Below are 72,089 nucleotides of genomic sequence, written 5' to 3'. Positions count from 1 at the left end.
AACCAGAAAAACACTGTACACCCTAACAGCAACATGGGGGTGATGTTCAACTTTGATGGACTTGTTTGTTCCATCAGTGCAACAACCAGGGACAATATTGGGCTGTCTGCAATGGAGAATACTATCTAGATCCAGATAAAGAGCCATGGAGTTTGAACAAATTTCAAGGACTATTAACTTTAATTTAGAAAAAAAAACAGATATCTTATTGTCTGATCTTGTTACCTCTTACACTTTTTGTTTCTGCCTTAAGGATGTGATTTCTCTCTCTCTCATCACACTCAATTCAGATCAATGTACAACACAGAAACAAAGTAAAGATTGAAAGATTGCTTTCCATGGGGGGGAAGTAAGATTGGGAGAAAAATTGTAAAACTCAAATAAAATCTTAAAAAAATAACAAAAACAAAAACAAAAAAGCATCATTGGTCTCCTTGAAAATATTGAAGACAAAAAAGCCTGCCCTTAATATTAAAGAATTTAGTGATGGAAAATTGCCCTGACATTAGGGAACCAGAGGGCAAAATAGCTGTTCAAACAATGCATCAATCCCCTCCAGAAAGGGATCCCAAAAGGAAAACACCAAGGAATATTGTGGCCAAATTCCAGAACTATCAGGTAAAAGAGAAAATCCTGCAAAGCAGCTAGAAAGAAACAGTTTAGATACCAAGGAGCCACAGTAAGTATTACACAGGACCTGGCTGTACCCTTTTAGAATGAATATACTTAGCCAGAAGTGATGGACACTAAGGACTTTTCTGTGACTCTGATAGAATGATTAAAAAAATACCTGCCATCAAAAGGGGGACAATAGACAAAAGGATGTAGGAGATTGAATGGGGGTAACTCTCATTACATTAAGAGGTACAAAAGACCTCTTGCAATAGAAGGGAAGAAGGGAGGAGGTGAGAACCACTTGAATCTTACTCTCATCAGTTTTGGTTTAAAGTTAACATACATACATACATTCAGTTAAGTTAACAACTTAACTGTCTAGTAGAATAACAATTCTCGAGAGTTATTAAAGTCTTTCTCCCAGGTAAGCATATAGCCCGTTTTATCTCATTGGGTAGCAGTTTTTTTTCTTTCCGCTTTTATCTATTTACTTTTCATGTGTCTCTTGAGGCTCCTGATCAAAACCCAGATTTTCTGTTACATTCTGGTCTTTTCATCAGGAAAAGTTGGAAGTGATCTTAACTTTCAAGTATTAAAATGGGAAAGGGGGAGGTGGAAGAAAAGGGGAACTAACAGAAGGAAGAAGGGGCAAAGGGAAAAGGGAAAGGGAAAGAAAGGAGAAGGGGGTTGATAAATGAGGGCATACACAGTGAAGGTGGTGGTATTCAGAAACAAAATACAGGTGAATAAGGATAAAGGAGAAAAGGGAAAATACAGAGGGAAGATATCATGGAGGGCAATAAAGAGTTAGTAATTAGAACTTTGAATGTGAATGGGATGAACTCTCCCTTAAAATGTAAATGAATAGCAAAGTGTATTAGAAAGCAGAATCCTACATATGCTGCTTATAAGAAACTCATTCAAAGCAGAGAGACATATATAGAGTAAAGGTAAAAGGTTGGAACAGAGTATATTTTGCTTCATCTGAAGTGAAAAAAGCAGTAGCAGCAATCTTATCTCAGACAAAGCAGCTGGAAAAACTGATGTCATTAAAAGAGATAAGAAAGCAAACTATACCATAGACAACAAAGTAATTTCAATACTAAATATACATATGCACTCAGTGATATAGCATCCAAATTCTTAGAGGAGAAGTTGAAAGAGCTACAGGAAGACCCTCCCACTATCAGATTTAGATAAATCTAATCATAAAATAAACAAGAAGGAAGCTAAGGAGGTAAATAGATTGTTAGAAAGCTTAGATATTATAGACTTATGGAGGAAATTGAATGGGGGGGAGGAAATTGAATGGGAATATAAAAGAATATACTATGTTTTCTGCAGTACATGATGCTTACACAAAAATTGACCATGTACTAGGACATGAAAACCTAATGATCTATTGCAGAAAGACAGAAATAGAGAATGCATCTTTCTCAGATCATAATGCAATAAAAATCATATGCAATAGTGGGTGAGGGAGATATAAACTCAAAACTAATTGTTAACTAAATAACCTCATTTTAAAAAATGAGTGGATCAAACAACAAATTATAGAAAGAATTAATGATGTCATCCTAGATAATGACAATAATGAAACAACATACCAAAAGCTATGGGATATACTCAAGGCAGTTTTCAGGGGATATATTATATCTTTAAATTTTTACATGAATAAATAAGAGAAGGAGGAAATCAATGGAATAAATATGAAACTAAAAAAATCAGAGAAAGAAAAAATTAAAACCTCCCAATTAAATATAAAATTAGAAATTTTAAAAATTAGAGGAGTTCATAAAATCAAAAGTAAGAAAGCAAAGGAATTAATAAATAAAACCAACAGTTGGTTCTATGAAAAAAACCAATAAAATTGATGAACCTCTGGTTAATTGGATTTAAAAATGAAAGACAAAAACCAAATACTAGTATCATAAATGAAAAAGGTGAACTTACCACTAATGAGGAGGAAATTAGAGTAATAATTCAGAGTTATTTTGGCCAACTCTATTCCAATAAATTTGATGAACCTGGGTTCAAATCCGACCTCAGACACGTAATAATTACCTAGCCGTGTGGCCTTGGGCAAGCTACTTAACCCCATTGCCTTGAAAAATCTAAAAAAAAGCATTGTGGAGTTTGAACAAGGACCAAAGACTATTACCTTTAGTTTAAAAAAAACACTTTATCTCATTATATAATTTTGCTATGTCTTATACTTTTTTTTCTTACGTAAAGATATGATTTTTCTCTCATTACCTTCAACTTAGTTCAATGTATTACATGGAAACAATGTAAAGATTAACAGACTGCCTTCTGTGGGGTGGGGAGGAAGCAAGATTGGAGAAAAAATTTTAAATTCAAAATAAAATCTTTCTAAAAAATATTTTTCATAAAAAAATACACTGATCCTTCTCAGGATATAGATTTGTTTATGGAGAGAATTATTGATGGAAGGATGAAAAGGAATGGGCAGAAATTCACAAATAATATATTACATCTGATTATTATTCAGAGTCATATGATTGACTGAAAAGTGTTGAAAATACACAATCTCACTATACTTCCTTTTTCTTATTTTTCATGTCTATGGCAAAATGAGATGATCAAATATCCCATAAAATGTCCTTTGGTTCCTTTGGACACATGATAAATTGAATGTCACCACCTCCTTTATTTGCTTCTCCAAGAAAGTCCCATGAGCTGTCCTTCTATATAACTGCTCTTATCTCTTTTCTCCTAGCTTCATACTTAGACACAACACTAAAATAAATATGACTCAGTTCCTGTGTTTCATATTCATTGACAAAGCTCTCTTTTTTAGAGTATCAAAACCCAATCATTACAGACAGCTTTAAATACTGTCTTTCCTAGAATTTTTTAACCCCTTTTCCAAATACTGTCAAATTGGAAGTAGAAGGGGGCACAAATGATGGATAGCCATTGTGCATTTTTTCTTTGTTTCTTGAACTATCATGGAAAAAAAATATTAAGTGGCCAGTCTTCTAGTCATGAATTTTTGGGTTCCCAGAATGTGGGAAACCTTTTCAGCATTATAAAGAAACATGCAAGAATGTTAACATAGCTTTTTTTAGAATTCAGGGTCTTAGGATTTTTAGGATCATATTTGTAGGCCTGGAAGGAAATTTAGACATCATTGAGATCAACTCCAACAAGTTACAAATGAAGAAACTGAGGCCCAGAGGTGAGTGATTAATCAATGAATACAATCTGGTAAATTTGATATAGAAATCACATACAGGTCTTCCCACTTTCAGATCTAATACTACACCAAGTTATGAAAAGATGGTATCTGAGTAGGACTTTGTAGCATGTAGAATAGACTGTATATCATAGTAGGAAATAAACTGGTAAATCTTTTGCAGAAATAAAAATGAGCAATTTTAATTTAAATCAGTCAGTAAGCAATCATTAAAAGATCAGCATTTTTTTCAGTCACTGGATTAAAGAAGAAACATTAGAGACATGGTGATAATAAAGGGGCCTTTATATTCCATAAATTTTGCCCTTGTTAGAGAGTGGAGTTGGTCACCACCCTCTTTTTTTTTTTCTTACCATAAATATCTTACCTTAAGTATTCCATGGACTCCAGTATTGTCTTCTCTCTCCCTAACCATACCCTCTATCCAGAACTCCAGGAAGAAAAGAAAATAACTGCTCCAAGAATTGCTTCTGGGGCCATGTGGTGAGATGAATGTGATAGAGAAAATTAAACTAAATGAACAGCAATAGAAAAAAGACTACTGGGGAGAGAGTTTTCATCTATTTAAATACAAATTTCAGGGAAAGGGAAAGAAGGAATTGTGCCTGATAGGTCAAATCATTATGGTACAACCACAATTATAGTATAGTAGGAAAACCTGTCATTTGGAATTAATAGCAGTTCATACTAAATGAATGGAACTTTTAATGGAGTTGGCAAGGGTTGGGATTAGAGAAATATTTGCAACATGTCAGCTTTTTTTTTCTTTTTAGAGTGAGATCAATGGAGTCCTGGAATTTTGTTTTGTTTTGTTTTTGGAAAGTTTCTATTGAACATCTAGTGACAGAGCTACAAAGATAGGAATAGATACAGAAATTTTAAAAAGTCATGAAAATTCTTTATCCAGAAGGTCCCTAATATCTTCCTTCCTAGAAGACCACTAGAATTGTTATAAGATTCTCTAATAACCTCCTCTTGCCACTTTTCTTTAGTCTTCTTTCATTATAAGCACACACACACACACACACACACACACACACACACACACACAAACACAGGGAAATTTTGACAAATCGGTGACCAGGAATTACTCTTGAAAAAGAGATTAGGAAAGATTTGGTGAATTGTTTTTCTGCTTGCCTATAATAAGGAATGGGTTCAGAAAGCAAAAAAGAAGCAATGTCCTGGACTTTTATATATCCATTTGTATTGGTCTTTGTTTGAAACTGAAAATATTATCATACAAGGTCTTCTGTAGTTCTACTAAGTCTGATGATTCCAAAGGGAACTAAGTATTATTTATAAAACAGCTGGGAAGCTGATGGCTGACTTCTTTTTATGTAGTACTAAGAACAAGCAATAACCCCTCTGCTGATAATACAAAATGGTAAACAAAGACAGATTATCATATGAAATTATAAATGTCATCATTTGGAGGTGAGAAAGTAGAAAAAAGGAAATGTATGGGATCTGTCTATTAAGTAAAGGGATTGATTTTTAAAACAATCCATATCTCAAAAATCAAGATGAACCTTCTCATCCAAAGCAGCCACTTTGGAAAGGCTCATTTCAATTCTCATGTCATTGCTCAAGACATTAAGGCTAATTTATCATCCATAATGCCTCCAGACCAATGCTATAAAACATCCAAAAAGATCCTTCTCATTACATCCTGATCACATCTTTTGTCTCATCTTGACTAGAACACTAAAGGTTAAGAGAAAGAGAAAAAATAAAATAGATAAGCTAGAGGATAGTAAGTAGGAACAAAAGAGAATAATAACATCAAAAAGGAAAGGGATCAAAGGCTCTTACCAAATTTATAGCCACACTTATTTTCTAGCATTGGGAGAAAAATTAAAATTTGAGACTCTGAGGATTTATCAATTTAATACAGTTGCTTTTGATTATTTCTTCATTGTTTCAGTTCAGGCCTCAAATTAATATAATTGATAGGTTTATCTGCTGTTATACCTGAAGGGCACTCTTTTACTTTATGGGTAACCTGGCTCTGATCTAATGAGAGAAAGTTCATATTCTGAAGGTTCCTGGTTGCAAATGAGGCAATCAATTCTATTTTTACTCATATTCTGAAGGTTCATTCTACTTCCTATCCTAGCATCAACTTTCTCCACCCCCTAAATTCAGAACCAAACACAAACAAAACTTTAAAATGGTTCCTATCTTGCTTTTGTACAAGAGATTAATAGGAAGCCTTTTAGAAAGGTACCCAATATAGAAAGAAGTATCATCAATCAACAAGCACTCATTAAGTGCTAGATCTGTGGTAAGCAATTAGGATGACAAATAATGGCCAAAACATGGCACCATTTCTTTTTTATTTGTTGATTGATTTTTAATATTAATTTAAAAATCAAATTCCAAATATTCTTTCTCCTTAATGCTCCTGTCCTCTCAATTATATCACGTGAAATCATGCAAAATATGAAAAAAGGGAGAAAAATAAAGTGAAAATGTATGGTTCAATCTGTGCTGAGTTCATCAGTATGATCCCTGGAAATGTAAAGCATTTTTCTTATTTTTTAAATTTATTTTTATTCTCATTTTGTACAAGTGTTTTTCTTTACATTAATAAAATATACTTGTTTACAAGTAAACAAAATACCCCTCCCCCCATGAATATAGATAGACTTGCTTGGGAAAAAAGTAAAGGGGGGAGAAAAAAATTAAAATTAAAAAAATAATAGTAATAATTGTAGGTATGGCCAGGTGGTGCAATGGACGAAGCACCAGCCCTGGAGCCACGAGCACCCGAGTCCATATCCAGCCTCGTAAACTCAATAATCACCCAGCCATGTGACATGCAAGCCACCCAATCCCCACTGCCCTGCAAAAACCAAAAAGAAGAAAGAAAAAAAAAAGACCCAAAATAAAATAAAATAGTAATAATAGTAGGGGTGGCTGGGTGGCAGACAGAGCATTGGCCCTTGAGCCAGGAGCACCTGGGTCTGAATCCGGCCCCAGTCACCCAAAGATCACCCTGCTATGTGGCCCCAGGCAGGCCACCCAGCCCCACTTGCCCTGCACCCTGCCCCAAATAATAATAACAAAAAATGTGTTTCAGTCTTTGTTCCAACACCATCAACTCTGTCATGAGCGGATCACATTCTTTATGATAAGTCCATCACAAAAGTTACTTCCATATTTTTCCAACATTGCCATTGCTGATCGCAACTCCCTCCTTTCTTATTTCTCCACTACCATGTACTATATTTTTTCTCTCCTTTCACTCTGACTCTGCTGTAGGGTTGCTGAGTGGCGCAGCAGACAGATCCCTGGTCCTGGAGCCAAGAAGCCCTGAGCCCCCATACCACCCCTTAGGCCCAGAATCCACCTGGCCCTAGGGTCCTGGGCAGGCCATCCAATCCCAGCCCCTTGAAAGAAGTAAAAAAAGAAAATGTGTTATATCTGACCACTGTCCCCCCATGGTCCATCCTCTCCTCCTTTACTCACATCCCCACCTCTTCCCCCTGCTCCCCCCTCCTTCTTACTCCAGTTGTCTATACCCCATTGAGTATATTTGCTGTTTCCTCTCCTAGCCATCTCTGATGAGAGCAAAGGTTCCCTCATTTCCCCTTGCCCCCCCCTTCCATATCATTGCAATAGCTCATTGTAATAAAAAAAAATTTATTATGTGAAATAGCTTGGACTATTCCCCCTCTCCTTTTTCTTTCTCTCATTCCATTTCCCTTTTTTTCTCATTGACTCCATTTTTACACCATATTTTATCTTCGAATTTAGCTTTCTCCTGTGCTTCAACTGTAAAAGTTCCCTCTACCTGCTCTATTAACTGAGATGGTTCATATGAATATTATCAGTATCATTTTTCTATACATGCAGTTCATCCTCATTAAGTCCCTCATATTTCCCCCCCTCTCCTCCAATCTCCATGCTTCACCTGAGTCCTGTATCTGAAGATCAAACCTTCTGTTCAGCTCTGGCCATTCCAAAAGGAACCTTTGAAATTCCCCTGGTTCATTGAAAGTCCATCTTTTTCCCTGGAAAAGGACATTCAGCCTTGCTGTGTAGTTCATTCTTGGCTGCATTCTAAGCTCTTTTGCCTTCCAGTATATTGTATTCCAAGCCCTAAGAGCTTTCAATGTAGCTGCTGCTAAGTCCTGTGTGGTCCTGACTGCAGCTCCATGATATTTGAACTGTGTCCTTCTGGCTGCTTGTAATATTTTCTCTTTGACTTGGGAGTTCTGGAACTTGGCTACAGTATTCCTAGGGGTTGGTTTTTTGGGATCTCTTTCGCGGGGAGGATAGGTGGATTCTCTCCATTTCTATTTTGCCCTCTGCTTCTAGAATATCAGGGCAATTTTCCTGTAGTAATTCTTTGAAAATGATGTCAAGGCTCTTTTCCTGATCATGACTTTCAGGTATTCCAATAATTTTCAAATTATCTTTCCTAAGTCTGTTTTCCATATCAGTTGTTTTTTCAATGAGATATTTCACATTTTCTTCTAATTTTTCATTTTTTTGGTTTTGAAGTATTGATTCCTGATTTCTGGTAAATTCATCAATCTCCCTGAATTCTATTCTTTGTCTGAAGGATTTATTCTCCTCAGAGAGTTTTCTTATCTCTTTTTCCATCTGGCCAATTTTGCTTTTTAAAACATTCTTCTCCTCAATAACTTTTTGAACTGTTTTATCCATTTGACCTAAGCTGGTTTTTAGCATGCTATTTTCTTCAGCATTTTTTTGAATTTCCTTGACTAAGCTGCTGACTTCATTTTCATGTTTTTCCTGCATCTCTCTCCTTTCTTTTCCCAGTTTTTCTTCTAACTCCCTCATTTGATTTTCAAAGTCTTTTTTGAGCTCTATCATAACCTGAGCCCAATTTCTGTTTTTCTTGGAGTCTTTAAATGCAGCAGCTTGTGCTTCCTCATCTTCAGATTGAGTATTTTGATCCTTCTTGGGCTCATTTGCAAAATATTTCTCAATGGTCTTCCTCTTGTTTCTTTGTTCATTTTCCCAGCCTAAGCCTGTTTTTTTCGGGTGCTTCCTGATCTTTTGGGACACTCCCACAAGGGTCTCAGTGTGTGAGGCTCTGTCCTCCCACCTGGTCTGTGAATGACCATAAGCGCCCTCCTCTGCCACGGGGCTGAGGTGGGGGGGGGCCCTGCTGTTCTATGGGGGGGCCTAGACTGCAATCAGGATCTGAATGTGGTCAGAGCTCCAGAGTCCTGTTCCAGGGGCAGAGGACAGAGCTCTGTAGTCACTCTCTCTTCATTCCTCTCCCTCATCTCAATGGGCTCATGCCCTGGGGGCTCCTGCTTACTGGCTCCACCTGCTTCTGTTTCCAGGTCTAGGCTGTGGAAAGACCAGGTTGCTGGCTGTGTGCCCTGAGGGCTGGGCTCCATGTGCTTGCTCTGGCAGAGGTCCCCCGCTGTTCCCCCACTTTGTACAGGTGCTCCCTGGGGTGGAGCTCAGGAGACTCCCCCGCTGCTGTGAGCTGAGGCTCCCAGTGCCCTGGGGCTGCCTCCGGGAGGCTGAAGTTCTTTGGCTCCGGTGGTCCACCCCTCTGGCCCTGGGGAGCAGAGCCTTTCTGCTCTTTTCCAGGTTACCTTGAATAGGAGAACTGCCTCACTGGGTCGCTCTGTGGGTTCTGTCTCTCGAAAGTTTAGTTAGAGTCCTTAGTTTATGAATTTTTATCAGAGAGCTCCTAAGACTGGATCCCTTCATGTCGCCATCTTGGCTTCGCCCCCTGTATAGCATTTTTCTTATGAATATTTTGGAATTTTCTTGAATCTTGAAAGAAGTAAAGTCTTTCACAGTTGAACATCATTATAATTACTGTGTAACTGTTTATTTCATTGTATAAATATTTTATTTGTTTACCAATTATGTACAATAGTAGTTTCTAACCATCATTTCTTGGTAAGGTTTTGAATTTTACACTTTTTTCTCCCAACCTTCATTCCCTCCCTCCTCCCTCCTCAAAAGGTAAACTTTACATTGTTTCCATGCTAGGCATGGATCAAAAATGAATGTATTGAGAGAAAAAAAATATATTCTTGAGTGGAAAAAATAAAGTATTAGAGATAGCAAAATTATGTAGTACATAAGATAAACTTTATTTTAAACTGAAGGTAATAGTCTTTGGTCTTTGTTTAAACTCTACAATTCTTTCTCTGGATACAGATGGTATTCTCTGTCACAGATACCCTAAAATTGTCCCAGATTATTGCATTGATGGAATTAGCAAATCCATTAAGTTTGATCATGACCCCTATGTTCTTGTTAGGGTACATAATTTTCTTCCAGTTCTGTTCATCTCGCTTAACATCAGTTCAAGCAAGTTTTTCCAGGCTTCTCTGAAATCCCTTGCCTCCTTCTAATAGAACAATAGTGTTCCATAACAAAAATATACCCCAATTTTTTCAGCTATTTCCCGATTGATGAATATCCCCCTGATTTCCAATTCTTTGCCATCACAAACAGAGCTGCTATGAATATTTTTGTACAAGTAATATTTTTACCCTTTTTCCATAATCTCTTCAGGTTATAGACCCATCAGTGGTATTGCTAGATCATAAAGTGTCCACATTTTAATTGTCCTTTGTGCATAATTCCAAATTACTCTCCAGAAAGGGTGGATCAGGTCACAGCTTGACCTTCCTGGTTAGATGTCAGTACCATATTGGTGTCATAGAAGGAGCTAGGCAGAGTTCTATCTTCCCCTAATTTTCTAAAGAGTTTATATAGAATTAGAACCAAGTGCTCCTTCAATGTTTGTTAGAATTTACTTGTGAATCCATCTGGTCTTGGAGATTTTTTCTTACAGAGTTCAATGATGGCTTGTTGAATTTCTTTTTTCTGAGATAGAGTTATTTAGGTTTCCTCTTCATTTAACCCTGACAACTTATATTTTTCTAAATATTCATATACTACACTTAGATTATCAAATTTATTGGCAAATAGTTGGGCAAAATAGTTCCAAATTATTACTTCAATTTACTCCTAATTGGTGTTGAGTTAACCTTTTTTTATTATTTATTATTCTAATTTGGTTTTCTTCTTTTTTATAATCAAATTAGCCAAAAGTTTATCTATTTTATTGGTTTTTTCATAAAACCCATCCCTCGGTTTTATTTGTTACTTCAATAGTTTTCTTGGTTTTGATTTTATTGAACTCTCCTTTAATTTTTAGAACTTCTAATTTGTATTTAATTGGGGGTTTTTAATTTGTTCTTTCTTTATTTTTTTAGTTGCATGCTTAGTTTATTGATTTCTCCTTTCTCTATTTTATTTATGTCAGCATTTAAAGATAGAATATATCCCCTGACAGCTGCCTTGACTGTATCCCATAAGTTTTGCTATGTTCTTTCTTTATTGTCATTGTCTAGGGTGAAATTATTATTTCTATCTATAATTTGTTGTTTGATCCACTCATTTTGTAAAATGAGATTATTTTCCAATACTTTTCAGGTCTCTCTCTTTCCATGGTCCATTATTGCACTTGATTTTTGTTGCATTATGGTCTGAAAAAATAGTATTCACTATTTCTGCCTTTCTGCATTTGAGCATACAATTTTTATGCCCTAGTACACAGTCAGTTTTTGTGTAAGTGACATGTACTACAGAAAAAAAAAGCAAATTCCTTTCTTTTCCCATTCAGTTTTCTCCAAAGGTCAATCATGTTTAATTTCCAACAATCTATTTACCTCATTGACTTCTTTCTTGTTTATTTTATGTTTAGATTCATCTAAGTATGAGAGTAGGAGGTTGAGGTCTCCCATCAGTAGAATTTTGCTGTTTTTGTCTTCCTGTAACTCCTTCAGCTTTTCCTCTCAGAATTTTGATGCTATACAACTTGATGCCTACATATTTAGAATTGAAATTGCTTCATTGTCTATAATATCTTTGGAGGATATGGTTTCTTTCCTTATCTCTTTTAAAGCTGTCTATGTTTGTAGCTGTTTTGTCTGAGATAAGGATTTCTATCCTGCTTTTTTCACTTCAGCTGAAGCATGATATATGCTGTTCCAACCTTTTACCTTTACTCCATATGTATTTTTCTGCTTCAAATGAGTTTCTTGTAAGAAGCATATTTTAGGATACTGGTTTTTAACCTACACTGCTATTCATTTACATTTTATAGGAGAGTTCATCTCATTCACATTCAAAGTTATATTCACTCTGTTGCCTTCCATGCTATCTTCCCTCTATTTTTATCTTTGTCCTTTTTAATTTTATCCATATTCCCCAGTATTTTACTTCTGAATACCACTTCTTTTAGTATGTTTGCCCCCTATTATCCAACACCCCCCCTTTATTTCCCCTTTCCTTTGCCCCTTCTTCCTTCCCTTCCTTCTGTCAGTTCCTCTTCCCCCCCTTTCCCCTTTTAATACTTGAAAGGTAAGATCAGTTCCTTAACTGAGTCTGTATATGTAAATTCTTCTTTGAGACAACTCTGATGAGAGTAAGATTCAAGCAGTTCTCATCTCCTCCCTTCTTTCCCTCTATTGAAATAGGTGCTTTGTACCTCTTCATGTATTGTAATTTACTCCACTCAATCTCTTTCATTCCCCTGTCTCTTTACTATCCCCCCCCTTTTTTAAGGTGATATTGTTTTTAAATCATTCTATCAGAGTCATGGACACATCATGAATGTTCATTACTTCTGCCTCAGTATATTCTCTCTAACAGAGTTACATTTCTCAAGAGTTATGAGAATCTTTCTCCCAGTGGGGAATATAGCAAGTTTCATCTTACTGAATAACAGGTTTTTTTTTCCTATTTTATCTTTTTTTGTTTCTCTTGAGACTCCTGTTTGAAGTACAAATTTTGTATTTAGCTCTGATCTTTTAATCAGGAAAAGGTGGAGGTCTCCTGTTTCATGAAATATTCATCTTTTACCCTGGAAGAGAAGGCTGTTTATGCCAGATAGTAAATTCTTGCCTGTATTCCAAGCTCCCTTGCTCTTTTGAATATAATATTCCAGGCCCTTAGACACCTTGATGTTGATATAGCCAAGTCTTTTGCAAACCTTACTGTGCTCCTTGATATCAATTTTTTCTTTCTTTCTGACTGCTAGTAGGATTTTATCTTTTATCTGATAGTTCTAGAATTTATCCACAATATTCCTTGATTTTTCATTTTGACATCTCTTTCAAGAGGGGATCAATGTATTCTTTCAATACCTATTTTGCCCTCTGGTTCCAGCAGATTCTCCTTCAGTATTTTCTGAAGTATAGAGTTCAGAATATTTTTTTTTAATCCTTTAATGTTTTCAAGAAGTCCAATAATTCTTAAGTTGTCTCACCTGATCTATTCTCTAAGTCAGTTATTTTGCTGATTTGGCATTTTACACTTTCTTCTAATTTTTCTTTTTTTTTGGTTTTGTTTAACAGATTCTTGTTGTCTAATGAAGACATTAGTTTCCACTGATTCCAATATTTTTTTTAAGACATGATTTTCTTTATTTACCTTTTGCAACTTTTTCCTAATTGTTCAATTGTATTTTTGAGGAAGTTTTCCATTTTCCCAATTGTGGATTTGAGAAAATTATTTTCTTTGTTGCATTTGTACAATTGTATTTTCATTTTATTGTTGCAAGATGATAATTTTCTCTTGCAAAATTTCTTTTCCCAAGTTTTGCAATTGATTTTTAAACTACTTCCTGATGCCTTCTAAGCACTCTTTCTGGGCAGGAGACCTATTCAAATTCTCCTCAGAATAGGACCTTTGTCTTATGGAGGGCTAGTTCACAACCCTTTGAAATTGAAATACCTAGAGGCTTTGGTTAGTGGGTTTAGTGACTCCAAGTGGGCTGACTAGTAGGAGATGCTAGACACTTTCTCTGGAGTATCCATGACCTTGATTTATGGACAACTCCCAAGTGGGGGGGGGTGTGGAGGGCCAGCAGGACCTGGATCATCCTTCAACAATGTGTACTGTTCCCTCAGGCTATATAGTCAATCTCTTTAATCTTTACTCAGCACTGAGGGAGACTGCTGCTCACACCTGGGGGCAGGGTGGGTGGTGTGGGGGGGATTGTTACTGTGTTTGTTCTAGGAGGAGTTGCTTTCTTCCACAGGGGTGGGCTGGGGATTCAACTGGAAACACAGGGGCTCTATGCCCTGATCTTCCAGACCAACAGAGTTGACTGGATCCATGTCTATTGACCCTGCTGGAACTCTCCCCTCCCTGCCCCCCAGCCAAAGCTTCCCTGGCTGTCTTCAAGTTAATCCCTGGCCCTCACTGTGCTGACCCTGGGCTGGCTCTGTGCTCTCTGCCCCAGCTCACCCATGCTCCCCTGAGACAAAACCTGTTGGCAGATTTTCTTCTCCTAGATTCTTTTCTAAATTTTGTGGATCTAAATTCTGTTAAGATGCTTGATTTGTGTTAGTTCTCAGAGAAATCCAAGAGTTTAGGACAGTGTCTGGTTTCATTTCACCATCTTGGCTGGAAGTCCTTTACTATGTTACTCTTTTTTTTAAAGGTTTTTGCAAGGCATTGGGGTTAAGTGGCTTGCCCAAGGCCACACAGCTAGGTAATTATTAAATGTTTGAGGTCAGATTTGAACTCAGGTACTCCTGACTCCAGGGCTGGTGCTCTATCCACTGTGTCACCTAGCCCCCTGACTATGTTACTCTTACTGTGGATGATGTTAACCAGGTTCTGCTCACTTCACTCTGCAGCAGGTCATATAATTGATTCCAAGTATTTTCTGAAACCATTTTATTCTTCTTTTCTTTTGGTCATGTCAGAGCAATCATTTACCACAACTTGTTCAACTATGCCCCAGTTGATAGACATTTCCTCAATTTCCAATTTTTATCTACCACAAAAGGAAGTGCTATAAATATTTTTGGGATAAAAATAACTCATCTTCCCTTTTCTTTGGTCTCTTTTGGAGATAGTTATAGTGATCATAATGCTAATTCAAAGAGTATGCAAAGTTTTATAGTGCACTGTGAGTAGGTCCAAATAGTTCTCCAAAGTGATTTGATCAGTTCACAATTTCACTAATATTGCATTAGTGTCCCCAATTTGCCATATCTCTTCCAGTATTCATTATTTTTCTTTTCTGTCATGTTAGATAATCTAATAGTTGTGAAGTGATACCTCAGAGTTGTTTTAACTTACAATTCTCAAATCTCTAGTGTTTTACAAAGTGTGATTACTGCTACTTTTTTATTTCTTCTGAAAATTACTCGTTTGTATAATTGAACTCTTTATTAATTAGGAGATAGCTCTTATTTTTATAAATTTAGTTCAGTTTTATATGTTTGATAAATGAAAGCTCATCAGAGAAAATTTTCCTATAAATGATCCCCAATTTCCTGCTTTCCTTCTAATTTTGATCACATTAGTTTGGTTAGCCAAAACCTTTTATAATTTTCTGCAATTAAACATCCAATTCTACTGCTTGTCTTCCTCTCTGTTTCTTGTTTAGTAATAAAATCTTCCCTTATCCATAGTTCTTTCATGTATATTGTTTTAATGTTTCCCTATTTTGATTATATCATCATTCATATAAAAATCATTTACCCATTTAGACCTTTTCTTGGTGTACAGCTAGAGATAATTGTCTATGCCTAATTTCTGCCAAACTGGTTTCTCAAACTTCTTGTCCAATGATGAGTTCTTGCCCTAAAGTTTAGAATTTTGGGTTCATAAACTACCAAGATCATTACTTTATCTAGTCAATCTTTTCTTCTGGTAACATTTTATACAATTTGGCACTGGATAAGAAATATGATTATAGATCAGTAGGATATATTGGGTACTGAATGCACAGTAGTAAATTTCCATAATGATATGGCATTGTATAAAACCAAAAATCCAACCAGAAATTTCTAAGAAGCATGGAGAGCTGTTTAGCAGAAAGAAAGCATGGCTCAACATCATATACCATATCCCAAGATGAGATCAAAATGGATAAATGTTTTAGACATGAAGGGGGTTATTATAGGTAGATTATAGGAGCATATAAAAATGTACTTATCAGATCTATGAAAAAGAGAAGAATTTGTGTCCAAAAAAGATAAAGAGATAATTATAGGAAGCAGAGTAGATATTTTAATTACATGAAATTATAAAACTTTTACACAAATGCAGTCAAAATTGGAAGGAAAATAGTAACTGGGAAACATTTTGCAATAAGTTTCTCTGATAAAGAGCCAGTTTCAAATATATGGGAAATTTTCCAAATTTATAAAAAAAAAAGAACCATTCCTCATTTGATAGTCAAAAGATATGAACAGGTAATTTTCAGAAGATGAAATCAGAATTATCTATAGTCAAATGAAATAATCCTCTAAATCACTCTGGATTGCTAAATCACGAATGATTAGAGAAATGCATTTAAGACAGTACTGACCTAGTATCTCATATCTATAAGCTTGACAGACATAACAGAAAAGAAAAAAAATCACAAATACTGGAGATTATGTGGAAAAATTGATACACTAATGCATTATTGGTAAAGTTGTGAACTGGTTCAAAAATTTTGGAGAACAATTTGAAACTACTCCTAAAGTGCGATAAAACTTTCCATATCTTTTGATCCATCAATTCCATTATTAGGTCTGTATTCCAAAGATATTTGGAAGGGGGGAGGAAGAGAGAAGGACTAATTTGTATAAAGAAGAAGCTCTGTAAAGTCAATGAATTGGAAATTAAGGGGATGTTTATCAACTGAGGAGCAGCTGAACAAATTGTGCTTTTTTGATTGGGATGATACATTATTGTGCTAAGAAATGAAAAACAGGATGGTTTCAGAAGTCATCTGAAATCAATTTTATGAATTGCTACAGAGTGAAATGAGCAGAATCTGCATAGCACTGTATATAGAAAGAGTGACAAATATTATAATGATGATCAACTGTTAAAGACTAGCTTCTGTGATCAAGACAATTATTTGAGTATCCTTGGTGAAAAATTTTATACATCTCCAGAATGAGAATTGATGAACTATTTATTATGAGTGCAGACTGAAACCTAAATTCTTTTCATTTTATTCTTAGTTTTATATATGGATAATATAGAAATATGTTTTACATACTCTTGCATGCATAATCAAAATAAAATGGATTTCTGAAAGACAATTTAAAACTCAAAAATTTTTTAAAATTGTTTAAAACTTTATTACATGTAATTTGGAAGTATTTAATGAAATAAATAAAAAGTCCTTTCTTTAACAGAAATAGGAATGGTGCGAAGGAGAATAACATGAAACCAAATTGGAAACATAAGTGAGGATGAGACTGTAAAAGATTTTGTCCTTCTGAGTTTCCCAAACTTCCAGTAATCTTTTACTTAATCTTTTCTATACCTAGTTGATAAAAAATCATTTTCAAATAAATCATTTTTTTCTGAGAGGTCCTAAGTGGCCCTACCATATCCACATAAGAATAGTCTAATATCCTAATGAAAGCATTAATGTATGTCTTTCTTGGATTGAGCTAACACTTAGCTAATGTGATCTGATTATGTAGGAGGATAGTTTATCTTTAACAAATCACAAAGATTTATGATTATCCAAAAATAGTCTGTTTTTTTACTACTTAATCAAATTATTAACTCAAATTTATTTAATCCATTTTTATATTTAGGATCAGATATTCATATAATGTCTTTCTTGGAGGGGTAGAAGAATGGCTTGAACTCACACATACTTTGGAGATTTAAAGTTTTTTATTTGTCTCCTGAGGTGAGGAAATATTACATCTTTAAAACTGAGGTAGGACTAAAAGGAAAACCAATGAAAAAAAAAAGAAACAAATAAAAGTAGAGAAAGGGTTCAATGCTTCCCTCAATATTCCAGCAGTACTATGAAGCTTTAAAGTCTATAGCAGATCAGAAGGCTAGTTCTTGGAGAAAGAGTTGGAAGAGCAGGTAAAGAAGGTTTTCTCCACTCCAGCCATAAGGAAAAGAAACCAGAATGAAGGGGAGTTTCCAATATATATATATATATATATATATATATATATATATATATATATATATACATGTGTGTATACATATATATATGTGTGTGTGTGTGCATACATATATATATATATATATATATATTTTTTTTTTTTTTATATTTATAGGTCATTCCAATAGATGGTGACTGATTGTTAACTGAACTTCTCCAGTTCTCTATTTCTTTATTTGGAAGGTACTGTTTCATCTTAATGACTATGAACAATGTACTTAATTTCTCTTAGTCTCTGCTTCCTTTACCTCAGTTCACTTCATCTCTGAAATGAGAATATTGATTCCTGTGGAAATACACACATACACACACACCCATATATGTAGATTTATTTTTTAATTTTAAATTTTATTTTTTTTAAGGCAATAGGGTTAAGTGACTTGCCCAAAGTCACACAGGCAATTATTAAGTGTCTGATGTCACATTTGAACTCAGGTCATTCTGACTCCAAGTTGATGCTTTTTCCACTGCACCACCTAGCTGCCTTTTTTTTTAATTTTCAATTTTTTATTTAGGGAAATTTGTAAACCTTAAATCTATGAATCTACATTAGTTATCGTGGAATCTCAAAAGCAAATTACAATTAACTAATTAGAAGATCAATGTCTGTTATTCAAGTAGTAACAAGGTGCAAAAAGTGAATTTAGTTTTATTTTTAATCAAATGTAACGCTAAAAAACTAAAAAGTAACAATTCAAAAAATCCCCACAAAACAAAATAAACTTAACAGTTGCTTAGAAGCAATGGACATATATGCTACCTAGGTTAATATGGAAAGTGAAATTCTGATATGTACCTTACATTAAGTATATGAAAAATGCTGTGAAAATTGTTAAGAGTAAATGTGGTTTAGACTTAATTTTTGCTGCATTTTGGAAAAGGATTAAAAAAGGTCAAGCAGACAAGATAATAAATCTAAATAAACTAGAAGAATGATATCCCTTAGTCTAAATTCTGGAATTAATTTCTTGAATGCCAAGGTTAAGTTGCTTTATTTCTTTGAACATCTTAGTTTGCTATTTTTGTTATTTAGTTGTGTTCAAATCATGTCTGACTCTTCATGACCCTTTTTTAGTTTTCTTGGAAAAACTAGTGAAGTGGTTTTTCATTTCCTTCTCTAGCTCATTTTACAGATAAAGAAACTAAGGTAAATAGGATTCAGTGACTTACCCAGAGTCAAACAGCTAAAAAATGTCTGAGATCAGATTTGAACTCAGCATTTGACTCCTTTCCATCATTCTATCCATTGCACCACCTAGCTTCCCTCTTCAGGATACTGCATCATAACATTATATTTCTTTATTAGCATTTATTAGCATTGATTTAATGAATGAACAAATCATATGAATGAATGAATATAAACTTGGCCTTTTAGAAATCTGTTTGGGAAATTGAAATTTGAAATTTGGGTTAGAGTCTAAAACAATTATTCAATGAATTAATTGTGAGGGGGAGTCTGATTGTTTGACATGGTATAAATTAAAGGTATGGTTGATTCAATGATCTTTTTTTTTAACTTTTCACAACAATTTTTCTGGCATAAAGTACCTACAACAACAATAAAAGTAGATCTCACTGGTGCTCATGAATGCAAATTGGGTGTTCTAATAGAGTCATTAAATTCAAAACAACAGGTGGGTGTATATATACATTAAAAGAATGGAAAGTGGCAGAAGGGGTTACAGAGTTCATTTCTCAGAGCTTTAATCCACCAGAACAACAGGTTCAACCAGTAAGGTTAAACTTGGTAGTGATACCAAATCCTGCATTTGGGTTAAAACAAAAAAACAAAACAAAACAAAACAAAGCAACTACATGAATGCAAAATAGGAAAAACAAGGTGAGATGATTAGTTCATGTGAATAAACTTTGGAGTTTTTGGTGGAATGTAAATTCAATGAATCAACAAAGTGACAGTAGACAAGAAATGTGAATGAAATTTTACGTTAGTTCAAAGATCTGTCATGTCACAAGCACAAAATATTCACAAGTTATAAGTAAATCTTAAGGAATTTTCAGAGGCTCAATAAAGCCAAGAGAGTTCTCTATAGCTACACAGTCAAGTAATCTCAAGTGTCTGGATTCAAGTCTACATTTTTACTACTCCTAGTCCAAATCCCATGCTCCATCTGTTATGTCTTATTCTTTGTTTGGCAAGCTCTCCTTATTCCTTCTTTATTCTACCCTCAAAACTTTCCAGGTAATTCCTGGAAAGAAGCATCCTCTTGCGATGAAGGTCAGCAACTATTCTTCAGTTTGTAGTTTTATTAAATTGACAGAAGTCCTGAAAGTTTAAGTGACTTCTCATAGTTCAGTGAGTCCCTAATCTGGCAAAGGCTGGATTTCAACTTGGATCTTTATTCCTCAAAGGTTAACTTTATCTATTAAACCATGGTGCCATTCAAACTTAGGCTATGCTAAAGGAGTCATAGTTTCTAGAATTTTACTATATTCTGTCCTGCTCTGAAGATTGGTATTCCCCCCATCTATAATTCAGGAGCTCCAAATAATAGTAGGGAAGAAAATACAATTGGTCTAAATCAAAGCCCATTAATGAAATAGCATATTCTGTATATGCTTGTGGATACAAAGTTATTTACATGTTGCTCCTCTCCTTCAGTTGCAAGTTCCTTAAATATATAGGATATTTTTGGTTTTTTAATACCCTCCAGTAATCAGTATATAGTAGAACATTAGTACTAGCTCGTAGTAAGATTTTAATAAATGCATGGTGGAGGTTTTGATGGTGTTGATGCTATTGGTGATAAACTGTCTACATACCAAGAAGCATAGCAGGAAAAATAGTGACAAAAGATTTCACAAATAGAAGAGACTCTCTAACAAATACAGTTCAAATGGGGAAAAATATAGATCTATAGGGAAAAGCACACATGTGACTAGAGCATATATTGAAGGAGAGTATATATTGAGGGTATCACAGATGTAATCTAAGTGTGATCAATGTGCATGCACAGAAGGGCCATTGACTTTCTTGGTGATATCAGCACACTGCTGGCAGTTGGCTTGCTGCTCATTAGACTTGCAGTCTCCATGTGATGATACTCTTCTATACATGTAGTCTAGGTGAGATGCAATTCAGTCAAATGTGTAGTCTCTGGTAGTTTTTGCTTAGCTGTTAGCTCTGTCTTCTCATATTATTCTTGCCTACAAGCCAGATCTCCAATTTTCATTCAGTAATAGACATTCTCACACCTGGTTGTACCCTTCACATCTCAGTGATTCTTAACTCCTATAGATCATCTTGTAAATACAATCCCCCACACCCATTAGCTAATTCTTTATTGATTTATGCCTCAATGCTCCCATACCAAACTTTCAACTAAACACTCCCTAGCCCTTTTCCCACCACATCCTCTGGTTTCCCCCCAGATCTGGATTTTTCTCCTTGTTTATGTTTCCTAGCTGTCCTTTGTATAAGTCTCAATTAATATCCCCCTTTCTACATGAAAATTTCCTAGTCCACTTCCTCCCCCTCCCCCAGCATGCCCCTTCCCTCTGAGATATATTCATTTTTTCCTTGTATATATCATGCTCATATCTGTAGTTGTTTGCATATCTTTCCCTTCTTTATATTGTAAGAGCTTTTATTTATATTTATTTTTATAATATAATACCTGCAACATAAGCACTTAATAATTGCTTACTATTTTTGCTATTCTTGTTTTTGGTGGTAGAGTACATTGTGAGTATTTGATTTTTTTTCAAATTTTCAACCTCTGAAGATAGATATAACCCAAGGAAAAGCTATTTCCAAAATAATTACTGAATAACTTTGGAGTTCTGGCTTCCCCAGTTATTCAGAATTTAAATCTCTTTTATTTTCCTCTGAAGAATAATTAGTAGAGAAACAATATCAAATGTAGGGGGAAAGGTTTTCTCTCTATTATGTACTGGATTACATTCTTTGTTCTTTATGCAAATAATGTTGACAGAACTCCTGGTGTTGTGGAAACTCCCTTGCAATAGGAGCAGATAGAAAGCTGGAAGCTTAGAAGAATGCAATGTTCTATTTTAAAGATGAGCCAGAGAAGTTAAAAAGATTCCTTCTGGCCACCACATTTTAGGATGGGCATTGACAGCTTGGAACAGCTCCACAGTAGGGTGGCCCAGGAGAGTGATGAGTCTTGGGATCATGCCAATGAAGGAGACAAGGATGCACAGAACAAAAGGAGATCAGACTGGGAAATAATAACTGTCTTCTAGTGTCCAAAGGTCTATAATGTGGAAATTCTATATCTGCCTATATAGAAACAGATTTAAGATCCACTTAAGGAAAAGCTTCCAAGCAATTAGAACTAGTCAAAGGTAGACAATATTGTTTCAGGTGAAGATAGTTACTTATTACAATACAAATCTTTGATGATTAAAGGAATCATGGATATAAAATTCTAAGAACTACTCAGATCAATGAATCACACAGATAAAGATCTCTGATGATGAGGGTGACTATGTTGGGGGTATGTGTAACAGTTGCATCAATCCTACCCTCTTCAACACACATATCCTCCACTCTCAAGTGATAAGGAAGTGTTTTAAATATTCTTGATTTCTTTCATTCCTTATGGCAATATCATCTTTGACTTTATCTCTCTCTGAAATTTGTTTTTTGACCACACAACTTCTCTAGAGTAATGAATGTGATACACTTAATTTTCTTGTGCAATGATATCTATTTCACAGTTCAGATTTAGTTATATCTGGAACATGATGAAAATCATTTTAATATTGACTGCTAACTTTTTCTTTTCTGAATTTTTCATAGTATATATTATGCTTCACCTTTTGAAATATCCTCTTTTATAGATTTTAAATAACTATTTAAAATAAGCATGATGTCTATATTGGAATGGAATACTGAGGAGCATTTTCTAGTTGGCAAGTGATTGGTACTAGGATGTCCTATACTAGTAAAGATTTTGCTAGACTTGCTGATGTAATGTATAGAATCCTGTCTTGTGATATTGCATTTATGTTTTTCTATCAATCATTATATTGTAAACACTAAATTCTATAGAATTTTAAGCACATGACCTGGCTAAAATTTCTTGCCTATAAATGATAGCAATAAGCATGATATTTTGATCTCTTTGTTAATGTTTATAATGTTCTTAAACAAATATGCAAATTACACAGCTTCTTTTGTCCTGGCATGTGAGAGACAGTACAGCATAGAAGATAAAGAACTGAGAATCAAGAACTGGCATTATTCCAATGGTGACATTTTTTAGTTTTGTTGCAATAGGAAAGTCATTAGGATTTCATGTGCTTTAGGAAACTCTCAAAGATCTAACATAAATCTACTATATCCTGAGGATATTTAACAATCTATATTGGTAGAAGAAATTCCACCCTGGTATTTACCAAGATGACAAAATTCCAGATTCTTGGCAACTTCACATATATATTTCACTTTAACAACTCTGCTAGATGAAGAATAAGTTGGTATAATTTTCTCACTGAATTGTTATACTTTAAATTACTATTTTTAAGTGGCTATTTACATTTCTTAAAGAGCATATTCAAATATCAGTTTGGTGATACCTATCTTCTTTGCTGGATAGAAGCATAAGGAAAACATGATAAATTAAAATTGACTAGAAGGCAACAGATCGTGAGCCATTTTGTTTCAAGAAAAAAGAAATAAGGGTCCTTTCATGTATGTAGACACGTGAGCAGACCCCATTTTGTATCTTTTGCCACCCATCAAAGGTAACCATAGACATATTTAAGCTCTTATCTCTCTAGTAGCAAACAATAAAATAAAATTATGGGTTCATATCCTTCTCTCTGGTCACTAATTGCCATGATAAATGAGGTAGATTTTCATCAGAACAATAACCCTCAGGCTTTTAACATTTGACATGTTCAATTAAGAGTATGAGACCATTAAAACTAAAGGAAAACTTTTATTCATACCACAATAGCTAGAGATATCTAGTGCATCAATCAGAAACTTTGTTCATCATAAAATAACATTAAGTGGATCTTAGGCAGATTTCCTTCCCTCATACCTGGATTTGGTTCAAGAAACAGTGCTATTTAATTAAACATGGGCTTTTAAAGAAAGTGTTTTTAGGTCACACCATCAGCAGGCCTAGGATTTATTACTTTTTGCTTTTTTTTAGGCTTGCTTAAATTTTTCTCGGAGTTTGTCAGAGCTTAGTAAATGAAAATCCTGTATCTCATTGGGACTTAGGGGAGTTTCCTGTTGCATTGAGTTAGAATTATTTCAGAAAATCCACAAGGAGTCTTATAAATTATTTTGTATAAGTATATAAGGGGTAGATGCAATGTGGGTGGTAACTTGAAGTGGTTCTTTTGTTTCTAAGGTTTATATTTCCACCCACAATCCATGCTTAATTATTTTATGACTGCTTTGAAATCTCCCCTCTGCTCCTTCAGGCACATCCAAGATGAAACTTTGGCCCCTATCCAAAAATTAGATGTCTTAGATTAAGTTAAACACTTAGAGAAATGTATAGTAATTCTCAGGTCAGGAGAAAATTCAGTTGAGGTGGGGTAGTAGGTGCTCCATTGTAGCTATTGCCCTGATCATTCATGTAATTGGATTTTAAGGATATTGAAAAATTGTTTAGCATATAGCTTTCATTTTTTGTTTTCATTTTTATATGCAATATTTATCGATGCAGACAGTAACTATCTGCAAGTCTCTGTGCTAGGGTTTAATCTGGATCAGTTCCTCTTGTTTTTCTTCAAACAGAAAGAAAAAAAGTATCTGCTATACAAGTATTTGTGTTCAAAGAGAGAGAGGACATTGCCTAAGTACATCCACCAAACTTGCTGGCTTCTATCTCTACCATAGAGAATAACTACAATGAAGAAAAAAAGTGTAATTAAGAAAATCAACTTTTGAAAAAGTCAAATTTGTGTCCCTTTCTGCATTGTGACCAGTTTTATTATTTATGCATTTGTTTTACTACATTTGTATCTGAAATATTATTGCTTTGATTATCAGATTCAATAAATTATACTTATGAGAAATCTAAGTGTTATTATTATAAGACAGTTGGCTGGGGCAGTTAGGTAGCACAGTGAATAGAGCATTGGCCCTAGAGTCAGGAGGACCAGAGTTCAAATTCAGTGTCATACACTCAATAATTACCTAGCTGTGTAACCTTGGGAAAGTCATTTAACTGCATTGCCTTGCCAAAAAAATGTTATTTGACTGTGCAAATATGTAGCCTGCAACATATAGTGAATGAGATGGAGTCTTTCATGATGAAGTAGTTAAGATGGGAAGAACATTTCCACTAATCTCTAAGGTTCTCAAAAAGTTTTAATATAGTTTTGTAGTGGTTGTAATCTTTCTCAATGGACTAGACAGGGGAGGACAATTTACAGTGAATTAGTCAGACCCAGTGACAAAGTAGGATGAAAGATATGAAACCTTTACAGTTGGTGAGTGTCTAAACCTCATCTGTAGTACTATTACTCACATTATACTAGAAACCAGAGCTGGGGATTATGGTGGAGAACATATGGGTAAAGATCAGTCAAGGGAGAAACAAAAGCAATTTTGACAGTAGATTATGTACAAATCTGGTCTTCTGAGGAAATGGATGAGTGATTTGAGAAATAGATCAGCCTGGCACAGACATTTTATTGGTAAGGAAGAATTTAAATTATTTAGATATATGCTGAAGTTCTCTGCCCAAAGCAAAGTAGAGTTATAACTTCTGGACCTATTATCATGATAATTTCATCCTTTAAAAGGAAGGAGAAATAAAAAAGAGGAGAATTCTATTCTGTGTCTGATTCTAACTAACAAGCAGGAACTAGTTTCTGGGGATGGAAATGATGAGAAATTTAAGGGGAAATGACTGCTGCTTCCTAGAAATTATAACAGAATAGAAGAAAGTCAGTCATAGGCAGACATGTAACCTACATTTTGACAGTTTCAAAGGGTTCAAAAGAATAAGTAGTATCTCAAAAACTAAAATTTTACAGTTTTGAATGAGATCCAGAGAGAGTTGAAATTAATTTATCCTAGGTCATCATTGGGTCTCTACTGAAACTTCTGGAAGAAAATTACAAGCCCCAAAATTTATTTAGAGTTCTCTGGAATTATATAAGGAAGAAACATTGTATCACACAAAAATTCTTCAAGGTTTTCATGGATGAGGGCTGAGATACTTCTATGTCCTCTGATTCACCTCTTGCTAATCTACATTTTCATATTCTTTAGCCAATTCCATGAATGGACTCCAAAATAAAATCCATTACTCCCTCCTAGAAAACTCAAATCATTCTGAGGAACTGGAGTCCACAGCCACTTCAAATTCTTTTCACATTTCTCACGAAAGGTTGCTAATGCATATTTCCATTATTTGGTAAAACAAATAAACCAATCTTTTTTAGTGTGGGTTACATGGTTACAACCTTTTCTGAACTAAGTACCATTCTATTTAAGAAGAGTAGATTTTTTTAGAAGTTCTATATCCTTTACTCTTTTATTTTCCCATAATGATAGTCTCATAGGGTCCATGTGTACATTAGTTTCTTTTTTTAATTTATTTTTTATTCTAATTTTGTACAAATGTTTTTTTACATTAATACAATGTTCTTGTTTACAAGTAAACAAAATACTCCTCCTCCCCCATGAATATAGATAGACTTGCTTGGGCGAAAAAAGTAAAGGGGAGAGAAAAAAATTAAAATAAAAAAATAATAGTAATTGTAGGTATGGCCAGGTGGCACAATGGACAAGGCACCAGCCCCGGAGCCACGAGCACCCGAGTCCATATCCAGACTCATAAACCCAACAATCACCCAGCCGTGTGACATGCAAGCCACCCGATCCCCACTGCCCTGCAAAAACCAAAAAAAAAGAAAGGAAAAAAAAGACCCAAAATAAAATAAAATAGTAATAATAGTAGGGGTGGCTGGGTGGCAGACAGAGCATTGGCCCTTGAGCCAGGATCACCTAGGTCCAAATCCAGCCCCAAACACCCAAAGATCACCCCGCTATGTGGCCCCAGGCAGGCCACCCAGCCCCACTTGCCCTGCACCCTCCCCCAAATAATAATAACAAAAAATGTGCTTGAGTCTTTGTTCCAACACCAACAACTCTGTCATGGGTGGATCTCATTCTTTATAATAAGTCCATCACAAAAGTTATTTCCATATTTTTCCACCATTGCCATTGCTGATCGCAACTCCCTCCTTTCTTATTTCTCCACTACCATGTACTATATTTTTCTCTCCTTTCACTCTGACTCTGCAGTAGGGTCGCTGAGGGGTGCAGCAGACAGATCCCTGGTCCTGGGGCCAAGAAGCCCTGAGCCCCCATACCACCCCTTAGGCCCAGAATCCACCTGGTCCTGTGGTCCTGCACAGGCCTTCCAATCCCGGCCCCTTGCAAGAAGTAAGAAAGAAAATGTGCTATATCTAGCCACTCTCTCCCCATGGTCCATCCTCTCCTCCTTTATACACATCCCCACCCCTTCGCCCTGCTCCCCACTCCTTCTTACTCCAGATGTCTATACCCCATTAAGTATATATGCTGTTTCCTCTCCTAGCCATCTCTGATAAGAGCAAAGGTTCCCTCATTCCCCCTTGCCTCCCCACTTCCATATCATTGCAATAGCTCATTGTAATAAAAAAAAAATCTTATTATGTGAAATATCTTGGACTATCCCCCCCCTCCTTTTTCTTTCTCTCATTCCATTTCCCTTTTTTTATTGATTCCATTTTTACACTATATTTTAACTTTGAATTCAGCTTTCTCCTGTGCTTCAACTATAAAAGCTCCCTCTACCTGCTCTATTAACTGAGAAGGTTCATATGAGTATAATCAGTGTCATTTTTCTATGCAAGAATACATGCAGTTCAGCCTCATTAAGTCCCTCATATTTCCCCCCTCTCCTCCAATCTCCATGCTTCACCTGAGTCCTGTATCTGAAGATCAAACTTTCTGTTCAGCTCTGGCCATTCCAAAAGGAACCTTTGAAATTCCCCTGGTTCATTGAAAGTCTATCTTTTTCCCTGGAAGAGGACATTCAGCCTTTCTGGGTAGTTCATTCTTGGCTGCATTCTAAGTTCTTTTGCCTTCCAGTATATTGTATTCCAAGCCCTACCAGCTTCCAATATAGCTGCTGCTAAGTCCTGTGTGATCCTGACTGCAGCTCCATGATATTTGAACTGTATCCTTCTGGCTTCTTGTAATATGTTCTCTTTGACTTGGGAGTTTTGGAACTTGGCTATAATATTCCTAGGGGTTGGTTTTTTGGGATCTCTTTCTCAGGGGAATCAATGGATTCTCTCCATTTCTATTTTGCCCTCTGCTTCTAGAATATCAGGGCAATTTTCCTGTAGTAATTCTTTGAAAATGATGTCAAGGCTCTTTTCCTGATCATGACTTTCAGGTATTCCAATAATTTTTAAATTATCTTTCCTAAGTCTGTTTTCCATATCAGTTGTTTTTTTCAATGAGATATCTCACATTTTCTTCTAATTTTTCATTTTTTTTTTGTTTTGAAGTATTGATTCCTGATTTCTGGTAAATTCATCAATCTCCCTGAATTCTATTCTTTGTCTGAAGGATTTGTTCTCCTCAGGGAGATTTCTTATCTCTTTTTCCATCTGGCCAATTTTGCTTTTTAAAGCTTTCTTCTCCTCAATAACTTTTTTGAACTGTTTTATCCATTTGACCTAAGCTGGTTTTTAGCATGCTATTTTCTTCAGCATTTTTTTGAATTTCCTTGACTAAGCTGCTGACTTCATTTTCATGTTTTTCCTGCATCTCTCTCTTTTCTTTTCCCAGTTTTTCTTCCAACTCCCTCATTTGATTTTCAAAGTCTTTTTTGAGCTCTGTCATAGCCTGAGCCCAATTTCTGTTTTTCTTGGGGTCTTTAGATGCAGGAGCTTGTGCTTCCTCATCTTCAGACTGAGTATTTTGATCCTTCTTGGGCTCATTTGCAAAATATTTCTCAATAGTCTTCCTTTTGTTTCTTTGCTTGCTCATTTTCCCAGCCTGGGCCTGGTTTGGGGGTGCTTCCTGAGCTTTTGGGACACTCCCACAAGGGTCTCAGTGTGTGAGGCTCTGTCCTCCCTCCTGGTCTGTGAATGACCATAAGTGCCCCCCTATGCCATGGTGCTGAGGTGGGGGGGGCTGCTGTTCTATGGGGGGACCTAGACTGTGATCAGGATCTGAATGTGGTCAGAGCCCCAGAGTCCGGCTCCAGAGGCAGAGGACAGAAGAACTCAGCAGTCTCTCTCTCTTCACTCCCCTCCCTCAGCTCAATGGGCTCATGCCCTGGAGACTCCTGCTTACTGGCTCCACCTGCTTCTGTTTCCTGGATCAGGGCTGGGGAAAGACCAATCTGCTTGCTGTGTGCCCTGAGGGCTGGGCTCCATGTGCTTGCTCTGGCAGAAGTCCCCCACTGTTCCCCCACTTTGTGCCCGGTGCTCCTCGGGGTGCAGCTCAGGAGACTCCCCCGCTGCTGTGAGCTGAGACTCCCAGCGCCCTGGGGCTGCCTCCGGGAAGGTGAAGTTCTTTCGCTCTGGGGGGCCACCCCTCTGGTGGGCCACCCCTCTGACCCAGGGGAGCAGAGCCTTTCTGCTCTTTTCCAGGTTACCTTGAGTAGAACTGCCTCACTGGGTCCCTTTGTGGGTTCTGTCTCTTGAAAGTTTAGTTAGAGTCCTTAGCTGATGAATTTTATCAGAGAGCTCCTAAGACTTGATCCCTTCTTTTCACCATCTTGGCTCCACCCCCTGCACATAAGTTTCTTTGACTTTTGAGCATATTTTAAATTTGGTATTCAATAATGGTTTTATCCATTCAAACCATAGTAATTTTTCATTTTTTAGCAGTATTATGGTATGATCCTTTTTCATACACAAAATACCCTTCGTCTGACACTGTCCCTGAAGTGAGTTGTCACAAAATCAATATATTGAATATTAGACCATCGACAGATTGGATATACTGTGTTGTTTTCCATTTGTGGTCAGAAAATCATATATTGGTTCATTGACCAGTGTTGCTGTAGTATCATGATGCCTCACTGTTTTAGGAGGCACCCACATTCATAAAGCCAAGGAATCTCAAAGCATCCACATCATCACTAGAAATCCTGTTTTCTATTGGACCATGGGTGAAAATGATTCTGATAAATATAATGCAAAAGATGTCTTTGCACAACATTCCTCTCAATTAATCTTCATAATGTACATTCCATCTCATCATTTATTTGATGTTTTTGTCTTCTTTGATTATGAAGGACAACAACAACTATCAAAATAACACAAAACAAAATGGACTTTGCAGATAAAATTTTGTTTTCACCAAAAAATCAAGATAATCAGAATACAAAACCAGAAAACCAAGCATATTAGAATTGTACAGAAGAGACAATAAGCTTTGAGTAAGGGTCTTAGAGAGAAATTAGACATCCAAACAGCATATATTAAGCATTTATTATGTACCACACTATGTATACAAAAGAAGTCAAAATAAAATGAAAAACATCCTCTGTGCTCAAGGAGCTCACAGTTTCATGAGGGAGATAACATTGAAATGATAAAATACAAAGAAGATATATACTTCACATATATATATATATATATATATATATGTATCTATGTATCTATATCTACATCTACATCTACATCTATCTCTATCTCTATCTCTATCTCTATCTCTATCTCTATCTCTATCTATCTATATATGAACTGGAGATTATCAAAATATGAAAGTACTAGCATTAAAGAGAATCAGGAAAGGGTACTTATAGAAAGTGAAACTGAATTTTAGTTGGGACTTGAAGGATTCCATGGAAGCCAAGAAACTGAGATGAGGAAGGAGGTTCTGGTATGAAAAAGAATCAGAGAAAATGACAATCTAGAGATAGACTATTCCTGTGACATGAATATTACAGTCACTGAATCATGGAATGATGGAGAGCCAAGATTAAGAAGACTGAAAATGTCCTAGAGATCTCAGGAAATGTCTTCTGAGTCTTTAGCATGTGTCAATCCTCATTAAAACAGATACAATCATTATATTTGTTTTTTTTTGTTTTAAATGGTTTAGCAATTGAAAGTAAGCATTGCGATATAAATAATCTTTTGTACCAATGGCTCTATTTTAATTGACATTATAATTATGGTTTGTAGTGAAAATGAAGAACCAAAGAGAAACTAGGGATAGTGTGGGATTGGTTTTCAATATCCACGAAACTGATGTGTGAAGAACATCTCTTCATTAGCCGAGAGGAAGAAGCATGATTCCAAATTTCCTAAGAGCTTCTTTGTCCAATACCTTTGCTATTCCAAGCAGAGATTTCTCTCCTCCTCTTTTCTTACAGCTTTTAGTTTAGCCTACTCCTAAGGAAGTAAATCTGGATGCTTACAAAATAGACCTTTCTGAAATTTAAGCCTTTGAAGGAATGATGAAATGTAAGAGGAAAAGTGCTTCTTCTCTCCCTATAGTGCTATGAGGACTGTGGGTCTGACAGTTTGAAGGCTCTAAATTTACCAATTGCTTTGAAGCTCAGAGTGTCTCCAATAGTAAAGATAAAAGCAGCTTTCATTTTTCAGAAAGGAAGCCTGCTGCATTTGTCTCCCCACTTCACACAATCCTTAACTCTGTAGCTACAGCAGAAATCCCACTCCTAGATAAATAAGCACATCAGGAAGGATCAAAGTGGTTAAAATCTCCATGAAACTCCTTTCATATGCTGATTCATTTCTTAAACATGAACTGACACCAACTAATTCATTTCATTCAATGCATCAAGAGAAATCTCTCTCAGTAGAAACCTTCACATCTGAAAGTGACTTGGCAATAATTTGAGTTCTATAACTTAGGAAGAACTCTGGCTCAGATATACACTCCTGAAATTGGTTTCATTACATTCTTTGAGACTACACCACAAGAGCATTATCTATGCATTTACATATCAAAAGATTACAGCATTCCTTTCTACTTCAAGTTGTAAGAATTTACCAAAATGGCCATTTTTTTCCTTTGTGGCTTTTTTTCCCCTACAGAAATACAGAAAATGAGAGAAACACAGAAAAAAAAAATCAGTCCAGAGGGATAAGGTTATTTTCGGGATCTTAACCTAAAGTACTATTAATTTATCAAAGCAGAAATGTCAGGTTTAGATGAAATCTCTTTTATCAATTTTCTTTTTTCTTTTAAGATTTCCATTTACTAATCATATCCCAAATGATCCAGGAGGGCAATTTTGCTCTTTAGCAGGTAAACAAGGATACTTTAGAAAATGTGGAGTATTTTATAAATGGGGAGCAATTTTTTACTTCAAGGTCAATTTGAACCTACATATTTCAATGTTTAAGAAAATATTTTAAATCCTAGACTTCAAAACCAAAGTAGAAAATCATTTAAAAGGAGGTAGGGGAGATAGGAGAAACAGAATGTCCAAATATCAATCATTTTAAGACAATTGGAAAAAATGTTAATGTTTAGAGAGCATTGCCACTGAAAAACAACATACTCAAATGGCTAAAGCTCTGTATTTCCAGTCAAAGTATCTAAGTATCTGTCTGTGTCATTTGCTCTTTTATTTTGGGCAAGTAACTACTCTGGGTCTCAGTTTCCTCCAATATAAAATGAAGGGGTGTGAGTAGATTGATTCAACAATTTTGAATTATAAATTGGGGAAAACTGATAAGTTCTCTTTACTTAATGGTGAATATCAAAAAGAAAGCAATATTTTTGAGTTGGCCAAAATGATTAATGAGGACCAATGTTTTGTTTCAGACATGCACAATAAAGGGCTATAATGTGGAAATGGGAAAAATATCAAGGGTCCTTTCAGTTTCTATTTCATCTGATCCATTTTTATTGCTCTGTGGGCTATTTATTTGAATCCCAATAGAGGCACTTATGGGTGCTGAAGGAATCTCAGGTCTCACATTGTTCCTTTGGGATTTTGTTAAGTGGAATATTTGATCTATTCAAATTATAGAGACTGGTAATATCAGAAATTTATCAGAAGTTAAGGGGGTAGCTAGGTGGTGCAGTGGATAGAGAACTGGCCCTGGAGTCAGGAGTACCTGGGTTCAAATCTGGCCTCCCACACTTAATAATTACTTAGCTTTGTGGCCTTGGGCAAGCCACTTTAACTCCATTGGCCTTGCAAAAAAAAAGTTAAAAAGAGATTCTAACTAGAAGTCATATAATGAACTTGAATCAAAGGAATTGAGTCAACATAAAAAGATAAGTGAAGAAAATAGGCAAAATTGGTCTGGGTATTTTGCTAATTTTTTTTTTCACTGCCAGAAAAGTTATGGTAGTTCCATATATGTATTCTAAAATGGATTTTACCTTGATGAGAGAAGTTTGCCGAATCTCAAAGAAATGATACAGAGCATCACAGAGCATGAAAGCATCAGAAATGTATGGTAAAGAGGAAATAACACAAAAAGCAATTCAGTATAGAACAAAAGAGAAGCATAGTGACATCTCTTCAGGACATTAGTGATGGCACAGAATCCAAAATATGAGTTGCCCTGGACATACTTGTGTTCTATATATATATATATATATGTCTCTACATGCATATTGCCCAAGTTTGCTGGGTACACACATATTGAATTTATGTGCTTTTTTCACAATATTCCCTAGTTTGCCTATAGATGCATGGGAAGATATTTTTTGGACACAAATTTGTTATGGTCTTTGATTAAATTTCTCTTAATTGGAAATAATATTCAGTTTGCAAAAGTAAACACACTGTTTATTAGAATTTTAACTGAACATTGCAATATATAGTACCTTAAACTTAGGGCAGTTTTCAATGAATTCAAGTGGGTTGGTTCTGAGAATTATGTAAATGTTTCAAACTAAGATGGCTTATAAAGTTATTTTATTTTTTGTTTTTCAACAAAACATTTAGAAATTTTTGATGTCTAGTCTATATCTGAAATTGAAAATAACTACATTGAATAAAATCTTATACTAATGTATTATTTTATAAAATTTGAAAAGTTTTTTTCTCCTCCCATTCTTTAATAAGTGAAAAAATTGAGATTAGAGTATAAATACATAATATACCATTTATTGAAGCTATTATTATATAAGCTCAATCAAGTGGAAATTTCCGTTATGAATATGAGAACTAATTTTTCCTTTAGAATATTGTCACTGAAGTTACTGGAATTTTAATGATACTGACCTACATAATTCCCTTACTTTGGATCTACCACACAAAATACCACAGATTTTTTTTCTACATAGAGTAGATCTACTTATAACATAACCTTCCTAGTGGCTCCTACATCCGTTTGCTTTATATATATGAAATAAAGAAAGCAATAAACATTCTCTTTGTTTAGAAAGCCTGTTAATGGAATAAAAAAACACAAAAGTAAATATATATATATAATATATAAAATATATATATGTATGTATATATATTATATATATAATATATATATATATTATATATATATAAAACTTTCCTTTGAATCTATTAAAACCTATTTTGACATTCTTTTTACTTTTCTTTTTTGCAAGGAAATGGGGTTAAGTGGCTTCCCCAAGGCCATACAGCTAGGTAATTATTGAGTGTCTGAGGCTGGATTTGAACCCAGGTACTCCTGACTTCAGGGCCAGTGGATAGCACTGTGCCACCTAGCCACCCTATTAATACCTATTTTGAAAAGGTCATATGAACTCAGTCAAAGTTGACAATACACCAACAGAAGTCCTTCAGACAATTGAAAGTTTTAGACCTGGAAAGGACTCGAGGAGAATATAGTAATACCTCCCATCCAATGCAGGGAGATATTTCTTTGGCATTTTTGATGGGTGATTATATAGATTCTTCTTAAATACTTCCAGTTCCTCTTTTAATAGCTAACAGAAAAAATATTTTCAATATTGCTATCACTAATTATTGGAAGATTTTTACATATGCTTTCCTGAAATCTTCCTGTGTAAATTTTACTCTTTGGACTTTTGAAACAGTAAACATGTTATTTCTTCTAGGAGAGAGAAATTTATAAACAAGAAACATCTTCAAATATGTAAAAAGAACTTCAGGCTTCCTTAACTTTTTCTACTTCATTATCATCCACTCCTAAAATATTTAGGAAATACATTTTTAAAATATTTAATTCTTTTTGTTCTTATATCATTTTCATTTTAGTGAAAAATTCTACTCTGTCTCAATTTGAGCCCTTACTTTTGTTAAAGAAAAGAAAAACACAAATAAAAGCAACATATACTTTTTCTCATATAGTATGCAGTATTCTATTTCAGTAGTCCACTGAATTTTGTGATAAAGTGGGTCTGGTCTTTGATTATCTTTTCTCTTGAACCATACTATTTTTTGGTTACTGAAAAATTTCATTTTAGTGATCTTTTCATTTATTTTATTGTAAACATTATGCATATTTTATGATTTTGTTTATTTGCTTTTCAAATCTACATTTTTATGAATTTATTGAAGTTATCACTTCTTATTATAAAAATGATATTATATTATGTTCTTTTCTTTAATTTTTTACATTATATTCTTAATGACCTACTAAGCCTAATTCTTCCCTAGTTAATAAGTCCTTTTTTCCTATTTTTTCTATGGCAAAAAGTGCTGTCAGAATATTTTAAACTACACATTTAATCTACATTGGACTTTCATTTATGTTTTTGATCTCTATTTAGGTATATTCCACTTTTTTTTTTTTTTTTGCCAGGGCAAATGGGGTTAAGTGGCTTGCCCAAGGCCACACGGCTAGGTAATTACTAAGTGTCTGAGACCGGATTTGAACCCAGGTACTCCTGACTCCAAGGCTGGTGCTTTATCCACTGTGCCACCTAGCCACCCCCACTTTTTTTTTTAATTCATGAAGAGAGACCAATTTATTCAAGGTGTTCCAGGATGTTTGAATATTAGCTAAAAAAGAAACAAACAAGTTTGAATATGAGTTAAAAAAATAACAAGCAGATTCACAAAAACCCTGTCCAAAGCATACAACTCTACGTTAACACTAAAATGCCTAATGGTAGATAGACTTTTTTGGTGATAAATAATATCTACAAACAGTTAGAAATGTCATCACAACTATCTTTTTCAAGAAAGTCATTTTCAAAAAGCCCATACCCAACATTATGAGCATTATTTAATAAAGATGTTTGAAAGATAACAGTATAAATAAGATAAGGAAAATAAGTTGCTGGCAAAAAGTTGGATGAAACTAATGTAATTGTAGGTGTTATGTTTATTTTCTTAGAAAATATTATCAATTCTATAAGAAATATGCCTTCAAAATTTAGAACTTTAAGCTTTAGGATATATACATACTTAACAAACAACATTTATTATGAAGAAGTATATTTATTACTGTGCTTTCAGCTTTGTGTGTAAGTTAGATGTAATAAAACTGAAGGTTCTCTTCAAATGAGCAACAGAATGGTACTTAGTTTATGATTCTCAAGACCTCTCAAACCTCCCCAAAACAGAAATTACAGACAAAGACAAAGTAACTTCAGCTATGACAATGATCTAGGGCATCAAGAATCCAAACTAAAATAAAAAGAATCCAGTTATTCACCTTTAACTTATGTAGTGCCTCTCTTCACTCCACAATGAAGAAAGTAATAGGGGAAAAAAACCTGCCTGGAACTTCTGAACATTAAAAAAAAATGAATTTCCCATTGAAAGAATTCATAGTTTGCTTCCAAACAACAACAACAACCCAGCACTGAAAATTCTGAAAAATATCATGCATAATTTAAATTCAGAATTTTCAGTTACCATCATGTGAAAGTATTGACTCCTACTTAACTTCTCTCAATCCTCTTTATCTACTTTGTATAGACTGAAACCTGTCCTGTTTAATGCTTACACACTAGAAAAAAATTGTCCCATCCTAACATTCTTTTTTTTTCCATAAGGGTGTATTCCTTTACCTCCCTTATTTTTTCTTTAATTTATTTATTTACACATTACTAAAATAATCTTGTTTAAGAGTAAACATAATATCCCATGCCCCCCCAAATATAAAACCTCATAAGTAATAAAGTAAAAGAAAGAGAAAAAAATCCATTTCAGTCTGTGTTCTGATACCATCAGCTCTATGTCAGGTGGATCACATTCTTTATCATAAATCCATCATAGAAGTTACTTCCATATTTATCCACAGTTGCTGTTGCTGATTGTAATTCCCTCCATCCATTCCTCCCCACTACCATCTATTATATTTTCTCTCTCCCTTTCACTCTGTCCCTCTTCAAAAATGTGCTGTGGGGCAGCCGAGCAGCACAATGGACAGAACACCGGCCCTACAGTCAAGAGGCTCCAAGCCTACATCCCACCCCAGGGACCCAACAACCACCTGGCCCCTTGGTCCCAGACAGGCCACCCAATCCCACCACCTTGCAAAAAGTAAAAAAGAAATTGTGTTTTATCTGACTATCCTCAACTGTGATCTACCCAACAATCTGTCACCCACATTCCCCCTCCTCCCCTCTCCCTGTCCCCCTTCTCTCCTTTTTCTTCTAGATTTCTACACCCTATTGAGTGTGTGCTGTTTCCTCTCTGAGACATTTCCAATGAGAATGAAGGCTCCCTAATTACCCCTTGCCTTCCCCCCTTGCATATCACTGCAAAAGCTACATGAAATATCTTTTACATGAGATATCTTAGCTTATTCCTCCATGGGAGAAACACGCAAATTTGTGATTAATGGTAGTTATCTCCAGAGTGGGTATAGAAGGAAAGACAAAAAGGTCCATGATAACCTTCTATTTCAGAGAAATCTCAAGTTGTATGTACATAATATATTCATCTTTTTTTCTCTTCTACCATGAGTTGGAAATGCTTGATTTCTTAATTTCAGAATAAAATAAATGAAAATTTAAAAAAAATTGATATATTCCCTGTTCTTAAGGAACCTATGTTCTTCCTAAGTTGGTTAAGTCAATAACTTTGTGTCACAGTATTATTTTTAAAAAATTCTCTTTCATTCTTTTTCCTCAGTATTGTTCCTTAGAAGGGTCTCATAAATCAACTGAAGGCAATGTTCAGTTACATAGTTATTTTCACTGTATTTGGGGGGTAAAAAATAGTAAATATAATAAGTTTTTTTCAGGTTTTTGCAAGGCAATGGGGTTAAGTGGCTTGCCCACTGCCACACAGCTAGGTAATTATTAAGCGTCTGAGGTCAGATTTGAACTCAGGTACTCCTGACTCCAGGGCCAGTGCTCTCTATCCACTGTGCCACCTAGCTGCCCTAAAAATAGTAAATATCAATGGAATATTCAAAGAATATATACTTAGAGGTTTATGTAGCCTGACCATACATAGACAAACTCCTTCCACTGATTTTACAGAATGAAATTGTGATCAGATATATATATATATATATATGTTATATGTACATATAATATACATATATATATATATATTTATATACCACAAGGGGCAGAGAACAATTATAGTGCTAGCACTTATATCATGCTTTAAGGTTCAAAATGTTTTGATCCTTTACATGTTTTAATCTTCTCATTAGTCCTCTGATGTATGCTATTTCTTCATCTCACAGAATAAAAGAAACTGAAATCAAGAGTCAGCTTGGAATTGTCTGGGACAGGATTTGAACTCAGATCTTGCTGAGTCCAAATCTGCAACATTACCCACTATACTACTCATTTATTCAAAATAAGAAAGAAGGAAGAGAAAGAAAGATATAAACACAGAGGCAAAGAACATGAGACTAAAAGAGATAGAGAAGTTATGAAGGAGAGTTTGTACATGATAATGCGTGAGATCTTTGAAGAGATCCACTATTTGTCAGTGATGACAGAAGAGCTTGCTATTTTATAAAAAAAAAGTAAACCTACCCATTTTATGAAATTGACTCCAAATCTGTTATATTTTTAATAAATATTCAAATCTTTTGTTATATTTGTATGACAACAAAATAAAATGGACTAGAGTAATAAGAGAAGATGCAGAACTGCTCATAACACAGACTTGGTCATGCCCAAAGGCTGAAATTTGGACATTGTCCTTTTCTTAGAGAATTTCTTATTATTATCTAATGAATCTTTGTCAGGCCCTGCAAACTCACTGTTGGCTTTTAAGTTTTAGCATTACTAATTCTGTCATGCATTGTGTTCTGGACAATCAGAAATCACTGTTCTCTTTTTATGTCCCCAAATTAATAAACAAAAAGAGAAGTAATTGCTGCTTTCATTTAATAGGACTACACTTTTTGAAGTTATGGGAACTATTGTGGACTGAAATAAGCACTGTCCAACTGGTCTGTGATCTCCCAACTTTTTATCTAGGATCCTATGGTATGCATTTTTTCATTAAACTGAAGTAATGAGAAACTTCGCACTCTAATTGCTATTTTATTTAAAAATATAAAAAAAATCAATGCTTTGAAGAGGAGAATGCTTGGAATGAGTGTTCTTTACTTTTGGTAACATTAATTTTGTTTCCAATTTCTTTTGAAAAAAGTAGACCCTGGAACCCTCCCCAGGACCCTGGGAGCTCCTTGTGCCAGTATGAGGACCTGCCCTCTCTGCCTGTCCAGCCCATGAACTCCAGGATACTCAGTCTTGGGACACTTCCTCCCCTATGCAAAACTTCTTCTCCCATTTATTTATTTATTGGGCAGGGAGTAGATAGGGGAAGGAGCAGGGGAGAGAGGGCTCCCAAAGTCCTGGGGATGGAGAGGGGTTCCTATATAAATCATGATCTGCTCCCTCTTCCCACTTAGAGAGTAAAGAGAGAAACTACAAAAAAATACATTGGACCTGAATTGAGAGACAAAGTGACATAGTAAAGTTAGGAACTCATCTGAGTTCTTCTTCAAAACACTCCAAGTACCTTTGAATTCTGGAGTGGCAGAATCCATTAAAAGAATGAGTGAAACAATTTTTCAATCCAAAACAAGAAGTTCAGAAGGAAAGGCCCGCTGCAGACCAGCACAGATTGCCAGTGCAGATCAGGCCCCAGCAAACTAGGAACAGGCATTGGGTTGACTTTATTATGGTAGAAGTGGTGATTTCTAGACTTTCTCAGTCCTCAATTAGTAAGGAGATTGAAAATGGGTCCTGGTTGGCACCAGGAACAGGACTGTTCTGCCTAGACTTAGATCTGGTTCCCAGTCTTGTCTCTTAGTCCCAGTGTAATGAGGAGAATTAATACAAAGAACTTGGGCTGCTGGGGAACAGAGAGCCTGGTCACAGTTCTAGGGTTGAAAAGAGAGCTTGTAGTAACTCACAAACCAGTACACAGTATTGGAAAATAGTATATATACCAATGGCTAAATCATACCACCTTGGAAAAGCCAAAAAATTACAGGTATCCAGAATTAACTTTGAAAACAAATACATAAGAAACCAGAAGCTTGGGACAGTGCCCCCTCTACTTGAGAAGTGGAAATCCACTTTAGCAGAGATAAAAGTCAAGACTGGAATAGAAGCAAACAACAGGAAAAAAATACTGACCATAAAATTACTGTGGTAACAAGGGAGTTCAAAGTATACACTCAAAGAAGACAGTAAAAGTCAAAATTCCAGCATCCAAATTCACAAAAAAAAAAAAATCTGAATTGATGTCAGACTGCAAGAGTTCAAAAAGAATTTGAAAAATCAAGTAAGAGAGGTAGAGTTGGAAGAGAAATGAAAGAAATGTAAGAAATCCAAAAAGAAGTCAACAGCTTGGTAAAACAGGCACAAAAAACTTAAAATAGAATAAATCAAATTGCAAAAGAGGTACAAAAAGCCAATAAAAGAGAAGAATGCCTTGAAAAATAGAATTGGCCAAATGGACAAAAGATATACAAAAATTCACTGAAAAAACTCTTTAAAAAGTATGATTAACAAAATGAAAAAAGAGGCACAAAAGTACACTGAATAACTCATTAAAAGTTAGAATTTGACAAGGTGAAGCTAATGACTTTAGAGATATCAAGAAACAATGAAATAAGATCAAAAGAAAAAATAGAAGAAAACATGAAAGACCTCATTGGAAAAAACAATTGATATGGAAAACAGATTTTGGAGAGATCATTTAAGAATAATTTGTCTAGAAAGCCATCATCGAAAAACAAAGATTCTGGACAATGCCAAGGCCTGGTATCCTAGAACCAGAGGATGAATTAGTCATTGAAAGAATCAAAAATGGAAATTACAAGGAATATTGTAGCCAGATTCTGGAATCATCAACATAGGGAGAACATATTTCAGACAGAAAGAAACAATGCAAATAACAAGGAGCCACAGTCAGGATTACATACAATTTTGAAACTTCAAGGTTAAAGGATCAGAGGGTCTAGAATATAATTAATATTCAGGAAGGCAAAGGAGCTTAGGTTACAACCAAGAATCACAAAACAAAACTGATCATGTTTCAGGGGAAAATCGATATTCAATGAAATAGGGATCTTTCAAACTTTGCTCACGAAAAGAAAAGAGTTAAACATAAAATTTGATCTTCAGATAGAAGATTCAGGAGATGCATACAATATTAAATAGTAAAGAAAATAAAACCTGTTTTTCAATAAGATTCAATTGCTTCCAGTCCTATTATGAATGATGAATTTATAACTTGAGAATTATATCTCCTTTAGGACAGTCAGAAAGCTCATACTCCCAAAAGAACAATGTATACATTAACAACATTGTGAGATGATCAACCTTGATGGAAGCAGCTCCTTCCTCTAAGCAGTTCAGAGAGCTAGGACAACTGTTTTAGACCAGCTATGGACAATGTTATCTCCATTCAGGGGAAGAAAAAGAAAACAAAAGGAAACAAACTAAAAAACAAAAAAAATTGAAAATCTATTTTATCCTTTGTATCTAGAATATTGGGAAAGTTTTCCTGGATAATTTTTATTTGTTTAATCTTAATGATATATTATGATTTTTCTATTTACATGTAGAGATAGTTTTCAACTTTCATTTTTTCAAAAGAAATTTCTTTTTCCTTTCCTCCCTCCCCTCCAAGATAGCAAGCAATCTTATATAAATTATAAATGAACAATCATGTCAAACATATTTTCATATTAGTCATGTTGTGAAAGAAGAACAAAGGAGAAAAACACAAAAACTTAAAAAACAAAAAAACAAAAAAAGTTTAAAAATGAAAATAGTATGCTTTGATCTACATTTAGACTTCATAAATCTATCTTTAAATATGAATGGCATTTTCCATCATACATCTTTTAAAATTGTCTTTGATCACTGCATTTTTGAGAAGAGCTGTGTCTGTCATTGTTAATTATTACAAAATATTGCTTTTAGAATGCATGATGTTTCCTGGCTCTAGTAACTTCCTTCTTTAATTCATTTCAGTCAAATTTCAGAGCTCCCAGGTCAAGGAAAAAATAACATAAGCAGTTAAAAATTCAAAAATCATGGAGGCATAATCAGGATACCATAAGATTTAGCACTTTGTAAAATATAGGACCTAAGGACTTAAAATATGATACTCCAGAGGGAAATAGAGCTAGGGTTAAACTAAAAATCATCTACCCAGGAAAATTGAGTTATATTCCTTCAGGGGAAAAATAAGACATTCAATGAAACATAGGACTTTTAAGCATTCCTGATGATGACAGAGCTGTATAGAAAATCTGGCTTTCAAATACAAGATTCAAAAGAAAAATAAAAAGGTGAATAGTAAAGATAAATCATAGGTGATTTATAGAAATAATTTTCCTACATGTGAAAATGATATTTATAATACTTATAATATTTTTGCTAATGAAAAGGGGCACTTGGAGTATTCATAGACAGAAAAAAAGAGTTGTGAGTTGAATATGATAAAATAATTACCTAGAAAAATAAGGATGAGAAAAATGCACTGATAGAAAGGGAAAGAAAGATAATGGGATAAATTGTTTGACATAAGAGAGACCTGAAAGAGATTTTATAGTTGAGGGGGAAATGGAGGAAGTGGGGAGGTAAGCACCTTATTCTCATTAGAATGGGGTCAAAGAGGAAATAAAATTCAAATTCAGTTCAGTACAGAAATCTACCTTATGACTAGAAAAGAAAGAAGGTAAGAGGATAGAAGAAGGGGTGGAGGCAGTTGATAAAAGGGAGGGCAGTTTGAGGGGGAGCTAAAAGTCAGAAGCAAAACACTTGGAGAATGGATAGGGTAAAGAGAAAGAAGGATAAACAGGGAAATATATAGATGGTAATTATTACTGTGAACTATATATAATGCATTTCTTTGATCTAGATTTCTTTTCTCAAACATAAAAAACTGATTCAGATTTATAGAAATGAGTCATTCTTCTGATAAAGGTTCAAAGGATATGAAGAGTAAGTTTTCAGACAAATTGATGAAAACTATCCAGTTACTTGAAAAAAATGCTCTAACTCACTACTGATTATAGTAATGCAAATTACGACAACCTCGAACTACTACCTCACACTTGACAGATTTGCTAATATGACAGAATCATAGGCGATTTATAGAAATAATTTTCCTACATGTGAAAATGGTCATATGAAAAAATGCTCTAAATCATTATGTTCTAAAAGAAATTCTCAAAGAAATTATGAACAGGATGCTCTCAGGGAAAAACCTGGAAAGATTTAAATGAACTGATGCAAAGTGAAATGTGTAGACCCAGGAGAACATTGTACACAGTAAGAGCAATATTACATGATGCTCTACTGTAAACAACTTAGCTATTCTCAGCAATTCAATTGAACAAGAGAATTCTGAAAGGGTAATGAGGACAGGTGCTGTCTATCTCCAGAGAAAGAAATGGTGGAACCTTATTGTAGAATTAAGATCCTGTTTCTTTGCTTTCTTTCTTTTTTTTTGGATTTTTTTCCCCTGTGTTTTATTTCATAGAATGACTTCCTTGGGAATGTGTTTTGCATGACTACACACATAAAACATTTAAATTTGCTTGTCTTCCTAATGGGGGAAGTAAGAAGAGGAGAAAATTTGGAATTCAAACATCTGCAAAAAACATTTTAAAAGTGTTTTACATGTAATTGGAGAACAATAAAATATTTAATGAGATCTTTAAAAAAATTGGTCCTACTTCCTCAACCCAACTCACAACCAGTCCTTTCTCTCTTCACTCAAACCACTATTACCCTAATGTAGGTCCTCATGCTCTTTTCCTATTATTTTGAAATGATCTCCTAATTACTCTCCTTACTTCAATTTTTGCCCTTCCAAAGTGATTATTTCCAGAACTGCCAATTATTAATGGACCCCCTCAACCAAATCACTATGTATTTATTTATATATCAGTAGTTATATGTCATAAATTTTCCAGTACAATATAAACTGCAGTCTAGACTCCTGTGGTCAGGCACTATTTTCACTTTTGTCATGTTGTACCTATATCCTAGCATCATAAATAGCACTTAGTACCACATCTAAGAAATTATTGCTTTTTAACAGACTGACTAACATGATGAATTGACTTTTAAATTTGCATCCCTATCAACTAATATTATGCTTATTCCATAGATTGTGCATCAAGAATCAGGCAAAATTTAAAAAGTAACATAAAATAGAAGAAAATGTTAACTACCTCATTGGAAAAGCAACTGATCTAGAAAATATATGCAGAAGAGTTAAGGTAAGAATTATTGGACTTACTGAAAGCCATGATCAAAAAAAGAACTTTTACAGCATCCTTCAAAGAAATCAAAGAAAACTGACCTGATAGCCTAGAACAGAGGTCAAAAATAGTCATTGAAAGAATTCACTGATCACCGCCTTAAAGGGATCTAATAATGAAAATGCCAAGGAATAGAGAAGCAAAATTCCAGACTAATCAGAGGACAAAATCCTGCAGGAGTATATCAAGGAGTTAAAATCAGTAATATACAGGACCTGGCAGTATCAACATTAAAGGAACGAAGGACCTGCTATTCTACAGGACAAAGGAGTTTGTATTATAACTGCTAATCAATTACCCAGAAAAAGTGAGCATTCTCTTTCAGGTTAAAAGATGGACATTTAATGAAACAGGTGACTTTCAAACTTTCCTGATATAAAAATCAGAGCCATACATAAAAGTTTATCTTCAAACAGGAGACTTGAGATACATGAAAAGGTAAACAGGAGAAAAGAAAAAAATTATTTAATAAGATTAAACTAGTTACTTTCCTTCACAAGAAGAAGACGTTCATATTTCTTGAGAACTTTAACCATATTCACCAATTCATAAATGGTCAAAGGATATGAATAAGCAATTCTCAGATGAAGAAATGAGAGCTATCTATGGTAATATGAAAAAATGCTCTAAATCATTATGGATTAGAGAAATACAAATTAAAGCAACTCTGAGATACCACTATACAACTATCAGATTGGTTAATATGACAAAAAAAGAAAATGATCAATGTTAGAGGTTATGTGGGAAGAGTGTAACACTAATGCATTTTTGATGGAGTTGTGAACTGATTCAGCCTTTCTGGAGAGCAATTTGGAACTATACCCAAAGGACCAATTAAACTGTGCATACTCTTTGATCCAGTAATATCACTACTAGGTCTGTATTGCAAAGAGATCACAAAAATGTTAAAAAAATCCATGTATAAAAATATTTATAGCACTCTTTTCATGGAGTCAAAGAATTAAAAATTGAGGGGATACTCATCAATTGAGGAATGGCTGAACAAATTGTGATGTGAATGTGATGGAACCCATGCTATAAGAATTGTTCTATAAGAAATCATAGATGATAGGATTTCAAGAATAGTCTGCAAAGACTTGCATCAACTGATGCTGAGTGAAGCAAGCAGAATCAGAAGAACATTGTACATACTGACAGCAATATTAGTGATGTCAATTATGATGGACTTCTTCATTTCAATAACACAATAATCTAAGACAATTCTAAAAGACTTGTAATGGAAAATACCATTACAAGAGAATAAACTGTGGAGTTTAAATACTGAGCAAAGTTTACTATTTTCAATTTTTAAAAGTTTTCTTAGATATTTTTTCTCTATTTTAAAAAAATTGATTTTATTCTTCTTTCACAATATTATTAATATGGATCTATGGTTAGCATGATTGTACATGTATTGCCTAGATTAGATTTCATTCTGTCAGGGGGGAGAGGGAAGGGAGGGAGGGGCAAAAATGTGAAATGCAAAACCTAGCAAAAAATGATTGTTGAAAACTACTGCTGTATATGGTTGGAAAATAAATGAATAAACATATACATAATTTCAAGTACAATAATGCTAATAGTGCCCAAAGAGAATTCTCTAATATAATTTCTCTTCCTTATCCTCCTAGTTCTGTTTCTAACTTTACTAATAAAATCTTTCCTTACCTGCTATCTCATCAATGAACTTTGTATACAGTGCCTTCTTGATTTGACACATCCAGTTATCCCTGTCCTTTTCTTAGCTTTCACAAAACCTTAATGAAAACCATCCCCCTTCACCTCATAGTGATTGCCTTCTAGGATCAGCATTTTGCAGAGTAGATTCCCTCCTGGTCTCCTGACTTTGTTCATCCTTAGTCATTTCAGTCATGCCCAATTCTTCCAATTTTTCTATTGTGATTTCATAGGTAAAAGCATTGGTGTTTTTCCCTCTTCAGTTCATTTTATAGGTAAGGAAACTGAGGCAGAGTCAAGTGATATGGCCAATGAGCAAGGGGGTATCTGTAAATGTCTGAGACCCAGTTTTAACTCAAAAATGAATCTTCCTGACTTTGGCCTGGACTTCTGTTCATGGCAGCAGCTAGTTGTCCTCTTGACTTTACAAAAAACTTCAAAACCTGCATTCTGGGAACTTTGATTTTGTACTGCTTCTTCTCCCCTATTCACTATTTTTTGGGTGTATCCTTTTTCATTAAATAATCACTTTGAGGGCAGGGACTATGTTATTTTGTTTGCTTGTTTGGGATCTTTTTTGCTTGTAAAATGTTTTCCCAATTCTATGTTGCAAGCTGGAAGTCCTAATTTAATACTTATTTCCTTCCTTCCCAATGTAAAAGATTGTAAAATGAATCAAACTCATAAGTATTATATAAATGTACCTGGATCAGAAGATTATAAATCATAAAATAGTATGGAATTTAGTATGACTGTGTCTGAATATAGAGATTCCTTGAAGTGGGGAGAATTTGATTAATCAATAAGAATATATTACGCAATGAGGATAAAAAAGGAAAATACTTTCTCAATTCAATAGGAAGAGACAGGCAGTGTGCTTTTTTCTTAGTTAAGTCACTAAAGTAAATCAGACCTGCTGCTTTAGGGTATCTTATTTCTAGGTCACTTAGCTACTTGGGAGCCACAGTCAAATTGTTAATTTGGAGCAATGTTTATCCAAAGGGTAGAATAAATCTTAACAGCTGGTTAATGAACATGTTCGAGAGACACTGAATCAGATTGAGAGAAATAGGTTAGGTAGTATATAAGTGGAAGGAAGTAAATTCTCCAGGGGAAATATAGAAGGGATGAAAGAAGTAATTAGAAAGCCACTGTAGAATATCTTGTAACCTGGGGAAACAATAGTTAGTGACCAGATAGAAGAAAGTCTTTTTCATTTTGGATGCTTAGGCCTAGAGGAACCCTCACAGGTACCGTAGCAACTTTGCAATGACTTGAAAGCTGAGGGGTTCTAAACTTTTTCTGAGACTGTGCCTTTATGGCAATCTGATAAATCCTATGAATTCTGTCTCACAAGTTTGATTTTAAATTCATAAAATATGTAGGATTGTAAAGGAAACCAAATTGAAGTAAAAAGAAAAAAGAAAACTTTAGGATCCAAAATAGATGCTATTACTTGTAAATAATTTTGGGGGTAGACTGAGAAACCTAGTATTAATCCAATAAGCATTAATTAACCCAATTTAGCTTTTTATGGGGGGGGTTGTTTTGTGCAAGGCAATAGGGTTAAGTGACTTGCCCACAGCTAGGTAATTAGTAAGTGTCTAAGGTCAATTTTGAACTCAGGTCCTGCTGACTCCAGGGTCAGTGCTCTATCCGCTATGCCACCTAACCACTCCTTCCCCAATTTACCTTTTAATTTCATTTGTAGTGTTGTTCATATACTGTACCATTTTACTGCCCATCATATTTGTTGCTGTGTTTTCATTCTTTGTTTTATTTCTTATAATATTTTCATCAGATCTTTGATGAATGATCCTCATTTCAGCTTGGGATTGAGGAAAATCATGAAGCTTAGTCAAGGAAATTCAAAAAACTACTGATGAAAACAATATGTTAAAAACCATTCTAAGTCAAATGGAAGAAAGTAGTCCTAAAAGTTAATGAGGATAAGAATGCCTTAATAAGCAGATTTGGACAGATGGAAAAAGGAGATAAGAAAGCTTTCTGAAGAAAATAGCTCCTTCAAATGTAGAATGGAGTCAAGGGAAGTTGAAGATTTTATGAGCAATCAAGAAACAATAAAACAAAATTAAAAGAATGAAAAACTTGAAAATGGGAAATATTTCATTAGAAAAACAACTGACCTGGAAAACAGATCCAGAAAAGATAATTTAAAAATTATTGGGTGATCTGAAAGTTGTGACCAGGAAAAGAGTCTTTAACTTCACTTTTAAAGAATTTCTACAGGAAAAATTGTCCTAATATCCTAGAAGCAGAGGATAAAATAGAAATTGAGGGAATCCACCAATCTCCTTCTGAACGAGATCCCCAAAAAATAACTCCCAGGAATGTTATAGACAAATTTCAGGATTCCCTCATCAAAGATGATACTGATAGCTCATATGAACTATTTCAATTAATAGAGCAGTCAAAAGAAGCATTTATAGACAAGGCAGAAGAGAGAGTTGAAAATGAAGATATATTATAAAGACTGAGTCAATGGGTGCAAAAGGAATGTACCTGCTATCTCATCATTGAACTTTGTATACAGTACCTTGTTGATTTGAAACATACAGTTATCCCTGTCCCCTTCTTACCTTGCAACAAAAAAACCTTCATAAGAACTAGTGAAAATGATGATAGATTATATTATGTATATGGAGTCAATGGGTACAAAAGAAATGTATCTGCTATCACATCACTGAACATTGTATACAGTTCTTCTTGATTTGAAACATCCAGTTATCCCTGTCCCGTTCTTACCTTGCAGAAAACCTTCATGAGAACCAATCCCCCTCACCTCATAGTCATTGCCTTCTAGGACCAACATTGTGCAGAGTAGATTCCCTCCTGGTCTCCTGACTTTGTTCTTCAGTCATTTCAGTCATGTCCAATTCTTTATGAACCCATTTCACATAAAAGAGTCAAGAAAAAGTTTTTGCAATGGATTGGAAGGGTGGGGAAGGTGAGGGGGGATAAATGAACCTTCATTCTCATTAGAAATGGTTCAGAGAGAAACAATATATACATTTATAAAAATCTATCTTACCCTAGAGGAAAAAGAGAGGAAGGGGATGGGAGAAAGGAGACAGGAGGAGGGGCATAATAGGTGACAGAGGAAAGGGACAATTATGGGAGAGGGTGGCCAGATACAAAACAATTTTTTTGTTTTTTGTTTTTTGTTTTTTTGTAAGGTGGTGGGGTTGGGTTGCTTGCCCAGGACCCCTGGCAAGGTGGTTGTTGCAGTCTGGGATGGGCCTTGAGTTTGGGTCCTCTTGACTACAGGGTCAGTGCTCTGTCTTCTGAGTCACTTGACTTCCCAACTTTTAAGGAGGGACAAAGCGAAAGGAGAGAGAGAGTAGGACAAATGGGAGTGGGGAGGATGGTGGAAAATACAATTAGAAATAGCTACTGTGGAAAAAGTTCAATATATAAAATGAAACTGAAAGCACCTACCTTTCCATGTTGTTGTGAAGATTAAATGAGGTAATATTTGTGAAACTTTTTATAAATCTTAAAGGGTTATTAATAGCTATATAATAAGGTTATTATACTAGTCTATCTCTGAAAGAATTATGTTAATAATAACTAATTGTTGTATTATCATCACCATATTGTACTTTTGAAACAGATTTTTTTGAGCAAAAGTATAATTACACATCTCTATTAAATTCCACCCTGTTAGATTAAAAAAATGGATATCTATATAAATAAATGAAGAACAAGCAGCAAACAGATAGATTAGGATATACTGATAGATAGATAGATAGATAGATAGATAGATAGATAGATAGATAGATAGACAGACAAATTATGGGCTGATTTTGAGGTAGATAAAAGTTTGTAAAAATAGAAGAAGAAATAATCCATGATCTAAAAATAGCTTAGTCTGCCAGGAAATGAAACACATTTTGTACAAATAAATGAATGAATGAACAAATAAATAAATAGATGAACCAAAATGAATGATCAAATAAACAAATGAATAAATGAAACAATGAACACATACACATATATACATCTTTTCTATCATTTGGAAGAAAAGAAATAATCATTTATATAGCACTTGCAGGTTCCAAGAACAATTTTTTTTGGGGGGGTTAGATAACAATATTACACCTGTTTTCTAGTTGAGTAAGCTAAAACAGAGTTTGGGTACCTTACCCAAATTCACTGAGACAAGAAGTGTCTGAGACCAAATTTGAACTCAAGCCTCCCTGACTCCAAACTAGGAAGTCTATTCTTTGTACTTCATAAGGTCAACCTTGAAAGGAGTTAAGATTTCTAAGAAATGGATATGAGGTAATAGTATATTTAGGGGGAGGGTAATTTGGGGGGTGGGAGGTCCTGTGAAATGGCATTGATAGGGCAGAAGGAATGAACTATATGGGAACAGTAATAATTTCTCTTAGTACCGACAACTAAAATAGGATTTAACTCGATAGACTTGAATTAATGTGAATGGAGACATTTGGGTCAATCCATCTAGAAGAAAATATTATTTATATTGCACAGACAATATTAAATAGATAGCATGGGGAAAGCTGATAAAAAAATAAAAGCATTGAATGAAGAATCAGAATATTTGGATACAAAATATATTCTTTTTTTTACAGGTTCAATTACTTTGAACTCCCAATAGGAGTCAAAGTGGAATAATGTAAAAAAAATATTGATTTTGGAATCAAAGGATCAGATAAAAATCCCATCACTAGTGATTACTATTTTTGTGATCTTGAACAAACCACTTAAGTTTTCTGAGCCTCTGTTTCCTAATTTGTAAAATGATGAGATTATACTGTATGCTGTCTATGATCCCATTCAGAGCTAAAACTGTTTTTCTTGAGAATAAGTTGATCATCTATAAAATGGAACAATAATATCTTTACTATAATGTACAATGTTCTTGAAAAGATTAAATATTTGATCCTTATATATAAATTATAAATGATTGTTTAATGTAAGCTGTGAAATTGATAGAGACAGAACAAGTATAAAATACTGTGAGAAAAGTGACCTGGAAATAATATTAAATCTGACTATGAATGTTGTCTTCTCATTTTATTTCACGTTTTTGTTTTTTGATTTTTTTTCTTCTTACCAGAACTGAGGATTTCATTGATGGAAGGTTTGAGAAAACTAGTTTGATCAATTCAAATTAATAATTATTCTGTAACTTATAAATAGTATTCATTGAAAAATTAATATCATTTCAGACTCTTCAAATCAAATGATGACATTTTTATATATACATATATATAATAATATAAATAAAATATGTAGTTATATATTTTGTAGCTATATAGATAGAGAAAAAGAATGTATATTTACTAAATTTTTATTATATACCAAACACTGCCCTATGGAATATAAATAGAAGCAAAAGAGACAGTTCCTTCCATCCTCCCTGCTTTCAAGGAATTATATTATTTAATATGTTAAGGGACTGATATAGTAGACCTTCTGCCTAACACAAAAAGAAGAGAGAAATAACATGGCCTCAAATTCATACAATCCATGAAAATGTATGAGTTTGTGAACAAAAGGCAATGAATTGTGTTTGATGCTAGAGGGGAAGATAATGTGGAACTGAAGGCTCATATATTATCCATACTGCAGAGAATTCATTGATAAGACATTGTTACAGGTACTCAAAAAGAAAAAAAAAAGTCAGGGGAAGAAGGGTCAATAAACAGAGGAAAAGGAATGGACCGTTAATGTATTTACATAATACTATCCCCCCCCACCCAGAGGACAGGTAGGCAATTAATGTCATATACTTTGATATTGGGTAGCTAACATTTCCTCAGCAAGACCCAGAATAATTATACAGACAACTATCATGTCCAGACTACAGAATTTCCACTGAAATTCTTGATTACTTCAACTTGACATGGTGATGCTGCTGCTACATGATTAAAAGGCTAAATGACATAGACTGTAAACCTCAAGTTCTATCAAGGTAGACTGAATGTCAGATGAACAGTATAATTTTGAAGAAAAATATTATAAAGTTGGTCACTGGATGATGAATATTTTTTTCAGCCATAACATAATGCAAAGTCTATCTACAAAGGCATGCAGAATTTGAGATTAATATGTGTGGAGGGGATTCCATAAAATTAGGTACAAAATAAAACTATGGAGTAATGTATTATTTTTATATTTGTTGATGCAAGGTAAAAGTCTAAAGAACAAGGACAAAAGAACTGAAAAGGAAATCATACACTAAAATGTCAATCATTTTCTATTGAACTCTTTTCTTAAACATTCCACAGCAAGAAAAACTCCTGTTCTTCTCTGTAGTTTTATAGATACTTTAACCACTACGTCATGAAAAGCATTGGCTTTTAGGTATGAACAAATCATTCTGGTTTGAAAGAAGGAAGATAATATGTGCAGGCAGCAAATTAAAATGCCATTTTAGGTAAATATATAGGCAAAGGAAGCAATGGAAGCTGGTCCCAATCTCTCTTGCCAGTCTCATTATATGTTGCTCCCCTTCTACCACCAGGGTCCAATCAAGCTACCATTCTTTCTCTTCTTCTCACATGGTTTTTCCAGTACCCATCTGTTACCCATGCCTAAAATTCACCTCCTCCATACCCAAATTTCTTGGAAGTCCTCTCATCTTCATGACACTTTTTCAAATGTTACTGGCCTCCCTCCCAAACTACCTTATTTTTAACTATTTTGGATTGATATGCACTTTCTTATGTAGGAGAGTCCGCCGACATGGTAGTTAGAAAGCCAGATTGAGAGTCAAGAAAACGTTAGTTTTTATAAAGCTAGCATTTGACATATTTATTGTGTCATTCTCAGTGCTGTAGAAAGAAATGTGAAACTCACTGGCCATCTGCAGCCTGCAAAACTTCTAAGTACATCAGATAATTAGCTTAAAATGCATTTGGGAAATAAGTAAAAATACAATGCAACATATATCAGGTTAATTTATAATTTTGTAGGACAGGAACATATTCCTATTTTATTTTGACATCACAACTAGGAAATTAAGAGTAAAAGTTAGAAAATGCTGACCTGCATTGATAATGAATGTTGTTGCACCTGGAGTTCCTTGTACCATTTATGTGTATGCACACCTATAGGTATAAATATGCATGTATTTTATAGTTTTATATATACATATTTTATATAGGTATATCACTTTGTATATTTTATGAAAATGTTTCTTTGATAACATGTAATAACATGTAATCTTCTTGAGAGAAGAAATTATTTTACCACTTACTCTATGCCTGTTATACAGTAAGTTTAATGTTGTTTGATGAATTGTTGGAATGGATATTGTAGTGTTTTAAAAAAAATCAAAATTTAAATTAATTGTTTTATCAGCAAAAATTTACCCTATCTGCCTACCCCAGCCACACCTCACCTTCAATTTAGAAAGAAAAAACAAAACTCTTTCTATATCCATAAATAAGCAAAATAAATGTCCAAATTGACCATATGCAAAAAATACCTAAAACAAAATGTGTAACTAAGCCTATACTCTGAGCTCTTCATCGCTTTAAAGTTCTAGAAAGTATATTTCATAATTTGTCTTCCCTTGGGTCACCTATAATTTACATTTTTCTTAAATCATCATGTACCATAATTTGTAGCCAGTTAATATGATCAGGAAAATACTGGTCTTATAAAGCTAGTGTTTCAATTTAGGGAACATCTTTTTGATATTGAAAGCATTATTCAAATTTTCATTTCTAACAAATATATAAACTAAAACCCATTTCCCCCAATAAATAAGTCATCAAAATATATGGAAAAAAACATTAACAACCATATAAAAGAATGTTCCAAATAACTAATAATAGACATGCAAGTAGAAGATCCCCAAAATTTCACCTTTTACCCAGTACATTGGCAAAACATTTTTTTCATTGAATTTTTAAAAGATCATAATAGTCTACATTGGAAGAATCATAGAAAGAAAAGTATACTGAAACAATGTTGGAAGAGCTGTAAATTAGTCCAACTATTTTAGAAAGTAATTTGAAATTGCTTATATAAAATGATTAAATGGCCATTTTCTCTTTATATAATGTTTTTTTATTATTTTTGGACTTTTGCAAGGCAACAAGGTTAAGTGACTTGCCCAAAGTCATACATCTAGGTAATTATTAAATTGCTGAGGCTGAATTTGAATTTAGGTTCTCCTGACTCCAGGGGCAATCCTCTATATACTGTGCCACATAGTTGCCCCAAATGAATTCTGTTTTTTTGTTTGTTTGTTTTTGTTTTTTTATTGCAAGGCAATGGGATTAAATGAGTTCTCCAAGGTCATACAGCTAAGTAAATTTTAAGATGACCATTTTTTTTGATCAAGAGATTTCCTTTACTGTAATCTTATTGATAGACAAGTCCTCATTTACACCAAAGTATTTATAGCAATATTTTTACTTTCCTTTAATTTTTCTTTGGTAGCAAAGCCCTGTTTAAAGAAAAAAGTAAATGGCCATTGATTGGGGAATGGCTAAACAAATTGTGGTATATGAAGGCAAGAAATAACACATTCTATGTACATAAATGTATGGCATGGAAAGAATGTAGAGACTTATCAGACAGCCTTCTGTTGGAGGGTGAGGGAAGGGGAGGAAATTGTAGAATTCAGAGCCTTGCAAAAAATGATGGGTACATATTACTACTGTATATAATTGGAAAATAAATAAATGTTAAAAATTAAAAAATTAAAAAAGAAATAATATAAGAAATCTTATATTGGAAGACTTATATGAACTTTAGCAAAGTGAAGTAAGCAGAGCCATGAAAGCAAGAAAATCACTACTTAAACAATATAAATCAAAAAATAACAATCAAAAAACAATCAAAACTGAATGCATGAAAATTACCAAAAAAGGCATGACCCTAAAAGTAAATAAACAAGAGGACTTATACAAAAGGGCAGCCCTATGCATAAAAGGGAGTTCCAAAGATATGGGATAATGATTTTTTTCAGATTTTTTTTTAAATTTATTGGTCAGTTTTGCTTTTTTCTTTTGTTTGTTTGGTTTTTGGAGCACTTTTGTGTTTTTTCTCTTTTATTTCTTTTAAAAATTATTTGTTATATGTGATGACTGTGGAAGGGATTAAATTTAAGGATACAGGGAGAAATTTATGTATTGAGAAAATAAAAAATATCAATAAAATTTTACTTGAAAAGACAGAGGTATTGTGTTCTAGAATTGATTCAGGTTGGTCTGTTGCTTCAGATTTAGAATTTAAATGAAAATTTATTCACTCATAGGAAGGAGGAGATGTTCAGTGAGGATATAGAATTTATTTAGTTAGACTTAACTTCTTGGTCTCTGTGATAACCATATTGCTCTACCTGCAAGAGCCTAAAGGCTCTTCTTGTCTCCAAAGGAGAAACTCCCAACTTCTCAACTTTTGATTTTGTAATTAGATCAGAAGGAAATGGTTCAGGCCCTATTCCTCTGAGCCATTTTAATCTTTAGGAGAGTTTTAATATTTTTAAAGAAAGATTAGACTTAGCATAAGTTTTTAGGGGGCATGGTAGTAGAAAAGTCAGAAGTATCTAATATTCACAGAATTGTTAGACCATATATAAACATTAATTAAACTGTCAGTACATTGAATGTCAGATTTTGTCTAAGTCCAAGGAATTGGCTTATTATTGGAATAAAAGCTAACACAGGAATAAATGAAGGAATGGTAAATTTATGCTGCTATAGGATATTTTTAGAAGATCCAATTATTTGAGAAACCAAGATGTGAGTTAATATTATTATGAAGAGCAATAAATAATTCTAATATATATATAGTACCTTTTAGTTTTTGTAATCCTTTCATATACATTATTTTGAGTTGTAGAAGTGGAGTATATCATTAGGGAAGAAATAATTTTATTTTTACAGATGAGGAAACAAGTTAAGAGACTTGCTAAAGGTCAGAGTTAATATGAAATATTTCCTAATTAATTAATTCTATAATGGAATATTGATGTATTCAATTTCCATTTTGTGAGCTATATCTGTTATAGAAAAAAGTTTCAGAGAGAGGGAAAAGGATTAGATTAGGGACTTCATCTGGTTGCATGAGGTTGGTCAGAAGGGAAGAGGAATCTCCTAATGTGTGGACTCAGAGACAATCCACTTTAGGACTTTCTAAAAATTTTTTATTGATGTTTTACTTTTCCAAATATTTGTTTTGAAATATGTTATGAAATATTCCCATGCATATTACTAAATTTCCTTCCCCCTCCCATCCCATTCCCTACCTCTCTCAGCTGCGAGGATTCAGATTAATAATGTATTTACACATTTGTGTTTAACATGTTTACATGTTAGTCATTTTTGGCATGAAAAATTAGAATTAAAGGAAAGAAATACATATGAGATTTTTAAAAAAATGAAACATAATGTTCCTCAGATTCTGAAGGATTTTTTTCTGTTTTATTTTCTTCCTCTGGATGAGGATAGCATTGTTCATAGCCAGTCTAATAGGATTGCCCTAGTTCTTTGAACTGCTGAGAGCAGTTAGATCTATCAGCACCGATCATCTCACAATGTTGTTAATGTGTACATTGTTCTCTTGGTTCTGCTCCTTTTGCTCAACATCAGATCCTGTAATCCCTTCCATGCTTCTTTAGAGCCCAACCATTTATGGCTTATTATAGAACCATAGTATTCCATAATATTCAGGTACCATAATTTGTTTAAATTACTCAATTGATGGACATTCCCTCAATTTCCAATTCTTTACAACTACAAAAAGAATTGGTATAAATATTTTGGAACATGTGAGACTTTTCCCATTTTTTATGATTTCTTTGGGATATAGAACTAGAATTGAATTTCTGGGTCAAAGAGTATGTTCAGCTTTACCACTCTTTGAGCATAATTTCATATTGTTCTCCAGAATGGCTGGATCAGTTCACAACTCCACCAACAATGCAATAAAGTCCCAATCTTCCCACAACCTCTCCAACACTGATTATTTTCCATTTTTCTCACCTTAACTAAACTGATAGGTGTGAAGGGATAACTCAGAGTTGTTCTAAAAGAATTTCTCTAAGCAATAATAATTTGAAGCTTGTTACATATGATTATATATAGTTTTAATTTCTTCATTTGAAAATTAGCTCTTCATATCCTTTGACTATTTTTCAATTGGGGAATGACTTGTGACCTTATAAATTTGATGCAGCTCTCTATATATTTTAGAAATGAGACCTTTATCAGAGCTCGCAGTTGTAAAAATTCTTTCCCAGCTTTCTGCTTTCCTTCTAATTTTGGCAGCATGGTTTTTGTTAGTGAAAAAACTTTTTAATTTAATATAGTCGAAATCATTTTGCAGTTTATAATGTCCTCTATTTCTTGTTTGGTCATAAATTTATGCCTTATCTAAAGATCAGATCAGATAGACAAAGTATTTCTTGGTCTATTAGCTTATCTATGGTGATGCATTTATGTTAATCCTGTACCCATTTTGAACCTATTTTTGTATAAGGTGTGAGATGTGGGTCAATGCCAAGTTTTTGCCATAGTATTATCCAGTTTTCCCAGCAATTTTTGTCAAATAGTGAGTTCTTATCCCAGAAGCTGATGTCTTTTGGTGTGTCAAACAGTAGATTACTGTAGTCATTTACTACTGTTTCTTTTGATCCTTTCTTAATCCTGGATGCATTACTCTACTTCTTAACCAGTACCAGGCAGTTTTGATGCCTGATGCTTTATAGCATAGTTTTAGATTGGGTAGAGTTAGATCACCGTCCTTTCCATTTTTTCCCCTCAATTCCCTTGCTATTCTTGATCTTTTGTTGTTCCACATGAAATTTTTTACTATTTTTTCTTGCTCAATAAAATCATGTTTTGGTAGTATGATTTGTATAGCACTAAATAAGCAATTTAGTTTGGATAGAATTATAATTTTGATTATATTAGCTTGATCAAACCATAAGCACATGACATTTTCCCAGTGATTTTGATCTTACTTTATTTGGGTGGGAAGTGCTTTAAAACTGTGTTTATATAGTTTCTGGGTTTGTCTTGGGAAGTAGATTCCCAAATATTTAATGTTGTTTACAGTTACCTTTAATGGAATTTCTTTCTGTCTCTTGCTTTTAGGCTTTGTCATTCATTTTTAGAAATGCAGATGATTTATGTGAGTTTTTTTATATCCTGCTACTTTTCTGAATTTGTTAATTGTTTTAAGGAGGTTTTGGTCTGAATTACCCAAGTTCTCTAAGTATACCATCATATCAGCTGCATAGAATGAAAGTTTTGCTTCTTCATTGCCAATTCTGATTGCTTTAAATTCTTTTTCTTGAGCTAACATTTGTAAAACTACATTGAATAATAATGCTGAAAAAAGGCATCCTTGTTTAGAACTGCTGCAAGTTTATCCTTATTATACATAATATTTCTTGACAGTTTTAAGTAAATACTTATTATTTTAAGAAAAACTCCATTTATTCCTAAACTTCCTAGTGTTTTTAATAAGAAAGGATGGTCTATTTTATCAAAGATATGATTTCTATTGGTTTTGTTATGGATATGTTCAATTACATTGAATGTTTTCCTAATATTGCACCATCACTGCCTACCTGGTATAAATCCTTCCTGATCATGGTATATTATCCTACTAATAACTTGCTGTAATCTCATTGCTAAAATTTTATTTAAGATTTTTGCATCAATGCTCATTAGGGAGATTGGTCTTTAATTTTCTTTGTTTTGGTTCTTCCTGGTTTAGGTATCAGTACCATGTTGATGTCATGAAAGGAATTTGGTAGAATTCTTCCTTCTCCTATTTTTAAAAATAGTTTATGTAGAATTGGAATCAATTATTCCTTAAATGTGATAGAATTCATTTGTAAATCCAACTGGACCTAGGAACTTTTTTTAGGGATTTTATTGATGGTTTCTTCAATTTCTTTATTTGAAATGTGCTTATGTAAGCATATTATTTCCTCTTCTATTAATCTGGGAAGTTTTAATTTTTGTAAATATTCATCTATTTCATTCAGGTTATCATATTTATTGGCATGCAGTTGGGCAATATAGATCCAAATTATCACTTTAATTTCCTCCTTATTGGTGGTTAGTTCACGCTTTTCATTTTTGATACTGGTAATTTGGTTGTCTTTCATTTTTGCACTTGGATTAGGTTTTTTAATCAGATAAAATTTTTAATCAGATAACCAAAGGTTTAACTATTTTATTGGCTTTTTCATAAAACTAACTCTTAAGTTAGATTTAATATATCAGTGACATTTTGCTTTGAATTTTATTAATCTCTCCCTTGATTTTCAGAATTTCTTATTTGGTATTTAATTGGGGATATTTAATTTGTTCTTTTTCCAGCATTTTTAGTTTCAAATGCAATTTATTGATCTCCTTTTTCTCTATTTTATTCACATAAGAATTTAGATATATAAAGTTTCACTTCAAAACTGCATTGGCTAGGGGTGGCTAGGTGGCATAGTGGATAAAGCACTGGCCTTGGAGTCAGGAGTACCTGGGTTCAAATCCAGTCTCAGACACTTAAAAATTACCTAGCTGTGTGGCCTTGGGCAAGCCACTTAACCTCATTTGCCTTGCAACCCCCCCCCCCCCAATTGCATTGGCTGTATTCCATAAATTTTAGTATGATGCCTCATTATTATCATTTTTTGGATATAATTATTGATTATTTAGTTTCCAATTAGTTTCTCTTTCTGTGACCCTTTATTACATGCAATTTTTATTGCATCATGTTCTGAGAATTTGTTATTTCTGCTTTTCTGCATTTGATTAAGAGGTTTCATACCCTAGCACATAGTCAATGTTGGTGTAGGTACCCTGTACTGCAGAGAAAAAGGTATATTCTTTTTCTATCCCCATTATGTTTTCTCCAGAGGTCTATCATATCTAAATTTTCTAAGATTCCATTCTCCTTCTTAACTTCTTTCTTGCTAATTTTGTGGTTAGATTTATCTAGTTCCAAGAGAGGGAGGTTATGGTCTCCCATTAATAAAGTTGTACTGCCTATATCTCCTTGTAATTCACTCAGGTTTTCTCTAGGAATTTGGATGGTATACCACAAGGTCCATACATATTTAATAATGATATAGCTTCATTACCTATGGTGCCTTTTAAGAAAATGTAGTTTCTTTCCTTATCACTTTTAATGAGTTCTATTTTTGCTTTTTACTCCTGATTTTTTTTACTTCAGCTGAAGCATAGTATATTTTACTTCATCCTCTTACCTTTACCTTGTGTATATCTCTATGCTTCAAATGTGTTTCTTTCTTGTAAACAAAATATTGTAGCATTATAGTTTTCAAACCATTCTGCTATCTGCTTCTGTTTATGTAACAATTCATCCCATTCACATTTATAGTTAAAATTACTAATTCTTTACTTCCTTTCATGCTACCTTTCCACTTTAAATTTATTTCTTTCCTTTCCTCTTGCTCTTCATCACCAAAACTCTGTTTTGCCCCCTTTCCCTTTAACTTTTCTTTTTAAATTTGACCTTCAGTTTATTTTCATTTATATATTCACCTTCCCTTTTATCACTTCCTTCTTCCCTTATCTTTTCCTTCCTCTGCCCCCCTCCCCTGTAGAGTAGGATAGATTTTAAAAACCCAAGTGGGAATGTATCTTATTCCCCTCATGGACCAAATCTATTCAGTAGAATTTACTCAATATTGACATCCTCCCTTCTTTCCCTCTAAAGTTATAAATCTTTGTGCCTTTTCACCTTGTGTTCTTTATCATGCAGGCACTATTAAGCAGGTATTATCATTCAAAACTTGGTAAATTGCTTGAAAAGCTCAAATTTTTACCACACTTACATTGTTGATTGCTTGATTGTTTGATAAACAGCATTGTCTCAAACTTGCTAAGTACCCTCCCCTCTCTGTGTCATTAGAAGTACACTTTTCAAGTCTTGAATTATATCAAATTATGATCATTTTTTCCTTTACCCCCTTTCCAAGTACCTTCCAAAGACATAACAATCTTCATCAAACAAAGTAAAGTCATTTCATGAACTATTTGTTCTCCTCCCCCCAAGTCTATTTTCTCCCACACTTTATCCCCCCTGCCACCCAGGTTATTTAATCCCTTGTTAAGTGAAGAAAGGATTAGGTTAAATGCTGATATAATCAACTATACAAAGCTAAAAGTACTGGGTGGCTCAGGAGGTCTCATTTGAGCCCTTTAAAAATGATTGTAAATTATGGGAGACATTGCATGAGGACCACCCAGTTTATGATGCCCTCATCAGAGAAAGTGCTAAGCTTTGTCAGCACAACAGATTCGAAGTGGATCAAAGAATACTTCCACACTTAAGTTTAGAGTTAACACCCTTGTTTTTCAACAGGTCCTCTTCAATAGAGAGACAGGACCCAACTATACTCATATCCTCTGAGTCCAGTCTCTTCAATTCTATTCAATGCTTAATTATCCTAAAAGAAGTAAAATTCTCAAGGGTTAGAAGAGTTATATCTTCCCTTGTAAGGCTTTATACAATTGTATGGTCTTGACTAATATTTGTTTTGTTCTGTTTTTTGTTCCCTTCCTCTCTTCATTTACCTTCTTATTCATCTCTTGAGTTGTGTATTTGGTGATTGAATTCTCTGTTCAGTACTGGTCTTTGTGTCATGAAATTCTGGAAGGCTTATATTTTGTAGGACATCCATCTTTTCCCCTGACAGTATATGTTGAATTTTGCAGGGTAGTTAATTCTGTGTTGTAATCCCAGATTCTTTGCCCCCTGATATATGATATTCCAGATATTCTGGTCCTTCATTGTTGAAGCTGATAGATCCTGTGTCAGTATGATTGTTTGTTCTTTGTATTTAAGTTGTTTTCTTTTTGCTGCTTCTGTATTTTTTCCTTTATTTTAGAGTTCTGGAATCTGGTTATAACAGCCTTTGGAATTTTTATTCTGGGGTATATTTCCAGAGGGGTTCTGTGTATTCTTTCAATGGTCATATTGTTTTCTTGTTCTAGCAGATTTGGGCAGTTTTCCCTGATAATTTCCTGCATCATGTTTTCCATGTTCTTTTTTTGATCTAGGCTTTCTGGCATTCTGATGATTTGTAGATTTTCTCTCCTGGATCTATCTTCCAGGTTGTTTGTTTTTCCTAAAAGAGACAAATCTTCAATGAAGATCCTCCATTGTGTCTATCATTGAAAACTTCTTTGAATCTTCTCTTTTTCTTAGTGGGATCTGTAGCTTGAATGTCAGAATAGATGCTTCATTTATCTTTCATATGGAAAAGGTCCAGGTTCATGTTAGCTTCATGTCAACATCTTGGCTTTGCCCCAGAAGTCTCTCCCACATTAGGATTAAAATAAATTTTAGTTATACTTCTTTGGCTACTTTGCCAACTTAAGAAATATTTTGCACCCAGATTAGAATTTCACACATAAAATATCCTAGTAAGAACAAGATTAAATAGGAGAGTCAGACAACAGATTAAAAATACAAGAAGAATCCATTTAAATTAACTGTAACATCCAGAAGTGGAGACTATAGGCAGAGCAATATACCTATGCCATAGTAACCAACCATTAAAGACAGGGCATTTGACAAGGAGCCCCATCAGAGTTCAAGTTAGTTTTAGCATCTTCCTGGTTCCCTATTCAGACTCATGTAGCTCCAGAAAGAGGAGGGAGGAATCTCCTCAAACTATGGGAATGAGATAAAGTAGGCTATTCAAGGATTTGCAAAGACAAAATAACCATGCTGAAATTGTCTTCATTTCTTAGTATCATAGTAATGGTGCTATGCACTTTTTGTCCTTTCTGATTGGGGATGCTACTTTTGTTAAATTAAGGAGGGATTTAGTGGGGGAAATGATGTAGATGTAGGATAAATTTTAGGCAAAATCATGTGGTTGGCCAGATCTGTTTTAAATGCCTAACTTAACACCTTCCAAATCTTTTCCCTTTCTCTGGTAACCCAATCCTACCTTCCACAAATCCTGCTTATATTTATGCATTGCTTGTTAAAATAGTCATGTCTCACACATACCTCCTACTGGAAAGACTAGAAAGACTATAAACTCCTTGAAGGGAGGACTGCAATTTTTACTTTGTTAATTCTTCCATGATACCTATTCTATTTCTGGCAAAATAGGTGCTCAATAATTAGATGTTAAGATTTTAAGCAGAGGTCATTCATCATCAATTTTTCTTCCTTCCTATCAAAATTTGGAAACAGGAAAAAGTGTCTGAAACACATCTATAGTAAAATAAAATACAGGACTCAGAGAAGTCTAAAGTGTTACTACTCCCAGATAAATCTACACAGAAATCAAAACCTTTTTAAGTGAGTAATAAATATCTGAGGTGAAATTTCAGAAATTATTCAGTGTAGGAGAAAGGAAGCTTTTGTAACACTTCTGAAATGATATCACCAGATGATCATGTACTATGACAAACTTAAGTTGATATTTTTTAAGTTGGATCAGATGGGTCATGATTTCTCTTAACAATTTTTATATATAATTGGATATAGAAATCTTGAACTAACTAGGAAAGGTTGTTGGCTCATCAGCAGATGAATCTATTCAAAAAGAAAGTCATTTGGGATTTAGGATGATTCTTGTCCTTCCTATTTGCAAAAAATAAATATAGTATTGTTAGAAACTTGTACAACAAGACAAGGTAGTAAAAGATATTAGTAAGTCACTTCTCTATATTATTTTAATGTTTTAAACTCTAGTAGTCTAAAAGTGTTCATATTTTTTTTCATAATTAAAAAAATCTTAAATGTTCTGTTTCTATAAAGAATTTATCATCCTTCGAGCCACCCACATTCACAGCCCTCAATCATTCTTTATTCTTCATTCTCCTTTATTTCCATATTTTTCTTCCTTATTTTTAGTATTAGTTTTACAACTCTATGATCATTCCATATATTTCTTTCCTTTCAATGACCACAGTTTTAGTTTAGGCCATCATTTCTTCTCACCTAGATTTTTCTAGTAGCCTCCTAACTATTCTCCTTACCTAAATCTTTTCCCTTATCCAACCCATCCCTCACATAGCTGCATCATTTGTATTCCTAAACTCTGACTATGACTCTCCTATCCATAACAATTTAAAGTTCCCTATTGTTTCTATGATAAAATACAAGGTCAGAATACCCCTCTTTTGTATTTAAAACCCTACCAAGTCTGGCTTCACTAAAATCTTTCCAGGTTTTTTTCAACATTATCTTCTTTTGTGCTTTCGATTGTAGCAAAATTAGCCTATTTTTTTCCACATTTTTAATCAACCAAGGCTCACCTCCTACCTTTCTAATACTGAGTTAATTCTCTCCCCAGAGTTATTCCATATTTATTTCATACATTTTTTGACTTCCCTCTTAATGATCCTTAGGCCAGAGGACAGCCTCTCCTATGTAGCTCCAGCCCTTCACTCATAAATGGACTGTGTTCAACCTTGGGGAGGGCAGCATGAAAATGGAAGGATCAGGTTCTTTTACATTATGCTTATCTCTTTATATTCCCACCCCAAAGAAGATCACTGAGATCTTAGATTTAGCTAAGTCATCTTTTAAAGAAGAGATTAGTATGGTTTTAATGCCAATTAGCTATATGACAGTTATTTATTTCCTTCAAACAAAAGAAATATTTAAAGCACAAAAGATTTAAAATTGTATATGAATAGAGACATAAAATATGAAATAGTAACCTCAAATAATTCATATACTCTTCTACAGTTAATAACACTAAAATACAAAATAATTTGTAGATTTATTGAACAGCTACTTCATCTTCTATTTTAATCTCTCTTTTTTTCTGGTTATCTTAAGTTTCAACTCTATTGACAAGTCAAGACAAGGTTTAGGCCATAATGAAATCAGTGGTCAACTTCTTTAAGAAGGGACTATTTAGAGGGACTTCCTGTTATCTTCAGCAACTCTAACTGTAGAACCCAGGAATTCCAGAAGTCTCCCAATTGGCCACTCTCCAGAAGTTGATCTCTTATGTTTGCTGTTTGGTCAACTAGGGATAGAATTGATAGAATGGACTAGAGTCAAGTTTCTCTAGGCAGCCCAGGTGCATCACTGGCCTTCTTGCTGTTTCTTGCACACAACAAATGTTCCTATTGATGCTAACTTCTTGATTTCCCTGAATTCCTTTGAGATCCAGTTCAAATCCCAACTTCTATAAGAGGTCTATCCACCTACTTCATTTCCTCAGTGCCTTCCCTTTGAGGTCTCCCCCCCCCCATTTATATTGCATATATCTGATATGTTGAAATTCTGTTTCTTTTATTAGAATGAATTGTTCCTCATATTAGAATATAAGCTCCTTGAGTACACAGTAGCCATGTTTTTTTAATCTTTATTCACACACCCCCAATCTTTAGTATTGTGTCTCAACGACAGTACCTAATAAATGCTTGGTGAAAAAATGGATAGATTCAATAGAGAAATATATTTTCTCCATCATGTAAAAATCTAAGAAAGAGACTTTATTGGCTTCTGCCTCCTGGACAAATGGAAGCAAATAAACCAAAAGGCTGCTTCTATTCCCCTTAAGACAGAAGAGTTTTAAACCAAAAATATTCATAGGTAGGTATGGTTCAGCTTCCCCAAATATACCCTAGATGGACTGAGAATGTTTTAAGTCTTTGGGGTTTGGATGAATCAACTAGAAAAAATTTTTCATGCTAATATTTTTCAGCTATTTTCAGTTGTGTCCTATTCTTCATGACCTAATTTTAAAATTTTCTTGGTAATGATATTTGAATAGTTTGCCATTTCTTTTCTGGGCTTATTTTACAGATGAGGAAACTGAAGCAAACTGTGTTAAATGACTTGCTCAGGATAAAACAGGTAGGCATTTGTCAGAGACCATCTTTGAACTCACCAAGATAAGTCTTCTGACACAAGGCTTGGCATTCTATTGATTTTCAACTAGTTGCCCCTTTTAATATTGTCATTTATATTAATGAATAATAAAATCTAGAATTAAATGAACAATGAGTTGCAAATTCATGGATGGACATGACTCCTATGTCATCAATTTGAATTAGTGAATTAGGAGAAGAGAAGAAAGAGATGTGAAAAAATTTGAGATAACAAGAGAAATTCATTTGTGAGCATATTGAGAATTTATTCAGAATGAAAACACAGAAATATTCCATTCAGATGAATGAATAATGTTCCATTGAATTCATTTATATATTTCTTAGAAACATACGTTTACAAACTTGACTGTCAGAAATTCCATTGCTTTTCAATACAAATAATGCTATGAAAAAATAATAAGACAGTATCTTTTCTTTTAACCCTGAAGGTCATTCTTTCCTCTGATGTCTCAATATTGGTACTTATATTTTGGGTTAGGGATGGAGACAGTGTAATGGGAATAGAAGAAGGAACTGGATAGGAAATCAAGATGAGTCAGTGGTTTAAATGCTTGTTTCTTTTAGATTTAAGAAGTAAGAATCTTTAACAGAAACATTTGTGGAAAATTTGACCACAGTTTACAGTTAGAAATCACTGACCTAATCTTATCACTATTTTAAATTGAATAAACTGAGCCTGAGTGATACAGAAGTATGGAAAGAGACACCTAGTTGCCTAATAATAGCAACAATTCTGACGTTCTCACTTCCAGTTTGTGCTGGTGCTATTGCAAAAACCTAAGTCCTGACTTCTTCTTCACTGTTTTTTGATCTATGCCTTATTACCTTTTCTGAATTGCTTTCCTAAAAGTTTAATAAAAGAGAATTTTGTGGACAACTCAGTGAAGTAGTAGAGTTTATGGGTTTTATTTTTTGACAAATTCAGGAACAGCCCTGTCAGTTTAGGAGTAAGAAGTGCAGTTAGAGATCAGATTAAAAGAATCATACTTCCTTTATGATCAAAGGAACTGTGAGAATTATTTCTGGTATGAAGTAGACATAAGGACATATTATAAAAACACTAGGAGACAGTTAATAATTCTTTTTTGTATTACCATGTGCCAAGTTTGTGATTATCCTTCTGTATATTGTATATTGTTTGTATCTCATGATCACCAGTCTGTAGTAAAATGACATTCATATACAAATCTACTTTTTTTCCGTGACTCATTCTGAAGAGAACACAGTGAAGACCATTCTTCAATGAAAGGGTATAATGGAAAGGCATCAAATTGTACTTTGATCCCCAAAGAAATCGCAACAGAAAGATACACAGTAAGAAAAATAGTTGGTAGGCTTCAGATTGGGACTTGTTTGGGGAGATAATTTGCTACACATGAGACAAATCCATCAGTTCTGTCTTCTCTAAGCAGTGATTATGGAAAAAGAAAGAGAAAGAAAACAAAAAGAGGGAGAGAGGGAGAATAAGCAAAGGAGATTATTTTACCAAGTTAAAAAATTGAAAAAAAGATTCATCTGGAGCAACAAAAGGTCAAGGATAACAAGAAAAATGATGGAAAAAATATAAAGTAAGGTAGTATAGCTTTACTACATCTAAAACTATACTATAAAGCAGTAGTCATTTGCTGTTTGACAAATCCAAAAACATTTGCTTCTGGGATTAGAACTCACTGTTTGACAAAAAAATTGTTGGGAAAACTGGAAAATAGTTTGGCAAAAACCACATCTCATACCCCATACCAAAATAAGGTCGAAATGGGTACAGGTTTTAGACATAAAGGGACATACCACAGATAAATTAATAGACCAAGAAATACTTGATCAGATCTATAGACAGGAGACAAATTTATGACAAAGCAAGAAACAGAGTACATTATAAATCACAAAATGAATGATTTTGACAACATTAAATTAAAAAGGTTTTGCACTAATAAAACAAATGCTGCCAAAATTAGAAGGAAAGTAGAAATTTGGAAAACAATCTTCACAAGGAATTCTGATAAAGGTCTTATTTCTAAAAATAGAGAATTGCATCACATTTATAAGGTCACTAGTCCATTCCCCAATTGATAAATGGTCAAAGCATTTGAATAGACAGTTTTCAAATGATGAAATAAAAGCTATCTATAATTATATGAAAAAATGTTACAAATAATTATTGATTAGAGAAATGCAAATTAAAACAACTCTGAGGTATTACCTCATGACTAAGATTGGCTAAGATGACAAAAAGGAAAAATGATGAATGTTGTGGGAGAACTGAAGCATTAATGCATTGCTGGTGGAGTTGTGAGATGATCCAACAATTCTGGAGAACAATATGAAAACATGTCTAAGGAGAAATAAAACTGATTATATCCTTTGATCCAGCAATTACAATTCTAGGTCTATATCCAGAAGAAATCATAAAAAACAGAAAAGTCCCACATGTTCCAAAATATTCATAGCAACTATTTTTGTAGTATAATTGGAAATTGAGGGAATGCCCATCAATTTTGGAATGGTTGAACAAATTATGTTATATGAATATCTTAAAATACTATTGTTTTATAAGAAATCATAAGTGGTCAGACTCTAGAGCAGCTTGGAATGAATTACAGGATCTGATGCTGAGTGAAGGGAACAGAACCAAGACAACATTCTACACATTAACAAAAACATTGTGATTTGATCAACCATGATGGATGCAGTTGGTCTCAGCAGTTCAGAGAGCTAGGACAAGGCTAGGAGACTGGCTAAGGACAATCTTACCCCCTTCCAGAAGAAGAAAAACAAAAGAAACAAAAAAAATTCCTTCAGATTGTGATGAACAATACATTCACTTTTTAAAAAAAAATTCTTATATAATTCATTCTCTTATTCATAATTCTTCATACCTAAAATGACTAATCTGTAAACATGTTTAACACAAATGTGTATGTACAATATTCAACTGACGGTTCGCTGCTGAGGGGAGGTTGAGAGGGCAGGGTGGGAGGAAATTTTACAACTTAAAAATATACATTTGCATATGAATGTTTAAAAACTTTCTTAACATGTATTTGGAAAATTAAAATATCAATCAAAAAATAATGGAAAAAGAGAGAATTATGACAGGACTAGAAGTAGGTAAGTATAGAGAGAAAGAGTTAGAAACAAGAAAGAAAAAAAGACTCAGAAGCATTATCTTAATTAATAATCCTTAAAACAGTACTATGAAATAAATTCCCAATTTACAGAATAATAATCTGAGTCAGTCAGAGGTTCAGTGACTTGAATAGGGTCACATAGTTTTGAAGTATCTGAGCTCTTAGAGACTCTTACAATATTCTGCCATATGATATCAATATATAGATGTAGATTCAATACCTTCTAATCTTAAAAAAGTTTCACACATACATTAAAAATTCCTATTCTATATGTCATTTTTTAATTGATAAATAGTCAAAGAATATGAACTGGCAATGTTTAGATGAAGAAATTACCTTATGTGAAAAATATTCTATATCACTATTGATTAGAAGAATGCAAATTAAAATAACTCTGAGTTACTACCTTATACCTATCAAATTACTTAATAGGACAGAAAAGGGAAATGATAAATATTGGAGTGAATGTGGGAAAACTGGAACACTAAAACACTCAGTAGAGTTGTGAACTTATCTAATCATTTGGGGAAAGCATTTTGAATCTATTCTCCAAGGGTTATAAAACTGTACCTACCCTTTGATCCAGCAATACCATTACTAGGACTATATCCCAAAAAGATCATTAAAAAAGAAAGAAAAAGATGCATATGCACAAGCAGTTTTCTTTGTGGTGACAAAGAATTGGTGGTTAATGGTATATCTGGCAATACTAAACAAGTTGAGGCATATGAACATGATGGAACAATATTGCTATATAAAAATGATGAGCAAGCAGATTTCAGTAAAATAAAAATGAAAGATTTGCTTGAACTGATGCTGAGGAGCAGAAGTGAGGAAAACATTGTGTACAGTAACAGCAACAATGTGTGATGATACTATGATAGACTTAGCTCTTCTAAGTAATACAGTGATCAAAGATTATTCTAAAGATTTGTACTGGAAAATGCCATCCAAGAGAGAATTTTGGAGCCTGAATGCAAATCAAAGTATATGATTTTTCACTTTTTTCATTTTTTCATGGTATTTTTCCTTCATTTTGATTTTTCTTTCACAGCATGGATGTGTAATAATACCATAATAATTATGAAAATATGTTTAAAATGATTGTTTTATGTAGAATCTGTCAGATTACTTTCTATCTTAGGGAGAGGGAATGCAAGGGAGGGGTGGAGAAATTTCATAAAATTGAGTGTTTGGTAGAGTAGTTAGTTGGTGCAGTGGATAGAGCACTAGCCCTGGAGTCAGAAGGACCTGAGTTCAAGTCTGTTTTCAGACACTAAATAAATATTCTTACTTAGCTGTGAGACCTTGGACAAGTCGCTTAACTCTTTTGCCTTGCAAAAAAAAGAATATTGAACCAACTTCTGATCTTTTTCCTGTCCCTCCCTTGATAAAACTTGTATATTTAGTCACCACCTTTTAGAAAGCAAGGTAATTAGAGAAAAGAGGGGTATATTTGCATTTGTATCTCAAAGTGTTTACCATAGTGCTTCACATTTAATAACAGCTTAAAAATACATTTTCATTTATTCATTCAACTTGAGTAGTTCTTTCAGAGCTTGTGACCCACTGTTATACATTTTTAAACTTTAAAAACATTTCCACCCAGTCAAGTATCAGACTACAATTTTTGGAACTCATGCATGAATAAATTTTTCCTATTCTTTTTTAAAATTTTTTTTAGCTTTTGCAAGGCAATGGGGTTAAGTGGCTTGCCCAAGGTCACACGGCTAGGTAATGATTAAGTGTATGAAGTCAGATTTGAACTCAGGTACTCCTGACTCCAGGGCCGGTGCTCTATGCACTGCACCACCTAGCTGCCCCGATTTTTCCTATTCTTAAGAAAAAAATGATTTAAAAATTATTTATTTAAGGCAATGGGGTTAAGTGACTTGCCCAAGGTCACATAGCTCGGCAATCACTAAATGTCTGAAGTAGAATTTGAACTCAGTTCCTTCTGAATCCAGGGCAGGTATTTCATCCAGTGCATCACCTAGATACCCCCCAAAATGATTTTTAAAAACAAAATAAGGTTCCATATTATTTGTCCTTATTTGGACTTTGGTTTTTAAGAAGTCAAAGTTTCATTTCAAAAAGAAATTTTTAAAAATGTTTAAATAATTTGAACAAATCAGTCTACATAAATGATTGATAATTTTGATTTACTCTACCTATCATGTGGTTGATTCTCCTTAATTTAGTTTTGTGGATGAAGGGGAATGAAATTCATTTTTTTTCCACTAATGGCATTTCTATAAGATATATTACCCTATCCTTAGACTTATCATGGTATCTACCACCATTTTGAGGATAAAAGGCAAAGACTCAAAAGGAGACAAAGACTATTTAACAATCATTTATTTAGAATGTTCTTTCCTATTGCATATTAATCTCCAGATCCTAGATTCAGTAGAGAATATTTCAAAAGCAATCTACTTCATCCTATATCTGAAGAAGCTTCCCCTCTACCAGAAATAGCACAAGTGGACATTTTTAAAGTATTCAAATGAAGGAAAATTTACTACTTCCTGAGGTAGTCTATTCTATATTTAGAAAAATGTGATTTCACCATTCCCATTTATATATTGAGTTCACATTTCCTTCTGCAATTTATTCCATTGCTCATTAGTCCCCATTCCTGAGCCCTCCAATAGCAGGTCAAAAATACCTTCTCAACAAAATAGCTCCCAAATCCTTGAAAATAATTACCATAATATCCTTAAGCCTTATCTTCAGGTTAAAGATTCCCAATTCCTTCAGCTGATCTTGAGTCAGTGCTATACCATCATTATAGAGTTTTCTTTGTGCAAAATCTTGCATATTCAATCATTTTTTAAAAAAATGCACAATCCTTTAAAAGTGGTTTGATTAAGACAAAGTTCCACAGAATTATCATCCCCTCTCTGTTCTCAGATACTATGTCTCTCATAATGCAACATTAAATAGCATTAACTATCATACACTAATTTTACTTCATGTTAAGTTAACATGCTTCTAAAAACACA

The sequence above is a fragment of the Macrotis lagotis genome, chromosome X (genome assembly GCF_037893015.1).
Source record: "Macrotis lagotis isolate mMagLag1 chromosome X, bilby.v1.9.chrom.fasta, whole genome shotgun sequence".
NCBI lineage: Eukaryota > Metazoa > Chordata > Mammalia > Peramelemorphia > Peramelidae > Macrotis > Macrotis lagotis.
The sequence above is the reverse complement of the archived record's forward strand: the minus strand, read 5'-3'. Positions refer to the sequence as shown.